The sequence below is a fragment of the Lytechinus variegatus genome, chromosome 11 (genome assembly GCF_018143015.1).
Source record: "Lytechinus variegatus isolate NC3 chromosome 11, Lvar_3.0, whole genome shotgun sequence".
Taxonomy (NCBI): domain Eukaryota; kingdom Metazoa; phylum Echinodermata; class Echinoidea; order Temnopleuroida; family Toxopneustidae; genus Lytechinus; species Lytechinus variegatus.
Window position 1 is genome coordinate 13,389,002 of NC_054750.1, and position 62,686 is coordinate 13,451,687.

Sequence of the window (62,686 nt, forward strand, 5' to 3'; positions counted from 1 at the left end):
TTCAAAGTAAAAATGCAATACCTTCACAGAGCATTCATTGGTGTGCTATTCTAGTCACCTGGTCTATTCAATTTCTTCATCCTGCTACGTAAGGCATACTTACGTAATATCTTGCTTTGAAATCTGCCTATCATAATGACCAAAATTGTCCATGAAGTAACTAAGAACTGGTCTATTGATTGTAAATGTTTTGCAACACGCTATCAGCACAAACCGTTATAAAGGTGTCTTATGGGGTGTTGCAAGAAATTTGCGATCAATTTCAAGTCTATTTTTGTTCCCGAAATCAAGCATATGCCGTGCAATTAATTGCAAATTTTCAATTGATTGCTAATCTGCTCCATGAAACAAGGAGTGTAATCCAATTTGCGATAGCTAGAAGTGATCAATCAATTATAAAATTGCAACAGAATATTTGCGATTGATTGCAAATATTTTCTTCCAACACCCCCTTAGTATAATCTTCAACTACCAAATACAGTCTGATAACAAATCTATCATTCCATTCCCTAAATAATTTAAGGACTAAAACAAAAGTCACCTTTCAATTTTTAATACAATAATTCATAACCTTCGATCTATTCTTTGAAAATCACTACTGCCATGAACTCAAACATATATATATATATGGACTTCAACACGAGACATCTCATACTCAGTTATCCATGGGCTAATAATGTAACCTTAATGTATGAACATGTAATAACACACAACAAATATAAAGTACATGAAGTACTGTAAACACCGTCTATATGTAAAACGAATATATCTATATTTAAAGCAAAACCAGACTAAATTCACTAGCGAAAAACACCGAAAATCTTTCTGGTGAATTGCAACGAGTGTGAAAACAAATATAAATAAGATATTGTGGCACCGAATGTTTTGGTTGAAGACGGCTTAGGAGGGTTGAACTATGGTGTGTAGCCAATAGCTTGACCCCCACTTTGTCATCATCTTTTGAAGACTGCTACACAGTTAGTGTAACAAGATTATTACTTCAAAGGCTGATAAATCCAAGGAGGAACAATGAGTGTTCCTCTATGGTAACCTTATTTCCATAGTTCAACTTGGTTTGAAATCTAATAAATGAATTTTTATGACATTTAGTTTTTAAACTGGTTAAGTCTTTGACTTCAAATTTCTAAATATATTTCTTTATTTCATTGGTCTGCCAGTCTGAACGCAATTGCAACAGCGACAAGCAGCATCGGTTCGGCATTAGCGGACCAACTTACTCGATTCAGGCCAATAGGATCTAAATTAGGGAAAAATACAAGGGTATATTGACACTGATTTCAGCCAACTCTTTGGCATGAACTCTGTTGGTTCTTGGCCATCAACCGATCCAGACCATCCTCATCGTGCAAGGGTTGCGATCAGACTAGCGCACATCTCAAAGAATTCCATGGTACAGTGCTGCATGCATCGTGGTGAACCAGGAGATTGAGGGAACGGTGGTGTGGTCGGTGATCGCGGTGACAGGGGCTCCTCCACATCCATTCGATCATCTAGAATCACAAAAGAGGATGAAATAAGTTGAGATTTGAATTTCATTTCAATTTTCATTACTGAGAGATCCTCAAGCGATCTCTGCCGATAATCCAGAGCATCTGTTTCAAGAGCAAACAAGCTTCTCATCGATATTTCCTATTCCCACATTTTTCAGGACCCCAGCCTCGGCCTTGAGCAAGCAGCCTCAGACCCAGTACTGCTCTGAAAATATAGCAATCCTCAAAGTTGTTGGTATCACTTTCATTTATGTTAGGAGACCTTCAGGATTATGCTTCAATACATAATGACTAAACTGTCCTTCTATTCTCACTAATATGAAATTCATGGTCATATAAGGCCTAATTACAGTCATTTTCCTACACTTCTGACAAATTTCCTTGAATGCTCAAGTGCCAAATCCGAGTGGCCATACTCATGCTGGGGTACTAGTAACAGTAAGCAGCGCTAAAAAAAAACTGAATCAAGAGCTATCAAATTGTCCATATCATTTATTATTATGAAAATGAAAATCCATAATTCATTGTTTGAAATAGACATGAAATGAAATACTCCAAAAATTTGCTTGGCCCAACTGATCGTGGGCCCGGCAGCCGCTGTGCAGCGCCAGATCGAAGAGGCTCTATGATCTATCCCTTTAATAATTGAACGTCAAACAGGGTAGCAGCAACTCCCATCTTTTAACATCTTTTGGTCTGATGTAGCTGGGGTTTGAACCCCCAACCCCCCGGTTGTGAGACGGACACTCTACCAACTGAGCCAACACACCGGTGTTATCATAGATGAATTGTCAGTGATTATACTTACCAGAACCAAAGTTGCTCATGCCACTGTCCCTTGGATTGGTCAAGCTCTTGAAGTCCAGTAGGTAACTCTTACTGTCCACCTGATAGAGTTGAAGACCCATCTTAATCTGAGCACCGGTCAGTGGATTGGTTCGTCGGACTCTCACATAGAATGGATTCACTACCTTCCATTCCTAGTAAAGCAATAATCACAATGAAAACGATAATTGAATGGTAAATTGCTGATTGTGGAAGCGTCGTGGTGTAGCGGTTCTGATTCTCGCCTCGCAATCAGAGGGTTGTGTGTTCAAATCCCACCACGGCCTAGCGTCCTTTGGCAAGGCGTTAATCCACACTTTGCTACTCTCCACCCAGGTGTTAAATGGGTACCCGGTAGGATGTGAAAGTCTAAATGTAGTATGCCTAGCAATTGAGTCTTGGAACTCTTGTTAGAATGCTCCTTAGGGAGTGGAGAAGGTGCATACATTGTATGCGGGCATGCAAGGATCCGATGACCGGGGTAATAATATGTCTGTAAAGCGCTTAGAGACGTTGTTCCGATGTATTAAGCGCTATATAAATGCGGAATATTATTATTATTATAAATTGCTGATTGGTCTACACATACTCCACCTACTTTCTGCTGGTTCTCACCCTAGACAGTATAATTCTATTTCGTCTTAAAAAGTTTGTCCACTATTTGGTCTGATTGCCATTTAGCCCATTTGTCATTTTGTCTGACTTGAAGTTAGGCTCTACCCAATATCCATTTGGCCAGATACTGCTTAGTCTATAAAGACGGACAGTCAACCTGCCTGAAACGTCGAGTCTCTACTGCTTCTACTCATCATCTCTACTCGCCGACTCAAGCCAGCATCTCCTCATCCATCCTACTACTCAAGCTGTTTTCAACTACCCGGTAATCAATCTCTTCTGGTTATAAGTCCTTTTCAGGACTACATACAAGAAAGATTACTCTACTCTCAAACTTCCACTTTCTCGCCTATCCATTCCTTATCTTCTTCTATAACACTCCACATGGTGTACCATAAACCACATCAACGATGTATATAAATGTTAGGTTTCACTTGACAAAGTAAAAAATATTAAGCATAAGTGAGAATTAGACCGACTAGCCAAGAGAATAAATGAGAATGAGACTAAATAGGTATTAGACCAAAGTGATAATAGACCAAATGGGTTTATGCAATGAGGTATTTGACTATCTGAGCAGTAAAAATGAACTGATCGTAGACCAAACTAATATTAACTGATTCAAATATTCTTTAACAGTGAGAAAGGTGGCGATTTGGTAAAAGGTTATTAATGTGAAATATATTTGAGTTTAATCCGATCTTACAAAGAATTTCTATGAATATAATTGAATCAAAATATGAAGAAATGAGTTCAATTCATCAATTAGACCAATCACCTAGCCTGACTAATGCACAAATACTACCTCATGGTCCCATGCATAGTCTTTCATGGACTATATATATATATTTTGTACCCAAGCCTACTTACAAAATTGAGTGCTTTCATAGCTCTGAAGACTTCTCCCATGATATCATGTGGTCTGCTCTGTGATCTGATACCAAGATGCCACTTTGACCTCTTAACAGGTGTTGCTGGAACCCTTCTCTGACTTTCAGAACTCTGGTTATTGAAGTTTTCCAGGGTGTTCATTGTCATAGCTGTAAGATAGAAGAGTGCCATGGTTTAGATAGCACAAAGTCAACATCACAACCCTGAGAGTGCCTCTAAGACCTTTGCCCCTTGATCAGATCATCACCACTCTCATACATGCGATCAATTTGAATTTAAACTCTATTAATGATCTGAAGATTGAACAAGACATTTTTGGGGAATATGACCTTTGCAACCTTCTACCTACGACCCCATGTAATTAAATTTAATCTGGGTCCCGACATGCAATACAAACAAATGCACAATTTATTTAACAAGTTTACTACCAGCCAATCAGATATAAGGATTTCAGTAGCTTTTAACTGTTATCGCAAAGTTTCTGTTATAACATTTTCTATGAAATGGGCCCCAAATCACTGCCACTCCCAGATGCATACATGAGCCTAATTCAAGTTGAGCCCTCAAACGAATCTCTATTTTTTGTGAGATTAGAATATTTAAAGTAATCAATAACCAGTGAGACCTTTTGACCTCATAACAACCAAAAATCTTGTATGCCTCCAGCAAGCATTTGCTGCAGGCAGAGGCATAAAATCTGGTGAAACTTGTTAACACAAAATATATCTGAACATGAAAAGCTATAGTCAATTACTTACTTGTTAATCTTTCAGGATGTGCTTTGGGTGCCAGGAAACCTGCTTCTTGCTGTAAATAATAATAATAATAGTAATAATATCACAGAATAAGTCTTAAAAATGTTTGGAGGAGGCAAACACATCTCTTCCACAAATTTCCACAGAAGGAAGGTGCTCTTTACAAATTGAAAAGTTCTTTCTTCATAAATTACATATTACAAGAAAATGTACTGTAAGTGATTTATGAGAAAATTAATTATTCTCTTTTTGGATGATAATTTTTCTTTTTGCCTTGGAGAAACTTCAACCCAAACCTACTTGGAAGAATGATTGCCCTCTTCTTTTTAAAAATAAATTCCATTTCTGGTAACGATCTCAAAATGACTTTTTACAGAATCTAACATAATGACCACCCAAGTGTCTGTTTGTATGAATAAAAAATATGTGCCAAAGGATTCTGGAAGAAATTGTGTAATTGCCGAGATATAAGCAAAATAAGCGCAGATTCGGTCACTTCCGTCGGGTCTTTATTCCAGCAATAATAATACACTGTCCCACATGCGCTTATCTGTGTTGGTGATCTTCAGAGTGATCATTTTTCAGCGCAGATTTCAAGATTTCACAAAGTTAAGTTAATGTAACTGTACCAGATCTAGATCCTTGACGATATACTGACAATAAAGCCTGGTTTTACAGACTTCCTCATGAAATCAGTGTTTACTGCAACTACTGGTATTTCTCTTTAAGTAATGCATTGAGGTCAATCTATACAAATGAGTTGTTTTTGCACGAAGCAATTAAAGATGCATTTTATTTCTACTTGCAATGCATGTAGAAACTCTTCCAGAGGATACAATACTTGAGAACTTACTTGAACTTCAAGATAGGACTCCCTTGGAGGCGGACTAGAAGCAAGGTAGAAATCCTTCATTTGTGTCTTAGAAGCTGGGAGAAATAATAACAGAAATTGATTTTTGGTGAAAGTCTGAATTTTTAAGGCGACCGCACACCTTACGATTGGTCTGCGACCCGATTTCAGAATAAAGTGTACTAGAATTTGATGCTCATATTGAGACTTGGAATATCTTACTGTGTAATGTTCTAAATCATCGTAGGAATACCTACGTTCAAATCTGTGATTATGCTATCATCCTTCTTAGAATAAAAGCGAATTTGATATCTAGTCGAAATGACGGCATAGTAGTCATACGATTGGCTACGATTTAAAACCAATTTGGGCCTTTACTCCAAAATAAAGGCTTGCAATCTTTAAAAATGGTTATATTAGTATTCTTTCAATTGATTTCAACCTGAAATAAAATGATACGTTCCATAGAGCTTATACAATCACATCATTTATTCATGAGTCCACTCTTCAAACAGTGTACTCGTAAATAAAATAGCGTAGACAACCACAGCAACAGGGGTCAATTTGGCACACTGTGACATAAGCACGCATCAGCATTGGACATTTTTTATACACACGCCCGATATGCGCTAAATTAGGCGTAATTTATACAGGAAATCTGCATAAACAATGGACTCAACCGTGAGTTTTCAAAACCACCTTTGTGAATTCGGGCCAAGAATTTGGTAGCTTGTAACAATACTCAATGAAAATCACCATTTCTTTCATGAAATGTTCCCCCCAATCTTTAGCTGCGATTGCTCCCTGCCAACACAATTAGTGTATTTTTGTCAGCAATTGACATCTCAACTTTGATCGATGAACAGGCTAAGGGGGTGTTGCAAGAAATTTGCAATCGATTGCAAGTATTCTGTTGCAATTTTACAACTGATAAAGCAATTTAAACTGAACCAAATGAGATTACACTCCATGTTTCACGAAGCAGATTAGCAATCAATAATGAATTTGCAGTTAATTGCAAGACTTATGATTGATTTATGGACCAAAAATAGGCTTGCAATCGATCGTAAGTTTCTTGCAAAACCCCATTAGTCCTACAGTATTGTTGGAGTAAAGACCTACCTTCATCCATTATTCTCTTGTTATCAATGATGAGATAGTAAGCGATCCGGAGTTGATCATGAGGATCACCACACATTAATGCGTTCTGCACTTCACCTTCTCGAACATTAAATTTCTGCATATAAATCAAAGGAAAGCAAGAATTACAATTTAATATGAGGGCAATTCCATAGAATAATCAACCTTTTTTATTCTTCCCCCCCCCCCTTTCTCATTCTTGCTTCAGGCTTAAACAAGCGATATGAATAGCTTCTTTGACTTGTCAATTTCAATCTCACAATCGGAAGCTGAAATTCAAAGAGGTGGAATAAACATTTCAAACATCAACTCTATATAGCCAAGGCTTTTTCAAAACTGCATAGCAATTTTTGGCCCCCATCAGATCTTTACTATAGATAATGCAATCGTGACGAAAATTGACATGCATGACAAACGCATTTCACCTGGATTATTTCCTCCAAAATTTGAAAGATAACTGCACCAAAATTATTCAAATCTATTTCAAATTAATCAATTATATTAATCAATGCACAAAAAAAGATTTTGCCATTAATCTTTAAATAATGATCCAAAAACTAATAAATTTTGGAATATTGTCCTTAATTAAAGTAAATGACTGGTCATGTGAAAGAAAATTTCAGACAGTCATTTTACCGAAAAACAAAAGAAATATATAGGTACTGCAATCCAAAGGCCATTTGTTGGAAGTAAATCAAATCACTCTTTGCCTCCATGGAAGTTATTGGCTGTTATATGACACCTAGATAGATCCTTGTGATTTGATTGGTTGTTTGATATCGTTCATTCAGCCCATTTTGCAATGACGTCATCACCATTCATCATGCAATTTTGGATCCATAAGATTTTGTCCATTGCACGCGCGCACCGAGACTGCAGCTGCAGGCACCAGCAGTGCGCATGTTGTACATTGTACTGACGTAACAATCAACAGACCGAACTCGCACTGCAGGAGCGTGTTTTGCATCGAAATTCATGAATTTCATACAAAAAAAAAAAATTAGGTGTCATATAAACCAAATAATGTTTTTTCATTCATGCAATGGACAGAATACTTCATGAGGTGAAAGATGAAATAATGATCCATTCAACTCGGCTAAGCCTCGTTGAATGGATCATTTCATCTTTCACCTCATGAAGTATTCTGTCCATTGCACTCATAAATATTCATTATTTGTATATTGGTGTGTATCAATGATGGCATGTACTGATGAGAATGGGAGGTTTTCAACAACCAAATCAGAGCAGCATACTCACCTCACAGACTTCTTTGACAGCCTCTACATCAACGATAGAATCATCGAAATCATTCTGAGGAAACAGGTACTGTGGCAGATCAATCTTGAACCAATCATGCTCTCTGTATTAAAAAAAAACAGCATTACAAAATGTTACTGCAAGACACTCTTGAGGGCAAATCACCAATCTTATGTTTGGTGAAAGACATCCTGCTTGCACTTTACTGTTTCAAGCAAATAGTGTCGCTGTTATTCTTTTTCTTTATAATGATTCCAAGCTTTTACTAATTTGGAGTGATGAAATCATATTTTTTTTGTGGAAATGAGGAAACCCGATATTCCTGCCAGAAACAGCTGATTAACTACATATTTCTTTCCACTACCTATGGACAGTGGACACCATCTGCCACAATCAAAACACAGAAATAGGGGTTGTTTTACACAGGTAGGCACGAAACGCAAATAGAGCATCAGAAATGCCAAATATGAAAAAAAAAAGCCCACTAAATCCCAACTTATGAAAATGGGAATATCCTGGCTTAGGGTATCAATTTTTTCTGATAATTAATGAAATCCCTGTTTAGAGTACGCAAATCTGAGAAGTCCTTGTTCGGGGTGGGTTTTTAGAACGATTCTCGTGGATGCTGACCACCTTTCATCAGGATGGTCTGGAATAATTAACTACTTACCTTATATCCTTAATAGTAGCTCTCTTAAGTGGATCAACCTGTAACATGTGTTGGATCAAACTCTTGACCTGTGAGCGCTCTATGTGATCAGGAATTGTGAAATGACCACCTGGTAAGGAAAGAAAATGACAATGTTTACATATTAGAATGTCACTGAAACAAAACTTGGTCCTACTTCATTTGGTATTCCAGTATAATGCCTAATTAATCCTGACTGATGGTCGAGTATATTTCAAATTCGTGTTTGGTACTCCGTGTGTGTGTGTTTGGAATGGAAATGACAACTTTTTTTGGTTTAATCAATACTTAATTACTTCATACATTACTTGGAACATACATCCTGCAATCTGAAATATTATCTGTGTTTTTTGTAAGGATCGGTGCATGTCTTAAGAAATATGAACCTAGACCACAGAATGGATGTATGGTGTAAAATGTAATTTTGTAAGTCTGCACTACATCACCTCACCTTTGATCTTTCTGAAGAGTGTAGGAACATGTTCATCGTCAAACGGTAGTGTACCACATAAGAGAGCATAAAGAATGACACCACAGCTCCAGATATCAACCTCAGGTCCTGCATACAGTCTTTAAACACAATCATAGATCACACTTTATATAAACTCTTTGCATGTTGAGTTGTGAAAGGATAATAATCGTACATGCTTGAATTTTGCTTTCCAAATCGTACCAATAATACTGATGGTTATTTTGTACATGTTACTGAAGAAATATAGTTACTACGTTTTGCTGCTACAAAGATGAAGGAGAAAGTCAATTATTACAATCAATGAATTTATGAATTTTACGACATTTGTGAACAAAAGATTAATATTCTCTTGGATATGTTGATTCTTTGTTTTGCAGTGCAGATTATTGCACACTTTTACCCACTGAATTAATGCAAATGAAATCAAATATCCACCATATACGTACAGTATACTTCACTTTATCTGATGACAACACATTTCATGAAAATACACAGACACTATACCTAACTGTATTAAAGGGAAATGAAACCTTTGGAACAAGTTGGCTTGTGTTGAAACAGAGAAATCAAAGAAAAAGAACAAAGAAAGTTTGAGAAAAATCAGGCAAACAATGAGAAAGTTGTGAGCATTTGAATACTGCAATCACTGATGTTATGGAGATCCTCCCATTGGCAATGCAAAAAGGATGTGTGATGTCACATGTGAACAACTTTCCCTTTGATCGACTATAAAATACCCCCAAAATGGCTCTTTTTGCTTTTTCTTATGGTGATACAAACTCTTTATTCATGATGTATTCTTTAAAAAATCTTTATTACATGCTCTCCTATAATAAGAACACATGATCTACTGATGGATGTGAAAAAAAGAGGCAGTTTAGGAATATATATTAAAGTAATTGGGAGAGTTGTTCACAAGTGACATCACACATCTTTGTGAGGATCTCCATAGCATTAGTGATCACAATATTCAAATGCTCATAACTTTCTCATTATTTGTCTGATTTTCTCAAACTTTCGTTGATCTGTTTCTGTGATTATTCTGTTTTCACACAAGCTATCTTGTTCCAAAGATTTCATCCTCCTTTAAATTATGAAAGTGAACATTGTATAGGTGTGAGAATTTTAATCAAAACTAATTTTACATGAGATGTATTTAAACTTTTGAATCTAACTGCATACATTATCAAGTACTTTGATGAACTTTGATGTGACTTACTTGCCAGATATGACTTCTGGTGCAGCATAATTTGGTGATCCACAGCTTGTTCTCAAAAACTCACCATCGGTCATCATGTTTGACAAACCTGTTAAAAGTACAATTTAACTATAAGTCCCTTGTTTAACATTTTCTAGAATGCAAATTGTGTTATGTGTTCTCAATATATTGTGTTCTTCATTGTAAAACACATGAAAAAGCAATTATAAACAAGTGGAATGCCTCTGGCCGTCTCATCTGCATCACGCGATTCAACATGGCAGCATTGCTGACTTTGAAAACTACTATAACTCGCACAAGATGTTCAGTGATACTTGGTTACTCTTATTTCCACGTTTTATGAACTAGACCAATACACTTACAGAGATAGGATGGTAATTCAACAAATACCCCCAATGTGGCCAAAATTCATTGACCTCACATGACCTTTGACCTTGATCATGTGACCTGAAACTTGCACAGGATATTCAGTGATACTTGATTACTCTTATGTCCAAGTTTCAAAAGTCAGATCAATAAACTTGCAAAGTTATGATGGTAATTCAACAGATACCCCCATTATGGCCAAAGTTCATTGACCTTTGACCTTGGTCATGTGACCTAAATTGCACACAGGATGTTCAGTGATACTTGATTACTCTTATGTCCAAGTTTTATGAACTAGACCAAAATACTTCCAAAGTTATGATGGTAATTCAACAAATACCCCCATTCGGCCAAAGTTCATTGACCCTAAATGACCTTTGACCTTGATCATGTGACCTGAAACTTGCACAGGATGTTCAGTGATACTTGATTACTATTATGTCCAAGTTTCATGAATCAGATCCAAAAACCTTTAAAGTTTTGATTGTAATTCAACAGATACCCCCAAATCGGCAAAAGTTCATTGACCCTAAATGACCTTTGACCTTGGTCATGTGACATGAAACTCATGCAGGATGTTAAGTGATTGATGATTGAGCTTATGTCCCATTTTAATGAACTAGGTCCATATATTTTCTAAGTTATGATGACATTTCAAAAACTTAACCTCAGGTTAAGATTTTGATGTTGATTCCCCCAACATGGTCTAAGTTCAATGACCCTAAATGACCTTTGACATTGGTCATGTGACATGAAACTTTAATAGCAGAGCTGCCAACCTGAACAAGAACGTTTCAGTATATTTTTAAAGCTGAAAATCAGTATTTTGGCAAGGAAATCATTTTTTTCAAAAAAATACCATAGGGCAACACATAAAACTGAAACTTGAGAAATCAGTATATTGCATGAAACAATCAGTATTCTTCTCATTTTTCAGTACTAAATACTGAAAATCCGTACTACTTGGCAGCTCTGTAATAGGAAGTTAAGTAATACTTGATTAACATTATGGCCAAGTTTCATGAACGAGGTCCATATACCTTCTAAGTTATGATGTCATTTCAAAAACTTAACCTCAGGTTAAGATTTTGATGTTGACGCCGCCGCCGTCGCAAAAGCGGCGCCTAGTCTCACTCTGCTATGCAAGTGAGACAAAAATGATAACTATGCATGCTTTTCCAAATGGCTTACACACTAGCATGTGAATGAATGTTCCTTGGAAAACAAATGTTTTGTGAAAGGCTTGATTTGCAGATTTTCAACTGATGGACAGTTTTGTTTTATATTCAAATAGCCTTCATATTTAGTGTAGTTAATTGTAAAATTCAATTTTTAGACCTGAAATAAAACAAGGCAAAAGCGATTTTGTGTCAAGCCCACTTATGAAAATAACCAGAAATATCGTGATTTGCGAGGGCACGCAACAGAATTGTCATAAGAGCCTTGCACGTAAACTTTAATGTTGACCTGAAAATGACCTTTGACCTTACCATGTGACCTTCCACTGCAGCAAAACATGCAGGTCGCCTAAGTACCTCTACCATCCAAGTTTTGTTGAAAAGTGACTTACGGTTGCGGAGTTAGGTGTCATAAGAGAGTCTTGCATGTAAACTTTAACATTGACCTGAAAATGGCCTTTGACCTAACCATGTGACCTCCGACTGCAGCATCACATGCAGGTCCCCCAAGTCCATCTACCATCCAAGTTTGGTTGAAAAGCGACTTACGGTTTCGGAGTTAGGTGTCATAAGAGAGTCTTGCATGTAAACTTTAACGTTGACCTGAAAATGACCTTTGACCTTACCATGTGACCTCCGACTGCAGCATAACATGCAGGTCCCCCAAGTCCATCTACCATCCAAGTTTGGTTGAAAAGAGACTTACGGTTGCGGAGTTAGCTGTCATAAGAGAGTCTTGCATGTAAACTTTAACGCTGACCTGAAAATGACCTTTCACCTTATCATGTGACCTCCGGCTGAAGCATAAAATGTAGGTACCCAAAGTCCATCTACCAACCAAGTTTGGTTGAAAAGTGACTCACGGTTGCAAAGTTAGGTGTCATAAGAGAGTCTTGCATGTAAACTTTAACGTTGACCTGAAAATGACCTTTGACCTTACCATGTGACCTCTGGAGCAAAACATGCAGGTCCCCCAAGCCCATCTACCATCCAAGTTTGGTTGAAAAGCGACTTACAGTTGTGGAGTTATGTGTCATTAAATTTGTGACGGACGGACAATGGACGACAGACGGACGGACATTTGGATCCCTAAATCTCGCCTTCACCACTGGTGGGCGAGACAAAAACTGCTTTTTTGTTTTGATTCAGAAACATCCCTTTCTTTTCCTCATTTTTCTCTGATATTTGCTACTAGAAAATTGAAAAGTCATGGATATATGTCAGAAGAAGAAAAAGATTACACAGTAGTTTATTCATGAGTCAATATCCTGTAAAACTGAGTAGGCAAAGGGTTATAGTTTGCAAATACTTGAGGACCTACCAAAGTCAGCAATCTTGACATGAAGATTGGGGTCAAGTAGCAGGTTTTCAGGCTTCAGATCACGATGTACAATCATATGACGGTGACAGTAATCCACACCAGATATTATTTGTTGAAAGAATCGTCTGGCTTCATGTTCCTTCAGCTACAGAATGGAATTGTAAGAGGAATTCATTCAATTATTGATAGGTCATTATAAAGCCCGAGTCATGTCAGAATTTTTTTGGTTTCTGAATCCGACGGTGTTGCACAGGTCGGAATCAGGTATCCCGACAAATGAATTTATGAACGGGGAAGTACAAAGAAGTCACAGATTATACAATATTGATTTCAATTTTAAGAAAACATTCATTATAAAAAAAAAAAAATATTATAAGATGGGAAAAACTAAACTATGAGACGCATGTGCAAAATAGCCACAACATTTGAGGCTATTGACAGATAATGTAGCTGGCAAAAAGGAAATATGTATTCATGATTTTTTTTTGTTTCTGTTGGCTACAATGCTTCATCATCATTATAATGAGGTCATCTCAAATTCAAATATAAAGTGATTATGTTTCACCTACCTTTCCATGTTTGACAATATAATCAAAGAGTTCTCCTCCAGCTACATATTCCATCACCATGAAGATGTCAGTGGGTGTACTGATTACTTGATACCTGAAAAGATTTATCAAACAAAATATCAAATAAATCAAGTGAGAAGCAAGGTCGGAATCCAAATTATCAGATACAAATGATTACTGTTATTAGAGGTCTAAAGAAACTCTTTACACTTTTAACACTGCATTGATGATTACCCAAATTCTTGGGAATCGAAATCTATCCCCTTGATCTGATTTCAAAGAAATTTCTTTCAAGTAATGTGTTCCTTGAAAAGACACATGTAAAAAAAAGCCTCTTGAATATTGTAGTTGGCCATCCCTTGTAGTCCACCAGGAAAAGTTTCAAGGCCCATCAGTGGTCTAAAGACCACCAGTTGGCAAGGGGAACATTTCATGTAAGGACTTGTTTCCAAAGTCTGTTTTATCTGACAGTTACCATAGTAACATGTACCATCCCATGTTTGTAATTTCTAATGTAAAAGCCAATGGAGGAAATATAGACACCTGAAAAGGAACATTTTATTATTTTTTAAGCTGAAAATCAGTATTTCGGTGAGGAAATCAGTATTTACAAAAAATACCATAGAACCACATATACAACTGAAACTTTATAAACCAGTATTTTACATGAAACTATCAGTATTCTTCTCACTTTTCAGTACTAAATACTGAAAATCAGTACTACTTGGCAGCTCTGTATAGACTAATGACAATAATTTGAATGGAAATGAATCGTAATAGACTCATGCAAGTTGCAAAAAATATAGTACTTACAGTTTGATGATATGAGGGTGACGGAAGAGTTTCATATTTTGAATCTCTCGTCTGATCTTACTGACAACATCCAAGTTCTTTATCTTCTGTCTATTCAGAATCTTGATAGCAACCTTATGCTGGGTCAGTTGATGTTCACCCACTAGAGAAAAGATCAATCATACAAGCAAAGAACCATCAGAGAAGATACGCCTACTGAAAGTTAGAACAAACTATGAGAAAGTTACAAATCAAATTAAGGCTGTTACCTCTCTACCTACATGCAGATGAAGATTTCAAACTGGTTGCATAGCTGAAGTCATGGTGCCAGATATAGAGTGGTAGTTATAAATGGGAGGGATGAAATGAGAGAAAATACATGGAGGCAGGGGTAAAATAGAAACTACGGTAAAAACAAGTGGAGCGCCTCTGGCAGTCTCATCTGCATTACTCGATTCAATATAACAGCAGTGCTGACTTTCGTTTGAAAACTACTATTCAATTTTTCAATTCAATTTTTCAATTCAATTCATTTATTTTTCTCTTTCAATCTTTTCACATTTACAATGATAGTTCAATATACCTATTTGCAAAATATAACATATAAATCATTTCTATAATACATTAATACTATGAAATTGAAAGAGACGGAGACCAACTAAAAAGCAGAGCTTGTAGGGTGAAGGCCCCCTTTCATAAGTACATTTTATGAATGAAAATAAGATAAAATAAAGAAATAAACAATACATATATACAATAAATAAAAAATAAACGAAAATAAAAATAAATGAATCAGTATACACTATACAAAATCATAAAACGATTAAACATATATGCAAAGAGAAATTAACAAAAACATTTACATATTAAGTTCTGAATTACATTACTTTGTGAAAAAAAACTATAAAATTATTCACAAAAAACATTCATATAATGATACAAAACTATGTTCATAATATTAAATGATATTTGACCTTGATCCTGTGACCTACAAACAATGTAAGACTTGTCAGTAATACTTGATTACCCACATTTCATAAACTATATCCATAAACTTTGAAAGTTATGACAGCAATTTAATAATTACCTCCAACATGGCCAAAGTTCATTGACCTTAAATAACCTTTGACTTTGGTCATATGACCTGAAACTTGCATGAGATATTCAGTGATAATTGATTACTCTTATGTGACTTATGTCCAATTTTTATGAACTAGATCTATACACTTTCAGAGTGATGATGGTAATTCAACAAATACCCCCACATGGCCAAAGTTTGACCTTAAATGACCTTTGACCTTGGTCATGTGACCTTAAACTCGCACTGGATGTTCAGTGATACTTGATTATGTCCAAGTCTTATGAACTAGAACAATACACTTTCAGAGTTATGATGGTCAATATCCCCAACATCAGTAGAGACGGCCAATATGGGAGACTCTCTCCAATAAGGGAGACAATCTCCCATAATGGAGACTCATACCCCTTTCATAAACCCAATTATGCGGCTAATAGCAGCATAATTTGGTCGTAAAATTGGAGGACCAGAGTTATCCGCATTATTTTGATGCTGCTATTATCCGCATAATAGCAGCATCGGGACAAGATTTTGAGTTTATGAACGCACTTCCACTTTTCAACACAACCGCATCAGAGGGGGCGTGTCCAGTTGTCATGACGATTATCCGCCTTTTTCAGGATGCTCGTAAAAATAATGCAGCTTATTTTCGGAGTTTGTGAACGCAATTTTTATTGAATTATCCGCATTACTCTTAGACGGCTAATTGGAGGATAGGTTTATGAAAAGGGTATTAACTTGCTGTAGGGTGGCTACTGGAGTTACATGTAGATGGCTACTTTTAGGGTTCAACTACACAGGTATTATCTAACAAATTGATACATAAGTCTGCCAAGAGCACATGGCCCACTTTAATTCCTCTCTCCTTTCCAAAGTCATCTCATCAATTGACCAATCAAGAATTAGTGTATCCTCTGGGTGGACTTACACTCTATCCACATTACATCAAACATAGAATAAATCAATGACCAATCAGCAATGAGTGTGTAGTGTATCATCTGGGTGTGTGCATGTACCCTGTATCCACATTACATAATACACAGTGCATTAATGAGTATGTTAGATTCAGAAAAAGGGCAGTGTACCAGTAACAGAGAACATGACTGCACAGAAAATCAATGAACCATCTAAACCAGGTCAACTCCATGTCTAAACAAGAGTCAAATTTACAAAGACTGAGCAGATGAACAGAATTGCATCTAACATTCCAACTCGTTTATAGAAAGTTCTCTGACCTATAGAATACTAAACTGCATCTAACCTGTACATGTAAATACAAAGTTCTCTGACCTATAACAATTGCTTTGCGAAAAAACAAAAGAAACAACACCAACAAAAGCATGATTTTTTCCACCAAAAATTTTGTACCACTGAGGTCAGAAGCACATTTGTTTAGTGTGTGGACGACAACAAAAATCCTTATAAAAACAAAAGTAGACGGTTAATTTTTTAAGTAGACTGTGAAAAGGGGTAATTTTTCATGAGGAATCTGCTTATCACATTTTTATTTGCACCCAAGGTAATCCTTTTGCAGCAAATGTAAACAAAGGAAATTGGTCTCCCAAACTGGAGACTGTCTCTGAGTCTGAAATTGGATACCCAAATTCTTTATAAAAAGTCTCTGATATTGGAGATAAATCCCTCTCATGGGAGTCACTCATATTGGCCATGCGCCTCTACTGAACATGGTCAAAGTTCATTGACCTTAAATGGAGTTATTGTTCTTCGCAAACATTACAGACGCTTACGTTGACAAAGAACAATAAGAAACAAGAAAGCGGCGTAAACATCGAGCAAATTTCCCCCGTCTCATATTTTTCTTGTGTAAAAATTAAATCGATATCGTAGAAATGTCAGAAATGAAGATGTATCTCCAATGATCTTGTAGCAGCTCATGTTAGCTGTGGTCTGTTTGTTAAATAATATTGCAGTTTAGATAGACTTGTAAATAAGGCTCATTTTGGTTTTATATAATTCCGTTAGCGCAACCGCCTAAGTCTTAGGAACTTTTATTCTCCTTCAGCTCCTTTGTTTACAAACAATAAAATTCTCCCACGCTCTGTCCGTGACCTTTTCAGGTCCACGTGACTCTTTGTTGTTTCTCGCCACGCGCACGCGCGTGCCCATTTTTCTGGATGCGCGCATTCCTTTCTTTTGACATTTCCTTGACTGGCGGTGGTTGCGGTAGCGATGTACGTTCCTGGTGTGCTAAGTCAACTTTTGGAGGTAATTTTATGCTTGTAATTCGTAGTAATCCATTTGTTTCTTTAAGAAATTGTATTAGATAGAGAGATTTTTAAATTATGGTCCTTAGTCTTATCCTAGATTTCTGACTAGCAATCACAGTCTTTTTATATGGATAGATTTTTGATGAATAACAAACACATTTTAGTCCTTCTCGGACATTTTTCCTTTCTGTATTTGCTTGGCTGTGATTGGTCAGATATTTTTTAGCTTTCTGATTGGTGCGTTTTACACCAATCTGATTGGACTAAAGTCTTGTTTGGTAGAAAATTTGGCGGATTGTTGGAAATGATCAGTAGAGAAGTTGGAGACTTAGCGTGAGGTCAACAAGGGCTCTGCTCTTAGTCTTAGCTCTCTTCATTAATTTTTCTTCGTCTCGGTAGCTTCGCTCAATGCACTGAGCTCGCTTGGCTATTTGAGAACAACATCATCAAACTTCATTTCATGGATTTATTTCGCCAACCGTTTTGGATCTATTTACTTTGAAATAGATCTAGAGGTCTCGTTTCTTATTGAGCGATGGACTTGAATTTCGACTGCTCTTCTTAGTAATTGTTTTCTCATCATCGAACAATATCTTCTTCGTCGACCCCATCGAATTTAACTTTATTCGATCAACGACATCGAAGTCGAACATTGTCATTATCTTCTTCGTCAACCTCATCGAATTTAACTTTATTCGATCAACGACATCGAAGTCGAACATTGTCATTATCTTCTTCGTCAACCTCATCGAATTTTACTATAGTTGATTACGACATCGAACACTGTCATCTTTTTCGTCAAACTCATCGTCGAACTTTAGTCGAAGTCGAACTTTGGTATCATCTTAATCGTCAACCTCGACCATCGAATCCTCGAGTTCTTCGTCATCTGTCTTCACACCGGACTTTCGTCTTTCTCAATTCGCTCTCCACGACTATTTCGCCTTAGTTTCGGACATTTAACTTTTGGATCTAACAATCGGATTTTTAATACTTGGAATATTATTTCTTTTTCCTTGCCACAACTTATGTAAGTAGATCCTAATTATAAATAGCGGCGGTCTTTCACTATAGAAATAGACCACTTTATTATTGTTCTTGTATTTCTTGATTGGTAACTAGCGGCGGTCTTTCGCTATAGAAATAGACCATCTTAGTAGGGTGTCTGAAGCCACACTGAAAAGTGTCAGCATAAAACAGGCTGATTTAGGGGAAAATGTGGCACATATTTTTCGGGAAGTTCAGGCTATTAGAAAAATGTGATCTGAATTGATAATTAACTTGTGTTTGGCATGTATGGAAAGAGAAAATTCAGGGGCTTCTTTTGACAGTAAGGACAAGTTTATATGATCATTCTAAATAAGGATTTAGAGATAAATTGCAAACCCTTATTTTTGTGTGTGTTGAGATTGCCATTTCCCCATGCGTTTTCTATGGGAAAATGAAATTTCTGTTTTGCACAATTTTTTCACTTTGTCGCAATTTTTCATTGTGATCTGGTTTCCAAATCTTTATAAAAATCATACCATCAGAAAGAGCATAAAAAATCCTATTTGACTCTTTATGGACAAGTTTTTGGCATTAATAATAAATTTATAACAGCCCTAGGAAGCTAAAATTTTGGATTTGTGTGTGTCCATTTCTTAACTACACAGTCTATGGCAGAGAAATGCTGAAAAATTACCTAATTTCATTCTTCTTTTTTGCAGCCAATAATTTGATTTTTTTCAAAAATGTTACATTTCTGTAAGTCTGAAGGTTATTTCTTTTCAAATTCACAAAGAAAATGTGATATTTTCTTGAAATAAGAAAAATAATTTTTTTCTCCAGACACCCTAATCTTAGCTTAGCCTATTAATCTCTTGATTGTAAAAATACAATTTACAAGCACAGTCTTGATCTAGATGGGATCTAGAATCTACTGCGATCACAATTTGATGTGTTGATAGTCTCCTTGAAATTATTAATAAAATAACAAGATCCTGAGAAGAGGACTTTATACCTTGTAGCTCGCTTTTGTTTTATTTCATTTTGGTTATTTGTATCCTTATTTTTTTTATCATAGACATCCCATACAAGTTATTTATTTTTAGTAACATGTCCTGACCCTCTCAGGGGTAGCTCGTTTAAAATCTCGTTTACATGATTTAGGGATAGGGCCTAGATCTTTTAGAAGGAAAGTATAAAATCTCTGGCCTGGGACGAAAGTTTCAGGTTTTTTCGCGGTACACGCACATGAATGGGACGCAATCACTGCCTCCATGGACTGAGAGTACCGGTAAGCATACGTTTAGTTAATGATTTTTACTCTCTAGGAGCTTCCTGGCTTGGTCCAAGTTGAGCTCCGTTGCCTTCATCGGAGGGGCTCATACTGAGTCATAGAGATCCAGTTAAAGGCGCTGGCACTGCCAGTGCCACGGGCACTGTGCGGTGCACGCACTGCGCTTCCAAACAAGCCGCAGCACCAGGCACGCAATGCCCAATGGCAATGGAAAACGGACGAGGTACACACGCCCATTCTTTAGTTAGCATTCAAATTTTACTCGATTTACACAAAAATTACCGATCTAAAATCCAGATATTGGTCTATATTCAAGGTACCTACTTTTGACTTTTCCAAATGTTCCCATTCCAATCGTTTCACCCAGGACATAATGCCCTATTTTCACTCCAGAATTTATAGTCGTCATCTTGATTCCAGCAGTAAACACCGAACGTTCAGCAGCTGTGCGCTAAACACAGCGCGCGTAAGGTCAAGTTTTGCAAGCTTTTTGCTATTATGTTTCATTTTAAATCCAAAAAGTAATTGATTTGACATTTATGAATAAATAAAATAAATTAAAATAATTTATTAGCAAGTAAAAAATTTTAAAAGGCATGAACTGTTTATTCATCAAAAGAAATAATAAATACTGCTTTCTGTTTAGTATTGTTTGTATGTATATATAAAGCGCGCGCGTTGGGAGCAAGCACGTGTATTTGTTGATGGGGTCCGGACAGCCCGACCACTGGACAGCCCGACCCTGGACAGCCCGACCCGCTGCCCTGGACAACTCGTCCCGGTCGAGTTGTCCAGGGTTGGCTCTGAATCGGACAACTCGACCACTTGAATACTTCTTCAAAATTTCATTAAATAAAATTTCAAACTTTACTTCAAAAGTATTTTCCCGCATAATTCATGTTTCTTCAATATATTCTCGACAGAAAAATTGACATTTCAGTGCATTTTGAGCTATTTTGAAAGAAAATAAAGCGAGTTCCCTTGCAACGAGAATAATCCGATACCGCCGGCTAGCCGTGTTCATTCAACTTACAACTTGCAAATTTGAGTTGATTTTTCCGTCACTTTACATATTTTAATGGTGAGTGTGTGCTATTTTGTATTTTCTTATTCCGTTTTCACATTTCCTGTACTTATTTAAAGTTATTGCATTTCACAAATCTTTTACTTAATGGAAACTTTTTGAGATAGTTCACCTGGAAAGGACACCGATGCGGTGCTTCGCCTCGCCGGCCGGCTGGGCTACCGGCTGTGCTGCTGTGATTGTGACTGAGTGAGGCAGTCAGCTCAACTAGCTATGCGAGGTCAACTTACTTATTTTAGTTAATTTTTCCGTCTCTTGACATATTTCCCATTTTCCAATGGCGAGAGTGTGCTATTTTTGTATTTGTACACTTCTACTTATTAAAAAGTTTTTTTAATGTCACTAATCATTTGGGTTGCAGTGACTGCGTGGTCGGAATGCGCTTCCCAAATTTTAAAGTAACCATCCTTGACGCCCCTTTTTGGAGGCCTTCAGGCCGGGGGGGGGGGGGGGGGTGCTTCCAACCAACATCTAAACCAATTAAGGAAATAGATTTGAAAATGTCTCAGTTTGTAAGTTATGAAGTTTACAATATGGAATAGTTTATTGAGAAAAAATGTATTATACGATTTATACCGAAATTGAAAAACTTTGTTTTTATCAAAATCTAAATTTTAAAACTTGCTTTTCGTTATCGAAAAACATGTCTCTTATTTTTTTACCTGTCAGTATATGTCACAGCTTTTTTTAATGCACATTCCACTGGAAACAACGGGTCTTCTTGAGGATACAAGCACTTGGGCTGGTCCCAACAACCTACACCCAGGATGAGGAGAAGAGGTTTCATACTCGACAAGCGATGGCCTTTCCATTTCTTTCACGAGCAGAAATAATACCGAGTTCCAATGACTTGGGCATCAGAGCAGCAGTCCCTTGATCGAGGTAAGTACAGCTTCTTAGATAATATCAAATTTGTGCACTTTATGCAGGCATATCAAATTTCAATTTTTATTTTTTGGTATTTTCAAATTCTTGAAATGAAAGAAGGAACAATTGAATTGAACATTTACTTATTATTTCTTTTATACATTGTTTGAATTGAACAAAAATTTAACTTTTTTTATATACATTGTATTCATAAAAATTCAAAATTGCTTCTTCTTAAAAATGTGAGTAACTACTACATGTTTAGGTTAAGTAGAAGTTGTAACATTCTAAATTAATTTTGGGTATGTAGGGGTTATGCTTAATTCATGAGGAACATTTATGTCGTACACATCTAGATGATACCAAGTATCGTTCAAGTGAGCTTGAAGGGGAAGTTCACCCTGACAAATAGTTAATTGTAAAAACAGCAGAAAAAAATAATAAAAAATATTGCCAAAGGTTTGAGGAAAATCTATCAAAGAATTGAAAAGTTATTCGAATTTCAATTATTGGATTTGTGATGTCATGTGCAAACAGCATTTCTGCATAATAAATGGTAAAAAGTCAAGAAATTGTTATTTTATAAGAAAATTGAAACTGGTTTTACTATGCCTTTTGTATATATTATAAAGACAAAACATTTCACACCCAAACCTGAAAAGAAAACAAAAATAAGTCATCAGGAACCATTGAAAAAATTGAATTCATGAATTTTATATTACAAAACATATGGGGCAGCTGCTCGTTTATGACGCCACAAATCTAAAACTTAAAATTTGAATAACGTTTTGAAACTGTTCCTCATACATTCACCAATATTTTTTGATATTACTTTTCTGCTATTTTTACGACCAGTTTTCAGAGTGAACTTTCCCTTTATGATATTGAATTAGTTGCAATTAATTTAACTTTAATATATTTAAAAAATGTATTTGCTTCTAAACTGAAGGTTGAAATGGTTTGATTTGTTTCAGTAACAAAAGAGGTGCAGAGCTTCAAAAAGTTGAAATTACTTTATTTTATTTCTATCTTTCCAGCTCTTTGAGACCACCTGAATTGCAAGATCTGTATGGCCAGTTTTTGTGTGACAAAATAAAAGATGAGGAAGGGTTGAAAATCCCTCCAGCTAAGTTAGGGATCATGTAATTGCCATGGAAACCAAATATAGTAATGTATAACAGGTTGTATATTCCTGAAAGTGCAATTGTTGGATAAATGTTTATTTATATTGGCACTAATGTAATTTTAAGGTTGTCCTTATTGTTAGCTTTACATAAACACCAAAAGCAGAGGATATTGTTCCCAGTTGGAATTGTGTCACATTTATTATCATAATAGTATTATCATAATTGTGGTAATGTAATCCTATTTGAAATTTTTAACCAGTATTTATTTTGTGTGGGATATAATATGTTTTATATACAATGAAGTTCAATGTGTGTTACTATGTAATTTTAGATCTGATCAAGTTTACCTTAATGTTACTCAATAAAACCCACTTAACTCCAAAGAAGTATTTTGAATATTTGGTTCTTGCACTATTTTGTATCCCTTTTCTCGCTGAATATTTACCTTTTATTGAGAGCTGTGGTGACGGGTTCCATGACATTTGCTCTGGCAAATTCCACGCCATAATCTTATGAACAGCTTCAACCAGTAAGGTCTAAACCTAACTTAAAACCATATTGCAACCCTGAACCTCTATCTTAAGGGGCTTTCACAATTGCTTGTGCGATTGTTTGCGATCACTTGGTCACAATATATGTTGCACAGAATTGCAACGGTGAAGGGTCGTAAGTAGTCGCGCAACCAATTGTGAAAGGGGCTTTAGACAAAATTAAGCCTGGGGCAATTGTCGCAGGAGCAAATGTTGTGTCAAATGGTAATCAGATGGAGATGATTGGAGAGATGAAGATGGGGGGGGGAGGATGAAGATGGTGAAAGGTGGGATGGCCATGAGGAGTGATGGAGTTGAGAGGGGTGTGGATGATGAGTGGATGGAGATGATGAGAGGAGGGATGGGGATGATGCAAGGATGGATGGAGATGATGCAGGGAGGGATTGAGATAAGGTTTAGAGATGAGGATGGAGATGGTGAGGAGTGGTGGAGATGATGAGAGGATCGAGTAGAGATGATGAGGTGAATGGAGATGTGGAAGGGTTGACAGGAGTAGGGGGTGGAGATGAGAGGAGAGATTGAAATGAAATAGGGATGGAGATGCGAAAATGGTTGGAGAAGACGGGAATGGAGATAATGGGGGTGGAGATGTCAGGAGGCGTGTTGATAATGGAAGATGAAAGGGCGGGGGGGGGGTGATCATCATCACAGACATTATTGCCTCCACCAACTTCATCATCATCAATGTCATTACCATCATCGTCATTATGACATCATCACCACAATCAGTCAATTTCTTGGTAATCATTTGGCACCCCCTAGTTCAAACATCAATTTTGCACTCCTACATGGATAGAACATGGCAGCGGATAAGGTTTTAATATCAATGACACCCTTAAAAATGTTATGAGGGAATGTGGTGACCGGGGAGAAAATCTTTGAAGAATTTGAATAGTAAAAACTTAATTGATTCTAGAGCAAATTGATGACATGAATGGAATAGTACATTAATACATAATATGGCCCATTATATAGCGATCATTTTTCTTTGTGGTCGAAAAATCTTGGTAGGGCTTGAGCGATTTTTTTTTTTTTGGGGGGGGGCTTTAATCCCCCCCCCAAAAAAAAAAACGCACCTGAAGAAGAGAAAAAGGGAGGGAAAAAAGAAGAGAAAAAGTGGAAAGACAGCGAATGAAACAGTGGAATGGGGGAGAAAGGAAAAAGAAGGGGAAAGAAAAAAAACAGAAAAGGCGAGAGAAGAGGGGAAGAGAGTGACGGTCCTACTTTAGGCCTTTTGAGATATCCTAATCGTGTTTTTGAGAATGAAATTATGATTTTCTTAAACTTTGGTCTGCAGGACTATCCCTACAACATATTTATCTTGGTGCCCCTACAAAAGTTCAAGGCCCCCAGTGCACCCAAAGCTGAATAAACCCAGCTACTTCATGCACTGATGAGATCGAGTCAATGGATTGCATCATTTCCAAGAGGTTCTCAATAATATTCCTGAGATGATGAAAAGGATGTTGGTGGCGATGATGATAATGATGAACATTGGTGATGACGTTGACGACAGGTGGTGATGATGATATTGGTGATCATCATGATGATGCTGATGATCGTGATGGTGGCGATGATAGAGATGATGTTGGTGGTGAACTGGTGATGTTCCATTCCTCCTCTACATCCCCTCATCTCCATCGCCTCCTCATCTCTGCTCCTCTCAGCTTCATCTCTCATCGTCATCCCCTCCATCCTTTTCCTCATAATTTCAATCCCTCCTCTCATCTATTCCTCTCACCTCCATCCTTCCTTTCATCTCCATGCCTCCTCTCATCATCTCTATCCCTCTCATCTCCATCCCTCCTCTCATCATCTCCATCCTTCTCATCTCCAACCCACTTTTCATTACCATCCTTTTCACATCACCGTCTCCATCCCTCCAATTTCAACTTCATCTCTCCCAAAATGTCCATCTGATCACCACAGCACTTAACAGTGAAATGTTCAGCAGAAAAAATACATGGGAGTAATAGAACCCAATATTCACAATACTTTTTAGTAGACTCTTTATTTTCTATGTAACAATGTGATAAACTTGATCACAACTTAAATTACTAAGTAACACAAAATTTTCTGTTATATCTTACATACAGTATAGCATAACAACATGGTCTTGTTATGCTGTTGAAAAAAAAACATACATAAAGAAAATCAAATAGAGCACCATTCCTGGTATATTTGTTTACTATTTATATATTCACAAATTCATGTGTGCCCAGTCATACTTTTGCCTCTTAGTATAAAAAGCAATTGCCAGTCCAACTTCAGACAAATAATTCCTGCTATACTTCCTTAAAGCCTGCTATATTTGTATACTATTTGTACATATTCACATATTCAGGTGTGCCCATACTATATTTGTTGATTTGTAACTCTGATTGAGAACAATATCCTCTGCTTTGGGTGCAAATGTAACAATATAGACAATCTTAAAACTACAATAGTAACCATACAAATTAACATGTAATAATTAATTGCCCCTTTGGTTTAAAAATATACATTTCAAAATTTATTGCATATATATTTGATTACCATGACAACTAATTGAACCCTAACTTATGTAGAGGGCTCTTTCAAGGTTAATTAAGTCCACCCCAGAAAAATACTAACTTGAATACATAGAGAAAATCAAACTAGTATAGTGCTAAAAATTTCATTAAAATCGGATTTAAAATAAGAAAGTTATGACATTTTAAATTTTTGCTTATTTTTCACAAAACAGTGATATGCACAAATAGGTAAGTCGATGATGCCCATCACTCACTATTTCTTTTTCTTATTGTTTGAAAAATAAATATTTCATTTTTTAAATAGATTTGATTTGACAATAAGGACTAACTTGACTGAACCATATTAGCATTAAACAATGATAATTCCACATGTTCAGGGAGGAATTAATCGTATCACTTGACAATGAGGAGAAAATTAGATAAAATACAAAAGAAATAGTGAGTGGATAACGTCATAGTCTCCTCATTTGCATACCAGCCAGGATGTGCATATAACTGTTTTGTGAAATTACCGGTAAGCGAAACTTTAAAATGTCAAGACTTTCTAATTTTACATCCGACTTTGATGAAATTTTCAGTGTTATGCTTGTTGGATGTCTCTTTTTATTCAAATCAACTTTTTGTTAGAGTGGACTTGTCCTTTCAGCACTTCCTTACAATTTTGTTTTATAAATAAAAACAAGCTAAGTACGGTTTGCAATCCATGTTGTCTCAACTAAGTCAAACAGCTGGAAAGATGAAATGAAGTATGAAATGAATTATTGACAAAATTATTGTAATTTCAAATATTTGAAGATCTGGGGCCTGTTGCATAAAACTTTTTACCTGAGAAAACTCTGGTAAAAACTGAAAACTAAGGTTAGTCTCATATCTGCCATTGACTTTAATACAGGGCAAAAACTCTGGTAAAAACAACCTGAGTTTTCTCAGGTAAAAAGTTTTATGCAACGGGCCCCTGCAGTCTGCACCTCTTGATAATAAAAGAAATTAGACCATTTTCAATCTTCACCTTGTCTTGAACAATTTAGAAGGAAATACAATAATAATATATCAAAGTTAAGTTAATTTGCTAAACACACTAGAACCATACCTGGTATCTTCTGGAAGATTTACATAACATAAAGGATCCACATAAATTTTGCATTACCATACCCAAAATTTGAAATGTTACAACTTCTACAAAACCTATAAGTAAATTTTTTGTTCAATTCAAACAATGTATAAAGAAAAAAAAGTAAATTCATTATTCCATTCAATTGTCCTTTCTTTCTTTTAAAGAATTTGAAAATACAAAAAAAAATTAAATTTCACTTTGATATGCCTGCATGAAGTGCGCAAAAATTAATTTATTGTATCTATAAAGCTGTATTTACCTCATCGATCAGGGGACTGCCGCTCTGATGCCCAAGTCATTGGAACTCGGTAATATTTCTGCTCGTGAAAGAAATGGAAAGGCCATCGCTTGTCGAGCATGAAACCTCTTCTCCTCATCCCTGGTACAGCCCAAGTGCTTGTATCCTCCAGAAGACCCACTGTTACCAATGGAAGTTGCATTAAAAAAAGCTGCGACAGTAATCGATAACGAAAAGCAAGTTTTTAGATTTTGATAAAAAGTTAAGTTTTTCAATTTCGGCAGAATACATTTCATTTTTCAATAAATTATTCAATTTTGATTAAATACCAAATATATTGTCAGTTGTTTACCCCCCCCCCACTGCCCTTCAAAACTTCGAAAACAATAAAAAATGATAGTTATTTAAGAACAAAAATAAACAATGACACTTTCCTACAAAAATTGTTCATAGAATGAGTGCTTCATATCGGTAACTAGTTACTAGCTTGTACATATGCCGGCTACTGAGACATTTTCAAATCTATTTCCTTTTAGTTAGTGACATTAAAATTTTTTTTTTAATAAGTGGAAGAAGCGTAAAAATACAAAAATAGCACACTCTCGCCACTGGAAAATGAGCAATATGTCAAGAGACGGAAATAAGTAAGTTGACCTCGCATAGCTAGCTAGTTGAGCTGACCGCCTCACTCAGTCACAATCACAGCACAGACGGTCGCCCAGCTGGCCGGCCGGCGAGGCGAAGTCCCGTATCGCCTATCGGTGTCCTTTCCAGGTGAACTATCTCAAAAAGTTTGCATTAAGTATCAGTTTTGTGAAATGCAATAACTTAAAATAAGTATAGGAAATGTGAAAATACAAAATAGCACACACTCACCATTAAAATATGTAACGCTACCATTAATGCAGTATCAAACTGCGGATCTCCGATACAGCGGAGGAAGGATACAGAAGAAGAAGAAGAAGAAGACGGAAAAATCAACTCAAATTTGCAAGTTGTAAGTTGAATGAACACAGCTCGCCGGCGGTATCGGATTTTTCTCGTTGCAAGGGAACTCGCTTTATTTTCTTTCAAAATAGCTCAAAATGCACTGAAATGTCAATTTTTCTGTCGGGAATATATTGAAGAAACATGGATTATGCGGGAAAATACTTTTGAAGTAAAGTTTGAAATTTTATTTAATAAAATTTTGAAGAAGAGTTCAAGTGGTCGAGTTGTCCGATTCAGAGCCAACCCTGGACAACTCGACCGGGACGAGTTGTCCAGGGCAGCGGGTCGGGCTGTCCAGGGTCGGGCTGTCCGGTGGTCGGGCTGTCCCGGAACCTTGTTGATAAACAACATCGTTATAAGCTAGGCCCTAAGCCTACATCATAGTCATAGCCGCGATTATGGGTGGTGACTTAAAACTGATTGTATAACCCATTGAAAGAACCTTTAGTTTTACTCTATCTGGAAGACTCCCTCTCCAATTCTAAAATTATTGTCTACATAATTTCCGGCTGGTCGAGAGAAAGGGGAAATTTTGTTCGACGGACGACGTTTATAGTGAGAGGCACTTGGCCGTTGCCCTGGCCTGATTTCCTGAATTATGTTTCAGTCAAGGGATCGACTAGAAGCTCGTACACCACTTCAACATGGAATTGGGAGATTGCAACATCTACAAAACTTGATGATAGAGTTTCAACAGACTGAGGACGATGGTTGGTAAACTGGTGTTAACCTAACTTCCCAGCAAGTCTAAAAAAATCAAAAGTGAACTGGCCTAAAGTTACTTTAATCGTTTTAAACTAATACTTTCTTTTAATTAATGCTTTTTCACATAATTTCCTTAACCCCATACTATCTTTTTTTTTATCCACAGAGGGGGGGGGGACACAGGGGGTGCACACCCCCTAAGCCCCCCCCCCCCCCTTATAGCCCCACCAATTTCCTGGGTTAAGGGGAAAAAGTACAGTGTGGAAAGCATATTTTAGTCCATATCCCAGCAAATTGTTAACATTTTCTGAATGGTCTTTTATACATTTTGTTTCAAGAAATTTCTACTTTTTGAATTTTTAAAACATCTGCCTTGTAATGTTATTGTTAACACTTCGTTTCCAAGAAAGCAAAAACGCACAGGAAACACTTTTATTTCCTGGATTAAAAAGAAAAATCAGCAACCATATTAGATCCAATTATTATTTATAACCAAACGCCTTGACATACATGTTTTTGTAACATTTGTCTTTTAGATATTGGCTATGAAATTTTCATCTCACCTGCATAGCAGAGTGAGACTATAGGTGCCACTTTTCCAATGGCAGCGGTGTTAACACCAAATCTTAACTGAAGGTTACGTTTTTTAAATGACAGCATACCGTAACTTAAAAAGTATATGGACCTAGTTCATGAAACTTGACCATAACTTAAGGTTCTGCCTGAGTTTCAGGTCACATGACCAAGGTTAAAGGTAATGTAGGGTCAATGAACTTAGACCATGTTGGGGGAATCAACATCAAAATCTTAACCTATATTTGAAATGTCATCATAACTTAGAAAATATATGGACCTAGTTCATGAAACTTTGATATAAGGTTAATCAAGTATTACTGAATTTCCTGCTTGAGTTTAATCTCAAATGACTAAGGTCAAAGGTCATGTAGGGTCAATGAACTTTGACCAAATTGGGGGTATCTGTATAATTACCATCATGACTTTGGTAGTTTATGGATCTGACTCATGAAACTTGGACATAATAGTAATCAAGTATCACTGAACATCCTGTGCAAGTCTCAGGTCATATGACCAAGGTCAAAGGTCATTTAGGGTCAATGAGCTTTGGCCAAATTGGTGGTATCTGTTGATCCATCAAAACTGTTAGTTTATTGATCTAGTTCTTAAAACTTGGACATAAGAATAATCAAGTATCACTGAACGTCCTGTGCGCATTTCAGGTCACCTGACCAAGGTCAAATGTCAATGAACTTTGGCCATAATGGGGTAAATGTTTGATTACCATCATAACTTCGAAAAATTATGGATCTGCATGATTCATGAAACTTGGACATAAGAGTAATCAAGTACCACTGAACATCCTGTGTGAGTTGCAGGTCACATGATCAAGATCAAAGGTCATGTAAGGTCAATGAACTTTGGCCATTTTAGAGGTAATTATTAGATTGCTGTCATAACTTTCAAAGTTTATAGATATAGTGTATTAAATGTGGGTATATAGTAATCAAGTATCACTGTCAAGCTTTAGGTCACATGATCAAGGTCAAATGTCAATGAATGTAGTATTGTATCATTATATGAAAGGTGTTTTTTCTGAATAATTATTTTATGGTAGTTTTCAAAGTCAGCACTGCTGCTATATTGATGTGCGTGATGCAGGTGAGACAGCCAGATGCATTCCACTTGTTTTAAGTTTGTGTGTGATTTGTACTGGGAGTGTAGATTGCAAAGTAGACCCTGTTAAAAGTCTGAACAAGTTTACATTTTATCATGTCCTTCCACAGCACCGGCCATGCAAAAAAAGTGAGAGACTGATAAAATTTGTTTGACATTTACCTTGGAAGTAGGCATAAAGTTATACACAACTTATTTGCCCCTCTGTATCCAAACGTTGGTACCTAAAACATTTTGGGCAGGTCTTTGCTTATTTTCTCCTGATAAAAGTACTGCATATATGCCAGTTTTGAATTTGAATGTTAATAATTTTAAAAAAGAAATTTGCCTGAATGTAATTCAAATATCTCTGAAAAACTTTGTTTTGGGATATATCAAAGCTTTCATATTTTTTTGTGCAGCCAGTGCCTCAACTCCGAAGCCCTTTTTAGGTGGACACAGATCCTGAGACTTATCGTATTGCTCATTGAATCATCCCCTTCTTTGATGTTCCTTTTCATTTCCTTATAATCTTAGGTTGCCGAGAACAGGTGCTGGCTAATTTGGCTAACTTTGCCTATGATCCAATAAATTATGAGTATCTGAGACAACTAAATGCAGTTGATTTATTCCTAGGTAGGTATTCAATTTTTTGAACACTTTTATTCCTTAATAAAGCTTATATTTCCTACTGTAATTCTGATTGTGGTTGCATTTGTGGTCATATGTTTAATTAAAGCCTTACCTGTTACTCTCTGCAGAACATTATTCATTGTATATAACATAGATGGGGGCGTCGTGGTCTAGTGGTTACGACCCTCGTCTTTCAATCAGAGGGATGTGGGTTGAATCCCATCCAGGTGTGTTTTCCTTCAAGAAATTTACCCATGCTTTTCGCCAAATCGCCATCATGGGTCGTATGCACGCTCCCAGAAAGGGTATCTGTACCTCGGCACTTCCATACAGACGAAGTGTGCCAACATGGCTGAAACTGTCATCAGATGATGTGAAGGAGCCCCGGGGGGGCCACTTCCATTCACGAGTGGATACCATGCGCGACCATGGGGTCTCGAAAAGCACCCTAAACACGTAATTTCCATATTCTGAAAATGCACCCCTTAACAAGTATTGGTGTGTGAAACCCTACCCTTAACAAGTATTCGAAACAAAACGATATTCTTGGCAAATATTCCCTGAAATGAACCCCTAAACAAGTACAGGAATGTTTTTGTTACGGGTCCTTCGGTCGTCGGCTTTACCTTATTTGATTTAGTACGACCCCACTTCTACACCCCGTGCAAATCGGACTCTAAACACGTAGTGTTGGGGCAAAAAGGACATCCTTTATAAGACATTTTAATTTTGTCTCATCATCCCCGCAAATTCGACCCTAAACACGTAATTTTCCTAGTGAAATAGATACCCTTTTTTCATTATTTTTGCGTTTTTGACACCCTTATCACGTTACGTACGTAACGTGCCCTATCGTGAAAAAGACATCCTTTTTACGTGTTTTTTTGGTCGCGCATGGTATCCACTCGTCAATGTAAGTGGCCCCCCCGGGGAAGGAGCACATCCAACAGATGGCCAAGAAGGGTCTCACTCCATCACAGATCGGTGTGATGCTTCGTGACTCCTACGGAGTAGCTCAGGTACGCTTCGTCACCGGTAACAAGATCCTCAGAATCCTGAAGGCCAAGGGTCTGGCTCCATCCCTCCCAGAGGACCTCTACTCCCTGATCAAGAAGGCTGTCGCTGTACGCAAACATCTTAAGAGGAACCGCAAGGACAAAGACTCCAAGTTCCGTCTTATCCTGATCGAGAGCAGGATCCACAGATTGGCCCGATACACTACAAGACCAAGCGTATCCTTCCTCCAAACTGGAAATATGAATCATCAAAAGCCTCAGCCCTCTTGGCTTAAGGAGATGACCTTGTGTTGACCTTGAGTGTAGGAGCTAAGAGTATGTACATGTACAGGTAGTAATAAAACCAGACCAAGATCAAACGGTTAAAAAAAAAAAATTATGCTGCACTCGACCCAGGTGAGGTGAATGGGTACCCGGTAGGGTTTATTCCTTGAAATTCTTTAGCGCCTATGTATGGCGGCTGAGCTATAGCCGGGATAATTATATGATACCAAGTATCAAGTGCAGTAGAGTATATGCAATTATAGTAGCTGGCTAGCTCTGCTATATAAATGGACCATATTATTATTATTTATCAAACTTGCATTGTGACAGGTGAAGTCCATTCTGAGAATGGAAGGAAGGAAAGGATTTTTTCAAGAAAATACCTTGTCATACTGATTAAATGAAGAATATATGCTAGTATTACTATGCATGATAATTTTTCAACATTCAGACTTGATTATTGTAGTTGCAATACTTTCTTATTTTAGTTTTCTGATTAATTTCTTTCATTTCCCCTCTTTTCTATTTTATACAGATACCTTAACTGAGCCATCAGAACGGCTTGTTGAGTTTGGTATTGGCGGACTTTGCAACCTTGTACTAGGTAACTAGCAAACTCATTTACTTTACAAATATATCTATTAACATGCCATGCTGATATTCGCATCTGACTTCTATGAGTTTTTTTTTTTTTTTTTTTTTTTAGAATAATTCCTGGAATTGAAAAAAATTGATGATTTTAAATATTACAAAATTCTTACTAAAGTAGACCTTTAGGTCCCTTTGCCTGTATATTTTTTTTCTTGCTCGCTCCACTTTCTCACAAAATTAGAGACAGAATTCCCCGGGGGGGCCACTTACATTGACGAGTGGATACCATGCGCGACCAAAAAACCACGTAAAAAGGATGTCCTTTTCGCGATAGGGCACGTTACGTACGTAACGTGATAAGGGTGTCAAAAACACGAAAATAATGAAAAAAGGGTATCTATTTCGCAAGGAAAATTACTTGTTTAGGGTCGAATTTGCGGGGATGATAAAGCAAAATTAAAATGTTTTATAAAGGATGTCCTTTTTGCCCCAACACTACGTGTTTAGAGTCCTATTTGCGCGAGGTGTAGAAGGTGGGTTCGTACTAAACCAAATAAGGTAAAGCCGACGACCGAAGGACCCGTATAACAATAAAACATCCCTGTACTTGTTTAGGGGTCCATTTCAGGGAATATTTGCCAAAAGTATCGTTTTGTTTCCAATACTTGTTAAGGGTAGGGTTTCACACGCCAATACTTGTTAAGGGGTGCATCTTCAGAATATGGAAATTACGTGTTTAGGGTGCTTTTCGAGACCCCATGGTCGCGCATGGTATCCACTAGTGAATGGAAGTGGCCCCCCCGGGCAGAATACGAAGTTAGAAGCAATTATTTATCCCTGTACAGTAACAACTCATAAGAAAACATCAAGACATTCTTGGCCATTTGTATAATGTCATAATATGAAATTCCTGGAATTGTTTGTTGTTCAATTCAGTATAATTTATTTTGATTAGTGAAAGCACTGCTTACAAATAGCACTTGACAAATTTGATTAATATAGCAACATGCATTGACTACATGTACCCCTTCTTTGCAATCCACATTTCCTCCCTAATGCCCCACCCCCACCCCTTCAACAGTCATCATATCTGTATACAACCTTTTTTGAATTATTTGTGATTTTCTTACCTAGACAAGGAGAATAAGGCCCATATTCTAGCAAATGACGGTGTTTCTCTGGTAAAAGATTGTTTATCAAGGTAAGATGCTTTAAAATGACCCAAGAAAGAAAATTGTGTCATGTCTACTTTATAAATTGTTGCACGAAACTTAAACCATAATAAAGAAGGTGTCATAATTGAACCCATAGAGGGGCATACCTTTTATATATGCAAGATTAATCTGCCTTTGTTCCTCATACTTGTATGGGCAACAACTGCTGATTATTTTTTACATTCATATTTATACTTTGGACAAAAAAATCATCAGATTTGATAGTTATAGCCACAGTTTTGGGGAAAAATTGCCCATTTTCATTTATATGATGTAATTTTGTCATGTTTTGTTTCAATATCCTATTCAGAGAAATGCACAGATTTTTTAAACTTGCAGGTTGTACAGTGACTGAGGTTTCATAAGCTTTAATTGCACCAGTCTTTTTCTTTTCTTACACATTTAGTCCGAATGAAGAGATTGTTTTGTCAGCCATCACGACCCTAATGTACCTCATGACACCAGCTTCTAAACAAGGTAATTTTCATCTAGTGATCAAGAATAAGACTGGTCTTCCACATAGATAAGGGCCCGGTAACAGGTTAGCGATGAATCACTAATTTGAAAAAACAATTCTGATTGGATCCTAGTCAATCAACTGAACAAAATGCGCATGCAACAAAGATCTTGATAGGCCATTTCAATTAGCAATTAATTGCTAGTCTTTGTGTAAAGGAGCCAACATATATTTATTTAAATAACTTCTAGAGGTCCTATGGTCGATCAGCTGTTGTGAGTTGATTTTTTAAAAAAGATTAATCAATATACATTTTGTGCTTGTGTTTTGGTGGAAAGGTATTGTAGATATTTATGTGTTAATTTAAAGGTAAATGCCAGTTGTGGTAACAATACCAAAATGAGTTTGTACAGAATCCAATGAAATGACCTCCAAAGTGTCTGTTTGTATAAATAAAAAATATGTGCCAAAGGATTCTGGAAGAAATTGTGTAATTGCTGAGAAACTAGCAAATAAGCACAGGATTCGGGTCAAGCGTCGGGCCGACATTCAAAGCAATAATAATACACTGTCCCACGTGCGCTTCTCTGTGTTGGTGATCTTCAGTGTGAACATTTTTCAGCGTAGATTTCAAGATTTCACAAAGTTCAGTTTATGTAACTGTACCAGATCTAGATCCTCGATGATATACTGACAATTAAGCCTGGTTTTACAGACTTTCTCATGAAATCAGAGTTAACTGGAACTACTGGCATTTCTCTTTAAGCTAACACTGGCCATTATAGATAAAAAAAAAATCTTGAACTTCAAGGGGCACTTCCTCCTTACACACCTGTCAGGCTGTGCCCAAAGGGGGCCACATGGAAACTTGTCCCCATTTTCAAAATTCAAATGTTGGCAGGTCTGTGACTGAATAGATTTGTATTTTATTTTGAAACAATAAATGATCATACAGCCTCTTGTGAAGGTTATAGCGTCATATTTACTCTCTTTGTTTTTAAACATGCATCTATCTTGTAGAGATCACAGCGCCATCCATTGTTGAATGTATGCAGAGGTTTGCAGGGTCCAGCAGCAAGAGATTGAGTAACCTAGCCAATGTCTTTCTCCAGGTGAGAATTCTAACTTCTCTCACCAGCGATTGTATATGGTTGAGATAGCTTAGTACTTTCATGTTATAGAATATACATTTATTACCAAATGTAGCTTTGATTTTACATTAATTTGTTAACTTGATGAAATCATGATGAAGAGATATTCAAACATTAATTCATGGTGAATTTTCCCCTCTTATTTGTTATTTCAGGACTACTGTACTCCAGAGCAACGTCTAATGGCAGAGTCACCGTCGTTGACCACAGGTTCAGCAGTTGGGATACCTCTACCACCTGAACCCAAGCAGGAGACAAGATGAAGAGATGTCAGTGTCATTGACCACAGGTTCAGTTGTAGGGATACTGTTACCACCCGAACCCAAGCAGGAGACAAGATGAAGAGATGTCAGTGTCATTGACCACAGGTTGAGTTGTAGGGATACCGCTACCACCCGAACCCAAGCAGGAGACAAGATGAAAAGTCGTCACTGTCATCCACCACAGGTTCAGTTGTTGGGATACCTCTACCACCTGAACCCAAGCAGGAGACAAGATGAAGAGATGTCAGTGTCATCGACCACAGGTTCAGTTGTAGGGATACTGTTACCACCCGAACCCAAGCAGGCGACAAGATGAAAAGTCGTCACTGTCATCCACCACAGGTTGAGTTGTAGGGATACCTCTACCACCTGAACCCAAGCAGGAGACAAGATGAAGAGATGTCAGTGTCATTGACCACAGGTTCAGCAGTTGGGATACCTCTACCACCTGAACCCAAGCAGGAGACAAGATGAAGAGATGTCAGTGTCATTGACCACAGGTTCAGCAGTTGGGATACCTCTACCACCTGAACCCAAGCAGGAGACAAGATGAAGAGATGTCAGTGTCATTGACCACAGGTTCAGTTGTAGGGATACTGTTACCACCCGAACCCAAGCAGGCGACAAGATGAAAAGTCGTCACTGTCATCCACCACAGGTTGAGTTGTAGGGATACCGCTACCGTCTTAACCAAAGTAGGAGACAAGATGTCGAGAAGTCACCATCATCAACCACAGGTTCATTTGTTGGGTACTACTACCACCTGAACAAAAGCAAAAGCTATAAAGATGTCACTCATCTTGGTGACCCATCATCTCAAAAACTGTTGTATCTCCAGCTTCAGATGAAGATATTAAATACAATCAAGTGTCTGCTTTCAATATGTCATCTGTATGGTGTCTAGAATCAGTTTTCAATTCAAAGTTAATTTTGACGACAAGTATTTGGCTAGATGGGATTGCTTTAAGATCTTGGCAAAACATATTACATCCCCTTCAGGTCCATTCTCTATCACCAAATTCAGCATTTTGATACTAGCTGAATACAAGACAGAATGAAAGTAGGGTATCTTTGAAAATTAAAGGACAAGTCCACCCCAACAAAATCTTGAAAAAGAGAAAAATTCAACAAGCACAACACTGAAAATTTCATCAAAATCGGATGTAAAATAAGAAAGTTATGGCATTTCAAAGTTTCGCTTATTTTCAACAAAATAGTTATATGAACGAGCCAGTTACATCCAAATGAGAGAGTTGATGACATCACTCACTCACTATTTCTTTTGTATTTTATTATATGAAATATTTTTATTTTCTCGTCATTGTCATGTAAAATGAAGTTTCATTCCTCCCTAAACACGTAGAATTCCATTATTTTAACATTTTGTGCTTCAGGCAAGGAGGTCCTAATTGTCAAATTCGTAAAAATTGAAATATTGTATAATTCAAACAATAAAAAACAAAAGAAATAGTGAGTGAGTGACATCATTGACTCTCTCATTTGGATGTAACTGGCTCGTTCATATAACTATTTTGTTGAAAATAAGCGAAACTTTGAAATATAACTTTCTTATTTTACATCCGATTTTGATGAAATTTTCAGTATTGTGCTTGTCTGATTTTTCTCTATTGATTCAAATCAACATTTTTCTGAGGTGGACTTGACCTTTAAGTTATTTACTCAGTTTATATTCACTTGGTCCACAAGCATTTGGTCTATTGATGATTGGTCTATACTATTAGTCTAATACACACTCAGTCCAATACCTGGTTGGTCTAATTTTCACTTTGTCTATTTACTATTTTGTACTTTGTCAATTTGTTCATGAAAAGTTCATCTAACAGTGATTTTAGACCAATTGGGTATTAGACCAAATGGGTGTAACAACTGGAAACTAGACAAAATGGTTAATGACTTGGGTTAGATGATTAGATGAAATGGTTAGTAAACAAACTGGGTGAAGATATAGTACTGCACATTAGGCCATGCTGATTTGACCAATTGGAAAATGAACGGAGCAGGTATATACAAGTCAGCAATTTACCATTTATTTTAGATACTGTGATGAACTAAAGGACAATCCATTTCCATAAATATGAATCCCTTAGCCCCAAGTCTTATCAACATTCTTCTCATATTGATTCTGTAATATATTTATACCCATTCATGCGTTTTTGTTTTATGAAATAAAATCATTTTATTAAACACATTAATATAATTTCAGTTCTTTTTGTGTATATGTCAACTGGAGTTTATTAAAAAATATTATATTTACTAAATAGGTTCATTATTGCGGATTGAAATAATCGCTAGAGGGTATTCATTTGTCTCGCAATCTACTATGGTCAACAAGGAAATTTGTGATCACTCTCGCAAGTTCATGAGCTTTCGAGTGCCGCTGCAACTCTTTATGTCACTTGATAAAGAGTTGCAGCGGCACTCGAAAGCTTGTGAACTTGTAAGCTAGTGAATACTTTTTGCGAGAGTGATCACGCATTTCCTAGAAAGCCAGTGAACACTTTTTGCGAGAGTGATCACGAATTTCCTTGTTGACCATAGTAGATTGCGAGACAAATGAATACCCTCTAGCGAATATTATATTTATAGGTAAAGTCCTCCCCCCAAAAAGTTTATACTAAAATTTAACTAAAATTGGGTTTAAACTTAGAATATTTCTAACATTTTAAACTTTTGCATATACTCACAGAACAATTATATGCATAACATGGGCGATAGTGAATGAGAAAGCAAATTATATCTTATTTCTTTTTTATTTATTATGAAATATAGAAATGAAACATTTGAACTTAAGAAAGCTTTTAAAATCCCAATTGGTTACAATAATGGAAATTCCACATATTAAAAATTAAACCATATTGTATATTAGGGAAAGTTGAAATATTTCATATTTGGGGTTATAGAATAGAGAAGTGGGCAACCTATTACAAATCAACTTAGTTTTAGTTCATTTGTATTGTTGCGTGAAGTAAAGATTTTTCAAATATTTTTTTAATTTATGCTCATTTTCTATGAAAAACAATTTGTGGGAGGGGTGTTTGGATGTTGCAAATACCAGTTGGAAGCTAGCAACTGCAAATGAATTGTATGCACAGTAAATCAATTTAGAGTTTCTGATGCGAGAAGCAATCGTTTGAAAATCAAAAGTATGGCCGAGTTGGTCAATGGAGCAATATCCTACAGACAGGTGGATATTATAGTATGAAATACCCAATATTTAGTATTGGAGAAGTCGGGATCTGTATCTGGAAAGGAGCTCTCCCCCCACCCCTTAAAGTATCAAAATCAGTTACAAAATGACAAAGTTATGAAAGTTGCTTCAAAATGGCAGGACATGTAATACAAATCTAAATCCATGTTTTGAACAAAAAATTTACATCATTTGCTCCATTGTCTCTCGACTAAAGATGCTCATCTTGCCATTTTGTATTTTCTGAATTTACAAACTTGCACGTTTTGCCAAATTCATTTTCATGATATATATTGAGCTAAGGAAATGAGCTGCACATTGAGAGAGCTTCAGATGACAGAAATTTTTTATTTGAATATGATTTTTCGTGTGCAAAACATGGTTACACTACTAATTTCATCCACTAGTCTGTACCCTATAATATTCAGATCAGTAATCCTGTCACATTGGAAGCAAGATTGCCAATTTGAGGATTGCTGTAGAAAAGAAAATTGACCTTTCAGATTTTCAGAACTTTCTCATTTGGTAATTGATTTTGATGGAATTTTTAAAATTCCTATTAGCATTCCCTTTTTATTTTTTCAACATATTTCCCCATATGGGTTTATTTTCCTTTAATCACAGTATAACTAATGAAACTAACAAAATTATTGGCGAAGGAAAATCAAGTCCTATCTGCAACCTACACTCTCATTAGGGGACTGTCATGAATGAAGTCATTCTCCAAGTAACTATAGTAAGAGTCGGTTACCTCTGCGAATCAGCCAGTTACCCCCAGGTGTTTGGGAGGGGGGGAGCACTTATTACAAGGTAGACACCATGCTCGTTCACAAGAACTCATTAAAAGGGTCGCTTTTCACTGATAGGCATTAGGCAATGCACACTTATGCTGTGAAAAAATTGCGGGAATTAAGCAGAAACCGTTCTCTTTTCAACATCCCAAAATATGTAAAGGGTATATTACACTCTTGAAAATCATCATTCGAGTCATTGAGGCAGAGGAAAAGGTGTATGTGGTACATTCTCGAAAGTTTTCTCTAATGGTGTTCAGTCAACCTTGTAGACAGTCCCCCCCCCCCCCCGGCCAATCAAAACCAAAGAGGGTTGTCAAATATGATAACCGACCCCACGAGACTCGACTTGTTCACCCAATCTCATTTAAGAGTACTCCTCTCTCTTTTTACCGTTACACGTCTTGTCAAATCTTACCACTCATCTCTCATGTTCATTCAATCTACTTCGCTCAACAGTTCTTATCACTACCTGCCACGGACTTTACTTTACATCACAGAAATTTCAGAGAATGCTAAAAACACTACAATAGGATCCAATGTGGATCAAACTGATCAACCAAATTGACTTCCTTTCCACACATATAGCAATGATGTTCTTTTCTATAATGTGCATTTTCATGGCTTTTAATTCATTCATTCAGATGACACGATCATCTACCTTGCCTGCGGTAAAATTTTGGATTTTGTACATCACCTGAGTGCATACCTCACTGAATTCTATTCTAGTGTATAGGTTTCTCATGAACTTTCTTGTGCTGTAACATCAATTCCTCCTTTCAACCACACAGTGAACCGTATCGGGAGAAAAATACCATGTGGGCTTGGGACACCTTGAAATGCTCAAGAGTCCCAAGTAAAAAAAAACTTAGAAAATCCCCATTCACTGCTATTTCTAATGATCATCCAATGTTGCAGTTTTCAGTGCGCTGTGAAAATAAGCCCCGAAATTTTTTTTTTATGATATAAGCACCACAAAATCCCTCAAGATCTTCCCCCCCCCCCTCTTCAAATTTCTTGTAGATGTCCTCCTCAGAACAGAAATGTGTTTTCATCACAAAGAATTGGGAAATTACATTTTTTCCCTTTAGAAAAATTCATGTAAAGGTACTAAATTTCCGTACTTTATTTCTACTGCTTTTAAGGGGGAAATTTGCCGACACTACGTCAGTTTTAATAATAGCAGAACAAAACTGAGAAAAATCTTGGTTAAGTTTTGTGATGTAACATTCAAGCAGTTCCTCCGTATATTTTGTGATAAAAAATTCTAGAAAGGGCAATTTTCTCCAAAAAAAATGAGAGAATTGCATTTGTGTGGGGATATCAATCAGACACATCATTTAGTACCCCTCCTATATGAGCAATATTTTTTTATTGATCAGTGTCCTATTGAAAATTTGAATTTATGGAATTTATAGTTAACGATATGTGGGGGAGCTGCTCGCATGACTTAGTAAATAAAAAGAGCTTCATAATTTCCAAACTATATTATTCTTTAATGGATTTCCTTCAAATCTTCTCTCAATATTTTTCTCCCAGCTTTATTTTTATTTTTTAACCAATATATCATCAGGGTGAACTTTACCTTTCAAGGAGTTCTCCAGGCTGAAAATAATTATCTGAATATAAATCTAATCTAAATAGAGTTAACTTCACAAAGCAAAATGCTGAAAATTTTATCAAAATTTGAAAACAAATACGGACGTATTTGAGCTTGCCTAGAACTCTTTCACCAAAATGCAAAATTTTCAAAATGTCATTACTGTCCTTGTCTGATTTTGATCAACAAATTTTCAGTATTTCGTTGTCTGATCTTTCTTTCTGTGTTCAAATCATATTATTTTCAGCATGGGGTACCCCTTTAACATGGCAAATCATGAGTTGTTTTATAGCATTACCCGTCTGTGATTTTTCTCTTTTCATAAGCAACTGGTAGTGATAAAACCACATGCAGATCACCAGCACTCAATTCATAAATTCAACATCACACAAGTTCCCTTGTACTTACTAGATATGGACAACATATTGATGTATAAATGGAAACAATTAATTGGTGATTCTGTGAGGATTTATTCACATCTTACGAAGGGAATAGTTCTTTGAAGAGTCTTTTGCATTTTTTTTGAGAGATATTGTCTACTGCTTGCTGTTCTTGGTAATAACTGGTAGTGGGCCATGTGAGATTAACATCTTAAGATGAAGCTGCTCCTCGGGCTCTGGGTTTGGCTTTGGTGCCTTCACGGAATCCATTGCTGTATTAAAAGGGAAACAAAGATAGGTTCGAGACACTAAATCCAAAGAGAGTAATGTACACAATGAACTTGTCATGATCCTTTCAATTTCATAATCAAATGTTAAAAACTAAATCTAGATATCTTTACAGAGTTAATGAAAACTTATCAAAAATTGTGAAGATGAATTGTGAGCCAACAACTTGTAAACTAAATGAATTTACTGATGCAGTACCTTAGAAACCAGTCTTAACCCTATATAGCCCGGGGGGGGGGGGGGGGCCTAAAAGGCCCCCCCTCAACATTTTTCGCGATAATTTCTAAATGCAAAAAAATAATACGCTGAAATTTCATGACTTTTTTCTTTCACATCTCCCGCACATTTTGAGACCCTGTTTGCGAAAATCGGGGGTGTACTTGCGGAGATATAGCACATATTCGTGACCAATGTCACCGAAAATGGCAATTTCCATTGACTTTTGTGTGTACAATGTATGGGTTTTACAAGAAGTGTTGTCAGATGAATGTTTTTTTCTGTTTTTTCCTCACATAACTTTCTTTTGGGCTATCACCAACTAGTCTAGATTTAAAAAAACAATAAAAAATAGAGATTTCAAAACAAAGAAATACATAATAAATTAAAAACAAAGAAATACATAAGAATTTGGAAACACGGAAGGAAACAAGAATATTATCGCGAAAAATTAGCATATGCGCATAATTAATTACTATAATAATCTAATAATTATAATTATTTCAATACAGTTGAGTGAGCTGTCTTTTAGATTACATGACTGGCTACTAACATGCTTGATTCCGTTCCATTTTCTCAAAAAATGGGGGGAAAACTACAAAAAAATGAAAATTCCTTGAAAAAATTTGAATATTTGCATAATTAATTAGATAAATAAAAAATGATACTAAATATCACAAATTTGACAACGCATTCTTGTAAAATACATGAGACACCCACACACCAAATTTGGTCGCAATCGGTCAATAAACGGCCGAGATCTGAGGGGGGGGGGCCTAATAGCCCCCCCCCCCCCCGGGCTATGCAATTTCAAAATAGCCCGGGCTATATAGGGTTAACTATAAAAAGCCCTCGGCTTTACATGCTGCCTTTCCATGAAAAACGGAACAATTGGTTTTTTTTTCTTTCATAATTTACTTTTCATGATGTGAGATATTTTCTGTCTGCTCTACAGGATGTCACTAGCCCCTAAGTTCTGAAATGTATAGCTGGCTCAAAAGCAAGTAGCTCTATGTTTTTATTTTCACATGAAACAATAATACATCTTTCCTCCTTTACTATAAAGAAAATCATTCTACAGATTTGCTCCCTTCTGTCATGCGATGGAAAGTCAAAACAGCCTACTTCAGTAGCATCAAAACTTCCAAATGCACCTTTATAGTTTTGCTTTACTCCATGCAATATCTCCAACTAATGAACAATGCTGTGTATTATTTGTATAGTACTAATGAAAGCATATATTTGAAGAAGTTACCGGAATCTCCTGTTGACTGCCCTGAGATGCCTGATGCGTCCAGTGCCAGTAGTCTTTCTGCGTTTAGCTTTCACACTCCAGTTATCTACGCAAAACCAACAAAAAATATTTCATTACAAAGACATTTTTTAAAACATTCTGTTTTAGGCAATTCATATTTAAAATCAAAATAATCTTTCTAGCTACATAAAAGGGAACCTGTACGTACATCAGATACGGACAGAGCTTTACGGGAATTAGGACACTTTTTTTCAAGAGCATCCCATGTGTCATAATTTACTTACACAGTTGCCAATTTGAAATCTACATAGTATTAGTGATCTCAATTTTAAAGCAGCTATAACTTTCTCATTGCTTGTCCGATTTCTTTCAAACTTTCACCATTCTGTTTAATTTATTTTTCTCCTTCCCAACATAACATTTTATGGCCAAGGCTGGATTCCCCTTTAATTAAGGTAGATGTACAATTCAATCAAAGAAAGGATACAGCTAACCACTCTATCAGAAGTAAATTGAATTTGTGTACTATTATTAACAATGTTTACTTCACATAGCTCATCGAAGCGGTTCAAAGGTCAAGCCTATTGTATTTGTGATGTTTACAAATGGATCAAGGGATCTACACGAGATGGGTCTGGTAAGAAACCTCTCATTTTTCAAATCTATAGCAGATTTTTGCACCCTCATACATATTTGGTGTGTGAAGGTGTATCATAGATGAACAAAATACAACAAATTTACGTGATTTCTAGGTCTAAAGACGGATTTCTTCAGGGAATCCATCCGTGTGTACATGTCTCACTTAGGCAAGTATGGGGACTGTGTCAAGGCTCTGTGATGTAAAAGTATACGGAAAAATATTTTTAAAATATCAGAGTCCTCAAGGATAACCAATACCAACCTCAGGGCCCCATACCACAAAGGTTAATGATTAACCGCTAACTGAACTGGCCTATCATTAAAGGTCAAGTCCACCTCCGAAAAATGTTGATTTAAATCAATAGAGAAAAATCAGACAAGCACAATGCTGAAAATTTCATCAAAATCGGATGTAAAATAAGAAAGTTATGACATTTCAAAGTTTCGCTTATTTTCAACAAAATAGTTATATGAACGAGCCAGTTACATCCAAATGAGAGAGTCGATGATGTCACTCACTATTTCTTTTGTTTTTTATTGTTTGAATTATACAATATTTCAATTTTTACGAATTTGATGATTAGGACCTCATTGCCTGAAGCACAAAATGTTAAAATAATGGAATTCCACGTGTTCAGGGAGGAATGAAACTTCATTTCACATGACAATGACGAGAAAATAAAAATATTTCATATTTTATGTAATAAAATACAAAAGAAATAGTGAGTGAGTGATGTCATCAACTCTCTCATTTGGATGTAACTGGCTCGTTCATGTAACTATTTTGTTGAAAATAAGCGAAACTTTAAAATGCCATAACTTTCTTATTTTACATCCAATTTTGATGAAATTTTCAGTGTTATGCTTGTTGAATTTTTCTCTTTTTATTCAAATCAAATTTTTGTTGGGGTGGACTTGTCCTTTAATCAAGAGCACCGTTGCATGCGCATTTTAGTAGACTGACTATGAACTAATCAGATTTCTTCTTTCAAAATATTGATTAATCGTTAACCTTCGTGTTAGGGGCCCCATTTCTGTTTTTAAAATGAGTACTTACATTTCCTAATGGTCTTACACGGGTATGAACAGGCTGCGCAGGAACACTTCTGGATGTGCCAGCTACGGCGCCCACACCTCCTACAGAAGGTGTGGGTCTTGTTATGGCGCTTTCCAAAGCTGGAAGTACCCTTCGTCTGTTAAGCAAAAATAATTGTAAAGATACAGTTAGTTGACAAAATGCTAACTAGCATCTAGGAGTATATCGGTCAGCTTATACAATTTGTTCACATCTATAGGCACTGTGTATGTACTACTGGAAAGGTCAGTTCCTATGGTCCAATTCACACAGTTCATTTGGAAAAAAAGAATGCAATTGTTTGTTTAGAATAAAACATGTTGATCTATCTGTGTTGGCAATCTTCAGTGTAGTAATTTTTTATCTTTCTAAATTAGTTAGATTTATGTCAATTTACCAGATTGATGTAAGTTGGATCCACTGTGATATGGTGACAACTAACCTCAATTTTAAAGACTCATAAAATCATTGATATTGTTTGCTGCAACTAGACCTAGATCTGCTTTAATTTTTTTATAGCTAAAATGAAGCAATTTTCAGAACAAGGGTTTTGACATTTGGTCACCAGTTCATTTTGTTAGTGCTGAACAGTAGTCTATAGATATGTAATATCACTAATTGTAGACCTAATATCAATTATCACTGATGTCAACCAAAAAAAAAAAAAAAAAAAAAAAATTATGTCATCCTGGACCTGAACTAAAAATACAAAAAATTTGTGATTTATAACATCAATACCATGAAGGATCAATCACATTCCTTCACTGATTAGTTGCTCATTATTCTAACTCAAGCAATCAATCAACTACAATAGAGAAAGGTAGATCTACTAGAACTGTGGAAAGTATGGTGGCCTGTCAAACCTATTTCCCCCCATAATGCTTTCAAATCTTTTCTTGAAACAATGCTACTGCTAGTGCAAACAAAAAAGGTGTTTGGGATGAAAGTCCCCCCTGAATCCATGATTGTCCCTTCGATTCGCCCCTCACTCCGAAAGCATCGGTCAGGAAAAGAATAAAGCGAATCGGAAATAAAAAGGTAAAAGCAGGCCACAATATTTTTCACGAAGCCTGGATCTATCAACATTGCAGTTGGTTGATTGGTTCTATTTCTTTCATTCCGACCTCTACATGGTGTTCAGTCTGTGATGGATGACATGAACTTTTGTCTAATTCCATTTTTGTATAGTCTAGATTTCAATATTTTCCAAGCATGCAGTTTCCAAGAGAATTATTATAAGAGTGGAAGGGCTTATTGTTTACGTCACGATCCTTGTTGCGGGATTGTTGCAGTACCTTCATTTTTTTAATGAAAACCTTTTTTGATTTTGCAAACATGTCAACTTTTCCTGGGGAAAGTGTGACCCCCTCCCCCTTTGGAAAATCTTGAATCCACCCCTGCATGAACATGTAATTTTTCTTGAAATCATGAATTTGAACTAGATCTAGAACTTTAATCAGTAGAGGCGCACAACTGGAGACTTGCTTTGCAAAAGAATGAAAGAAACATCAACAAAAGCGGAATTTTTTCCACCCAATTTTGCCTCACTGAGGTCAGAAGCCCATTTGTTTTGTGAGTGGATGACGACAAAAATCCTTATCAAAACAAAAGTAGACAGTGAATTTTTAAAGTAGACAGTGGAAATGGGTAATTTTTCATGAGGAATCTGCTCATCACATTTTTATTTGCTGCCAAGCTAATCCTTTTGCAGCAAATGTAAATTGGACACTGTCTGTGAAATTGGATACCCAAATTCTTTACAAGTCAAAAGTCTCTGATATTGGAGATAATCTCTCTCATGGGAGACAGTCTCCCATATTGGCTGCACGCGCCTGAACTGTTAATTTGTTCTGTTACACTTAAAATCTAACATTACAATGTAAGTACGGTAGCAAGCACACACACATACACCCTCCCTCAGTCCTCACGAGAGAAGAGGTGGTAAACTTGGCGCTAATGCAGTTTCGTACCAGATCTATCTGACTTCAAGTTCAAGCAAATTTTCCCAAAAGAAATTGTTTGCAAATGTCATGGCATGCCTCTCAGTCACACGACTAGATTCTATGCCCACCCTTTACCAAATAAAGTGATCAGGAACGGCTGTATTTACTATTACGGCTTCGATCTCAACAGAATCATTTTTCTGATTAAGGCCAAGAAAGAGGGAATATTAATTTGCATTTTGCTCGCATTCATTTTCAAAAATTTGATTCATTAAACCAGGCCTCTACAAAAAATTTTTTCGTCACTTGCCCTGTTGGGCAAGTGATGAAAAAATTTGCTTGCCCGATAGAAAAAACTGCTTGCCCAATTTTTTAAATAATTTTTTCATTATGACGGCACTACTCTTATTTTTATTAAGGTATACTAAATAACAATTGAGAATCATGTCCAGTATAAAAGAACACACATTGATAAGGATATTTTCAGCAACGTAGGCCTGAGTCTTTACGTTTATTTTGGAGAAAAAAAATCAATATTTTATGGCTATTTAAGGTTTTAAAAAACCCTTCAACAAAAGTTGCTAAAATTTCATATTTTGCATCTTTAAATCCATGAAATGGCTACCTGCGTAACATATTTCCTTCGAATTGCTTTCATTTACCGTAGTTGGAAACTATAAAGAAAGCCAGTGAAAAATGTTCAGCTCTTTATTGACTCGAAAAAATTATTCTATCATCAAAAGTGGAGTGGCTAAAATTTCACATTTTGCATCTTTAAATCCATGAAATGTCATTTCATGGATTTCATGGTCATTTATTTTCCATATTTCCTTGATTGAAAAAAAAAATTATTTGGAAACCATCAAGTCTTTTCTTCATCATTTTATGATGTTCCACTCGGTCAATAATTTTATCTACATGTTTTCACATGCTACTTTTTTTCTATTTTGAGGAATACCTGTTCACTTATTAATGATTAGTAACATTGTTTAATATTGTATGATTTTTAAGTAATTTTTTTCACTATACTTAGAATCTTGGGTGTGTGTGTGGGTGTGTTTGTGTGGGTGTGACTGTGAGTTGAACTTTGATATAAATGAATTCAATATCTAATTTCTACTTCGCCTATTCCAGTACAATAACCTGTACTCGGCCATGTAATAAAGGCCCACATACCCTAACTTTTCCTGAAGTTCTTTGAAAACGCAGACTTCTACGAAAATTGCATTTCTTTATGGGGGAGTCTAAATTTGGTGAGAATGTATTCATTAATAACTTAAATATACATGACAATGAAGAAATCATCAAACTTTATTGGAAGTTTTGAATAATATACCCGAAATGTAAACTCTGTCTGAAACAGAAAATCACCATCATTGAGGCCTTTACTGAGCGAATTGTCCCCCAGAGCTCTGGCAGAGAGACAGAGCTCAGACTGGCTAGCTAGTATGCACACGTGTGTGAGTCTCCCGCCGGCCTTGTAAAATAGATGGAGCTTTGTTTGATGATTTATTGTCTGATATTTACCTCATCCCCTCAAAAAGGGAGACAAATGAATTTTAAGTTATAATTAACAAATACGGCAAGTTATTTTGGATGTTAATAGGCCGTTTTGAAAAGCAAAGCCGAATGACATGACAACTCACCAATGCGAGGTTACTAGACTCTGTGATTTATTTCCTGTGTAATTCTTATTTTATCACAGAATTGTGATATCGGAAGGGGGAAAATGTGCATTAGAAATTGCACATGGTGGTAGTCATAATGGACTCTATGCTACATTCAACTGTTTCCCGGCCATTGCGTTGATTTTTTTCATACCTGGTACCATGTATGGAAATATGTGGTACAGAAAAAATAACGCAATTTCGGAATTTGAAACTGCACTACTCGCTATTTTTTAAGGCTGATTCATGATTTTGAGTTTGGATTTTGGATGATTTATGGAAAAACGAGGTACGGTATAGAAAAAAAAAGACGCAACAACCACTTGCCCGATCGGGCAATTGACTTTGAGAGGTGCTTGCCCGCACGTCATTTTCACTTGCCCCGGGCAAGCGGGTTTGTCGCGCCCTGCATTAAACTTTTTAAAGACAAAAATTGAAGAGCCCGGATGGGGGATTTAGCATGTAAGTGCCCTAATAATGGTGGCTGCACGATAGCGAGTCGTCTGTGTATGAGTAATTAAAAAAAAAAATGTTTAAAAAAATCCTCTAACACTAGTAACAGACGGATGCCACTGCCAGATGTCTACTTAAAGTCTACAGCCATTCCAGATATTTGGGAAATTGGTGGGCCTATTCACCTCAAGGCGAGACTTGCCCTTGCCACATTTGCGAAAGATTTCTGTCATCGAAATTTGCTCGAAATCGGCCGGGGCGAAACAGCATTAGCGCCGCAGTCTCAAGTCATGCAAGTCTTGGTACTTGGTAGGAATCCTCCAAAAGACGCCATAAAGGTGTTTAAACTGGAGGTGTGTCGCGTACGGTCACCAACTTAAGTCAAGGCAAGCATCGCCATCGATCCCGACCGAACATGTCACTGGTCTGGCCACTTGTGTGGTTAGGCCCTATACCGGGACTTTTGTCAATAACATGAAAAGGTTTTAATTAACATTGTTAATAACATTTTCGCGGTTACAGGCTGATGGATACAAAACGCGCATGCAAGTTAAGATAAGATTACGGGGATACGAATCATATTCAATCAAATATGCCCTCGTACTTTTTAGATAATCCCATCTCACTGTAATGGTTTCTGATTCACGTAAACGAGCCACATCGTAGACGTGAATTCATGAACACTATGGCCATCAAATGACACTTTTCCTTCCAACAAATAAGGAAACTACTTTTACAAAATGATCATATTATAAAACTAATAACACATTAATGTATACAAGGTTGTAAATACTTATTAATAATAATGGATTTTCTTAGATTACATAGATTCTTTGGGAATGTTAAGATCACTAACCATCTTTGTAAAGCAGCAGACTGTAAGAGGTCGACCAAGAGATGGCCACATGGGGTTTCGTTCTTCGTCGTCGCGTTGCGTCTTGTGAAAATAGTCCAAGCAGTACCGTGTACTTGATTTTTTTTATACTGCTAGGGAAATTTATATATATATATAATTTCGGGATAAATATGAAACGAACGCGAAGCGCGAACAGAGAACTTTTCATATTTTGACTAGAAAATTTAACGTTTTTCACACTTTTTTTATATTAAGAATGAACTCTTGCATGCGGCTATTCAATTTAACAATCTGTGTACCTTAATTTTCTTTCTTTCTTTCACTAGCGTACCTATGGGGGGAGCCCGGGGGGAGCAGGTGGCAGAGCCACCAGTGGCCCGGCCCCTCTTTTGTAGTTAAAGACTTTTTTTTTGTCAATGTCCTTTATATCCTGTTGAGCACAGCCCTTTTTTGTTTTAGTTTTTTTTTTTGCTTGTCATTTTTTTTCTGGTGCGAAATGTACGTCCTTTATATCCTTTTGAGGACCTTTCTTTTTTTTTGCTTATCATTTCTTTTCTGGTACGAAATCTTTTATTTGTGGTTGAAGACCCTTTTTTTTTGCTTGTCAATTTTTTTGGCGGACGACTTTGCCTACCCCCCTGTGGAATATCCTCGGTACGCTACGGCTTCCTTCCTTCCTTCCTTTCTTTCTTTCTTTCTTTCTTTCTTTCTTTCTTTCTTTCTTTCTCTCTCTCTCTCTTTCTTTCTTTCTTTCTTTCTTTCTCTCTCTCTCTCTCTCTCTCTCTCTCTTTCTTTCTTTCTTTTTTTGTTTCCTTTCTTGTTTTTCTTTCTCTTCTTTCCCTTTTCCTTTTCTCTTTCTCCCTTCTTTTTTTCGCTCCATTTTTTTATTTTTCCCAACGGCAGCGCTGATTTACCAATGATATCCAAATAAGTGTGTGTGTGGGACAGGGGCGTAGATAGCGGGGGGGGGGGGATGGGGGGATGCATCCCCCCCAGAATTTTAGGTGGGGGGGATGGTGTGTACAATCATCCCCCCCAGGTTTCTGTGGGGGAAGAAGCAAAACTATACAGTAATAAAGCAATGAATGCTAGTTAAAATCAATCAATAATAATAATCATAACGTACAGCAATGACAAACATGATCAAAATTGGACTTTTATTCAGAGTCAATCATCTTATATGCATTTACAACTTGCAAGTTTTAAGTAATAACAACTGTCTTGCGTCGTCATATACATTTAAGGATCGTTATTCAGAGTTTCACCAAATACATTTCCTTATAATAATTATGTATTTGCAAAGGAGATAAGTTCAAAATATTTCATTACAGATTTAAGAAAGTGTCGCTTAATCACTCCCTTTCAGAGCAATTGCTTTCATAACACATTAACACTGTTCAAACGAATTAATAAGAAATTACCTATACACATACACTGACCCTTTTCCCTGCTGGCCATGTCCTCAACCCCTACTTTGCAAAGGAAAGGTGAAAATTTTCAGTCTCTAAGGAGCGAGTTAGTAAATGAATGATTTTGGAATGAAAGTGCAAATTTTGGATGGCCTCAGTGATATCCGGTTTTTTTCACTCAATATTCACTCCTTAAAGAGTGAACTATTTCACTAATTTTTTTCAGAGTACTTTGCGCTTTTCAAAGAAGGTAGAATCATCCAATATATAGACATGCCTTAATTCACGAAGGCAGATTGAATCAATCCATGGATAAGATTAATTTATGGTCTAAGATCACAGAACAAGCCTAACTCGACCCTCAGCGTGTTCATTGTCGGTAATTTTAAACAGAGTGTGCTTATCATTTTAGTGTCCGCATATCTGCACGTGGATAAGAAATATAATGTTGAGCTTTTTTTATTTTACCCCTATTACTATAATTGTAATTGATATTTTTTTAGTTATTTGGCTGTTTATTTGTTTATTCCTTTAGTTGTTGATTCATTCGTTTGATCATTAACAATATCGCTACTTTTAAAAGAGTATACTACTATACTAGTAAAATAAGGAATACTAGTTATTCTAGATCATGTTTAGCAGGACTGTCATGACCAAGATGATAACTAGACATCCGACAAATGACATTTCTCTTATGATCATCTTTACTCATTGTCATTAATCAAACAAAAGATTACTGCCATGAAAAATGTGCAAGGAAGTTTGTTTATTACTGGATGCCCTGTTTATTGCTGAAAGCAAAGTGATTAAAAGACACACGAGATAATCCATGAGGCAGATCGTGTTATTTTGTTATCTTTAACTCGTCTGCTTTGGCCCATGATATTTTGTTTTTATCGAGTACGTTATCTCCTTCATTCTTTATATTTATATATTAATTAAATATATATATATATATATATATATATATATATATATATATATATATATATATATATAATTATATATATATATATATATATATATATGTATATATATATATATATATATATATATATATATAAAGTATGACCCAGCTAGGGATCATCCCCCCAGGTCTAAGGACCTGTCTACGCCACTGGTGTGGGAGGGGGTGTCGCACCCCCCCCCCCCTAACGACGGCCCTGGGTATAAATCTCATTGAACAGGCAATGCGAGCGAGAAGCTATATAGCCATGGCTCTGGGAATTGTGGGGGGGAAAGACCAACATTTTGTGTTGAGACCTTTTTTGGGGGGCTTTGCTTGTTCTCCGGTCTATACTGACCTTTATTGTCTCATGGTCTATGATTATCTACCAACCCCCTATTTCCTTTGGAGCAATGGACCTTCATTTTTTAGTGATCTCCCTTAATTTGTTTATTTTTGCCTGTTAAATTTACTTCAGCGCCCCCTGCCCCCCCAAAAAAAAATGTTCCAAGGGTCCTGCGGGAAGCACTATAATTTTCAAGTTCAAGCTTAAGTTCAAAATAATCTTTCCCTCACCTTATTTTTATTTACCGTGCATGTATTTCTCTCTCTCTCTCTCATTATTCCTCCCTCTCTCTCTCTTTTCCCTTCTCTCTCTCTCTTTTCCATTCTTCAAAAATTTCACTCCCCCTTTTTGCACCGCCAATAGTGGGGTCAGCCCTTGAAACCGCCTAGTTATGAAAAAGGTACTGTAAACAACCCAAGATATCAGGGCAAAGTTTCTCCATGCAGATTACGTACCGGGGCTTATTAAAATGTTAAACTGACTAAAACTCTATAGTCTCTTTTTGGTGGTGTTTATTTCCTGCTTTTAGTTATTTCTGCATTCAGATGACATGGATTAGTTATTCGGGGGGAGTTTAGGGTAGGCCTATTCTGCAGAGAAGCCCGCAGAGATCGAGGAATTGTCCATTTGTGGAAAGCATCCCCCCCCCCTTGGCGGTATTTTTTTAACCAATGACGAAAAACGGCAAGCCTGATGATGACACCCCCCCCCCCCATATACAATAATGAATTCTGACATTCGCATGAAGTGAGCCAGAGAAGTGCAATTAAGATAAATAACAAACAGCATAATCGAAAACGACAGGAAACAGACTGTTTTGCAAGGTAATCGGAAATCAATATAGATTCGATAGTGTGGGTGTGTGTGACAGAGAGAGAGAGGGGGGGGGGGGGGGGCAACATGGATGAAATCGAACAAAGCGCATAGCGAGTGAACATAATTATACACCCCATAATGGGATGGAAATTTAACCCTTTTCTACAAAAGACACGCCCTTGTGGTATTTAATGGTTAGTTCAGAAAGTCGTCAACTGGAAAATTGTCATTAAATTGCCATCGACATAATTTTTTTTAAGCTCCCATAGAAATATTAGAGAGATATATAAGCAAATATGCACATAAAACAAACCATGACCTCTAAAACAACTTACATGAACACACATAAACGTAACAAGGGTCGGTGGCGCGGCCGGGGGAGGGGGGGGGGCTGGGCAAGAGCAGAAAATTCCTGGTCATATCATGGTATGAATAGGCAGTGCACAATGAGGCACAAATTTTGAGGGGCCAGATATAGAGCATCGGGCAAAGTTTATTTTAAAAAAAAAATGCAAGCGAGCGAGCGAGCAAGCAAAAATTTCGACATTTTTTTATAACAAAAATCAAAGTTTGTGATAGATCTTTGTATCAGTGGCGTAACTACGGGGGGCATGGGGGGGGCTCGCCCCCCCCCCCATCGACTGGCCAAAAAACGGGGAAAATGAGAAAAAGAGGGAGAAAGAAAGAGAAACGTAGCGGGAAAGAAGAATTTATTGATCATTATAATTAAATTATGTTATGTTATATTACATAAGAAACATTTTTTCATAACTTTATGAAACATAATAGGGCCTATGTCTTCATTGTTCCTGGTGCTCGCATTGTCTGTTTAACGAGATATATATAATCCTGTTGTACTAAAACCTCCCGTTTTCAAGTCAATATACACTATTAGATCGCACTTCGAGTTGTATTGCTTTATAGTGACATATGCCAGATATGGAGCATCGGGCAAAGTTTATTTTTTAAAAAATGCAAGTGAGCGAGCGAGCGAGCAAAAATTTCGACATTTTTTATAACAAAAATCAAAGTTTGTGATAGATCTTTGTATCAGTGGCGTAACTACGGGGGGCATGGGGGGGGGCTCGCGCCCCCCCCCCCATCGACTGGCCAAAAAACGGGGAAAATGAGAAAAAGAGGGAGAAAGAAAGAGAAACGTAGCGGGAAAGAATAAATTATTGATCATTATAATTAAATTATGTTATGTTATATTACATAAGAAACATTTTTTCTTAACTTTATGATACATAATTTGCTCAGGGCCTATGTCTTCATTGTTCCTGGTGCTCGCATTGTCTGTTTAACGAGATATATATATAATCCTGTTGTACTAAAACCTCCCGTTTTCAAGTCAATATACACTATTAGATCGCACTTCGAGTTGTATTGTTTTATAGTGACATATGCGTCTTTTTCATAACTTTTTAAATGATTTCCCCATTTTGAGGTCTTAATATAAAACATTTCCTGTCCGTGCTTGCGTTCGCATTGGCGGATTGGTAATTATATCTGCTTTCATGAGTCCTTAAAATGTCCCTATAATCTGAATATCAAAAATTTTCAGCTCGCGCTTCGCACTCGCATCATTCGGTTAGTGAAATACGTATAATGAATTCCTACAAACAACCTCTAGAATGTTCCTCTTGTTAAATTTTCAGCTCTCGCTCGCAATATATGATTAGTGAGATGCAAATGATAATCATGATTACAATGACTACAAAAAGTGATCCCTACATGTGTTTAGATGTATAAATTCTAACAAAATCAGCAAGCGCTTTGCACTTGCATTAGATGACTATGGTGAGATATGTATACTCTTAATGGATTCTTTAAAAATAGTCCTCCAAAAGTCCCTGTTTGGGATCAATATATACGAAAACTTCAGCTCGCGCTTCGCGCTCACATTGTTTGTTTAGCGAAACAAGTATTATCATGATTTAAAAAAGATGCTTATAATATGTCCCTTTTAGATCTAAATTTTCAGCTCGCGCTTCGCGCTCACATTATTTGATCAGTGACATACATATCAGTCTAATGGCACTGTTCTTAAAATGTCTCTATACTAGGTCAGTATACCTGGCAAATGAGCGCGCTTCGTGCGCTCACTAATTAACCCAATTTTTTGCTGGTGCCCCCCAATGCCGTGACCCACGGTACGACACTGCTTTACATGATATACAAAAAATAATATAACATTTCATTCTTCTCTCTTTCTTTTTCTTTTTTCCCCTTTTGCGGCAATAGCGTGTTGAGTAAAAAAAAAAAGAGGGGGCACAGTATGATACATTCTAAATAAAATTGCTGTTTAATGTAATTTCATTATTATTATTATTATTAGTTATTTATTGTAAAACGCTTTGTTCATATTTTTTGGTAAAGCGCTATATAAGCGTTTAAATAATATAAGCGTTCAAATAGCGTTTAAAAGGGGAAGCTGGTGGTGCACTTAAGGAAATGGGAACAAATCAATGCATACCTTAATTAATACTATGGATGTATTGGTTGCTTCATGTTGTTTCTGTTTTGTTTATTTGTTCAAATACAGATAGTTGTACCAGAGCAGGATGCATCGTGTGTGGGTGTACGTGTGTAGATGGATGTGTGAGTTTTGTGACGGGGGAAAGGGGGGGGGGAGCTGTGGGTGGTGTTGAGTTGAGTGAGCTTGTTTGAGTGTCTGGGGAGAGAGATGAGGGGGAGGGGGTATGGGGGTGAGGTGAGGATAATAACCTTCCTCTAAGTAACCTTTGAAATAATCTTTTATCCTTTTTTCTTATTCTTGTACAATTTATGTGTTCAAAGAGATTATTTCTATTCTATTCAGGAAAAAAGTCATCTTTTACAAAGTATTTTTTGTCGATTGATATGGGTTTTTCCCCTCTGCTTTGACATTGTTATAGAAGAGAAATTTGGCAGTTTAACTTCATTTGTAATCATTTTAAGAATATTTGTAATCTCATTGATATTCATATATTTATTTGTTTGATTGTTTATTTATTGTAGGGCCTATGCGTGCAAAGAATTTATGAATTGTGTGATTGTAAACTTATTGATTTGAAAGAGGAAGAAAATCAAATATTATTCAAAACAAAAAAAATAAGTACCTGTTATGTATGTATGGTGCGTGTGGCGAAAATTTGCTTAATATAAGTTCCAAGCGAGAGAGGCGAGCGAGAAAAAAATCACCTTTTCTTGATAATCTAACTTTGAGATTTTCACATGGTATTCAGAAAATCACATAGCTTACACTTTTCCTTTGCTTCTTTGTTCTTTCATCCTTTTTTTGTGGTTGTAGAACTGTTTGGGACCATGGCCCTAATCCTTCCATCTATATGCCAGTGATTTGCGGGTAGGGTCTGGGGCGGAACCCCGGAATCTCTTGACAGGCGCGCCGGAACACTTTCAGTTTTTTGGGGGGCAAAATCCCGAAGGGGGCACAATATTTTTGACAGCGTGAGATACCGAAGCGATCGAGGGGGAGAGGGCGTGCCCCCCACGGTAAGGACTTTGTGTAAAAATGGAGTTTAAAAGTTACGTTTCTAAGAGAATTCAAAAATAAATTTCTTGAGAATTAAACATAGAATTCACTACGAAAGACTATACTCAGAGTTTATGAGAACGTATGAAATCTACGCGCAAAACGATCGCTTAATTCGGAATGTGGTTTTCGTGTCTGATCAATTAAATTACGTAATACGCTTATATTGACTCAAAATACCAGAAATTACATTTTTCATGCAATATCCTTTCAGAAATATTTATTTATGTACATTTACATACACGGACGACGCGAGAGAGCATAATTATCATAAGTTTCAAGGAGTGTATTAAGCAGAAGAAGCGTAACAACAGAAACAAAATACATTCTAATGAATGTCTTTTTAAATTCAAAATGTCATACTGTTCTGACGTGGCAGACGACGATAAGCGCTTAAATCCCCATTCTATTCAAATCATTTCTGACCTCAGCATTGGAGAGAGTCCCTGATTATCCATGCATAGGCAAAACATTTCATATTTTGATACTGGAGGAAAAAGAAATATGACCTGCTTAATTATTGTCTAACAATTTAAAACTTTTTCTGAAAATTTAAAACATTACGCGATTTATGTGTTTCCTTTGGCATGTTTTGTATGGCTGGGAAGCACTTTTGGATGACCCCTTCAAAATCTTCTTTTTTCTTTACATATTTTCTGGGGAAAATGTGACCATAACTAGGAACTGATGAATATCAAATTCCAGGAAATATTCATTTGTAAATACTCATGAACTAACAAACTACGGCAGTTCATAATGTACATTATGTAACATTATTTAGAAGAAAACGATTACATTTCAACAGCGGATGTGGTTGACGGTACATTGTGGAGTTTTCGAAAAAAGTGGATAGAGGAAGAAGTGAAATTGATAGGAAGAAGTAGTCGGTCCCGTAGTCGGTTGATAGTCGAGTAATTTTTTGTTCAAACGAGCGTAGTCCTGATAAAGACGGTAAACATGGTAAACCAGAAAAGGTTGAAGAAAAGGCTTGATTATTTGATAGATGAGTACTCCTGCTCTGCACTCCATTCGCCGACTCAAGCTAGCATCTTCTCATTTAGCAACTACTCATTCCTCTATAACAGTACTTTTCGGTTTTACAGCTATTTCCAGATTCCAGATAACTAGCGTTGACGCGCGTTGGTGATATCGGGTCCGGGGAGCGTTTCATGAAAGGACTTGTAGGACGTTTTATCCGACAAGTCATGTTTTATCGTTACTATGGTAACAATGTTTCTCAACCAATCAGAATACAGGAAAGTTGTCAGATCTTACAACTTGTCGGACGAAAATGTTGATGAAACACCACCCCGGTCTGAGAGTTTCTGGGCGACCGCGCGTTTGTTAGCCGACACAGCCAGCATGCAAATTTTTTAATCTGAAATGTATTCATTAATAGGCCCCCATTCCACAGAACGGAGACCATTGAAAGACCACTGAAAGACTTAAAATTGGTGAGGTCTTACAGCAGTTTTCAAGATCAATGAAATTTGTCATCTCTGTGGAATGGCTCAGAAAGACCCCTCAAAGAACTCTGAAAGACTGATGGATATTTCTTGTCGTACTGGTCTTAGACTAGTCCTCTCGAGATCTTTCAATTGGTCTTTCAGAGATCTTTTATGCAATAAGTGATCTTTCTGAATTCTTTCCATGGGCTTTGCCTGCATGGTCTTTCAATGATCTTTCAATAATCTCTCATGAGTCTTACAGTGATCTCCGCAAAAATCTTGAGAGACTGCTGAAAGATCAATGAAAGGCTACGAAGACCTTTGAAAGTTCATCGAAAGACCGCTGAAAAGCTGCTGAAAGACCACTGAAAGACAATTTTCCTGTAAGACCGTTGTAAGACTGTTTTGAACCGTTTAAAAAAGTTTTGGAGCCCATGAAGACCACGAAGACCACTGAAAGATTGATCAGGACGCGTGTAAGACCTCAAAGACCATTGTAGGTTCATTGAGAGACCTCTGAAAGATCAACCAAAATTCATGGTCTTTTAAAGGTCTTCCAGCGGTCTTGTTCTCTGTGGAATGGGGGTTAAAAAGGTTAAACGTTATCACACACACTGTAATAAGATGGAGAAAGGGGCTTATCAAAACTATGTTTCAGAGAGGGACATGTTCGTCAAAAGACGCAAGGCTTACTAAGATGTGTAATTGCCCCGTAAGGGGCGAAATTTTTTCATTTTTGACAAAAGAAATGACGATTCTTAGGCAGAAAAGTGCCTTCATCGTTTACTTTTGTCCTTAAATGATATCATTTTTCTACTTTTAGGGGGGCACATTGGGGGGGGGGGCAAAATCTCGTTTTGCCCCCCAAAAAATTTCTTGGGGGGGGGGCAAGTGCCCCCCCCTGCCCCCCCGCTTCCGGCGCCCTTGTCTCTTGATATTATAGAGCCATTTTAAACCTCACGGATTGCCGCTATTTTTAATCAAATTGCGGGTATACATTACATATAGCTTTTGACAACACAGAACTTTGCATTGCGTAATAAACAAATTATTTTAAGGGAACACAACATAACGAATTTTTTAGGGAAAAAGTCGCCAGTGAGAAAATTTTTAAAAATGACATTCTAATTTTTAAATTTTATTCAGGAAATAACATATATTGTTTTCTTAATTTCATTGCGTTGCCTCCTTAACTTTTTTTTCATTTCTCTTGGCTAGCTGAGGAACACTCCCCCAACCCCTGTACCTACCCCCAGTGCTTCAACGTATAAAGCTTAATGCAGGAACGATCTATTTAGGCCTTTGAACATGTTGAAGGTTACAGATGAAGAGCCCATTTGGGCCAATACTGCAAGGCGACGGGGCAGAGCCCCCGTAGCATTGGAGATTTCGGTCCGACCACTTGATCGAAGGTCCGCTAGGCCGAAGGTCCGCGAGACCGACCTTTTTCCCCTTTCATCGGTTGCCGCGGTCGAGTGGTTTCAGATGCCTCGTTGCAGCGGCGTAACTTTTTACGGTAACGCTTAATACCAGCGTAAAGTTTTATGTCTAGCTTTTGGTTATTAAAGAACTTTTATGTCCTGATTGCAACCGTTTAATATATTGCATAAACAGCAAGCTTATGATAGACTTCATGTCATACACAATGATATATATCATTCATCTTTCTTCATGCACTTTCTTTATTTTCAATCTTCGGCAGTCCGATATCTTGTTATTAATTAAGTTCTCTTTTTTTTTCTTTTTCCAATTTGGCTCATTACATTCTATTCATTTCCCGCTTTTGTTTACCATTTTGACATGTTTAAATTTCTTTCCTTTAATTCTTACCAATCCTGCTATAATATTTCTGGTTGATTTGTTATTTCTCACTTTTCTTTTATTCGTTTTCCCGCTTTCCTTTCACTTTCTTTCTTTCTTTATTAATATTTAATTTTCCCTGTGAATCTGCCAGGGGGCAGCCTGTCTCCCACCTGCTACGCCACTGGCAACACACTAAACTAAATTGGATAGCATATGCCAAACTGAAAAAAAGCTTACATAATGCAACATCATAGCACACATAAGATAGTTATAATATTTTGTCTAAAGAACAGTTTAGAGTTTTCTTGTTGGTATACCATCTTTTGTATCGATTGAATGGGCATATATTGCCGCTTAGTGAAGTTAGTAAATAGTAGATTAATATAAAATATGTAACAACTTATTATTTACTATATTACCAAAATAGTTCACTCTCTCCGAGTTTTCTTACAATATGCCCACGTAACAGTGTATATTTCCCCAACTGTTATTTTCGCCCATTGCAGTACAAAATTTTAGGCCTTATATAGGATAACGTATTGGGGCAGGTCCTACGGAGAGTCACGCGATCGACCCAAACTAGATCCCCTTGATCTATCCCTTTACTCTTCTTTCTTACTGTTATTTCTCTTCCTCTTCTTGATCTTCTTTTTTTCACAAAGGGGATGGGGGAGGGGGATGGTCACTCCCTGTTTGTCTAAATTACCCGTTCATCATTTTTTAGTCTGCAAACTAGCACAGACTTAAATTTGACATTTTACCAATTATAATCATGTCTATCGAGTGAAGACTAGTTTCCAAACTCTACATGTCTGTGTCTAGTGTGTGTGTCAAATTTGATGAAGGCAGCCAAAGTCATAGTAAACTTAGTCTTACTGCTACAGACTTTCTACTTTCTGCATTATGCCCTGTGTGAATTGCGGAAGCCAATGGCATGTGCATGCAGACTATCAATATGGGGCAGTTCCTGGTAGCGACTTGTGCACCTAAACACTTAAGTTTTATTTCCTTCTGTTATGCAGGCCGTCACTGGTTTGTTATTTGTGTCGATCATGGACCTATGTTTGTGTCGAGAGGATATACTTTCCTCGCATAGGGGTACGAATTGAACGTCTGGATATCAAACTGGACTCCATTGTGTTGTTAAATCGTGGGCGAACTAGCTGTAATTATTTTTACAAACATCTTATAAAGGCCTTTTTTCTTATATGCTAAATCGACAAGTCATAACCAGACCCAAGAGCGTTTTGGAGTTCGACCCTTTTAATTGCCATGTTTTGACTTAGTGTTTTGACTCGACCCGCGAATTGGCCGTGCAATCAAGAATTTTGGTTTTGGATTCATTCTGTTTACAGTATCCTGTCAAGCGGTAAGAATGACTCACACTTTAATTGAATCATGAAAATACGAATATTTCTTTTTTTTTATATTACATATATTATGTACAAAATATTGCTGTACTTGTTTAGGGGTTCATTTCAGGGAATACTTGCCATGAGTGTCGTTTTGTTTCCAATAATTATGTTA

At 36.7% G+C, this 62,686-nt stretch overlaps 3 protein-coding genes and 1 long non-coding RNA gene across 13 annotated transcripts; 2 read left to right on the forward strand and 2 right to left on the reverse strand.

Annotated features, from left to right (window-relative positions):
- Positions 1-285: 285 nt before the first annotated feature.
- Positions 286-20,451, reverse strand: LOC121423969 (5'-AMP-activated protein kinase catalytic subunit alpha-2-like). The gene is made up of 14 exons (XM_041619524.1): positions 20,361-20,451; positions 14,471-14,612; positions 13,658-13,751; positions 13,089-13,233; positions 10,224-10,311; positions 8,984-9,102; positions 8,515-8,623; positions 7,845-7,947; positions 6,570-6,684; positions 5,451-5,524; positions 4,601-4,649; positions 3,822-3,991; positions 2,320-2,491; positions 286-1,511 (listed from the first exon to the last, which is right to left on the reverse strand). The coding sequence occupies exons 1-14, from the start codon at positions 20,443-20,445 to the stop codon at positions 1,360-1,362; spliced, it is 1,617 nt and encodes a 538-aa protein (XP_041475458.1). The 5' UTR covers positions 20,446-20,451; the 3' UTR covers positions 286-1,359.
- A 394-nt stretch (positions 20,452-20,845) lies between these two features.
- On the forward strand, positions 20,846-24,275 carry LOC121424583. The gene is made up of 3 exons (XR_005971404.1): positions 20,846-21,117; positions 21,790-22,002; positions 23,025-24,275. It is a non-coding gene; the product is annotated as an uncharacterized LOC121424583 (long non-coding RNA).
- A 4,700-nt stretch (positions 24,276-28,975) lies between these two features.
- LOC121424175 (armadillo repeat-containing protein 7-like) lies at positions 28,976-37,452 on the forward strand. Of its 10 annotated transcripts, XM_041619783.1 has the most exons (9): positions 28,976-29,230; positions 31,434-31,532; positions 33,345-33,413; positions 34,535-34,601; positions 35,021-35,091; positions 36,092-36,183; positions 36,378-36,432; positions 36,907-36,985; positions 37,065-37,452. In XM_041619783.1, exons 1-8 carry the CDS (start codon positions 29,119-29,121, stop codon positions 36,957-36,959), a joined length of 618 nt encoding a protein of 205 aa, XP_041475717.1. In that variant the 5' UTR covers positions 28,976-29,118; the 3' UTR covers positions 36,960-36,985; positions 37,065-37,452. The 10 variants fall into 10 exon arrangements, 6 of the variants coding, with proteins under 6 accessions (XP_041475717.1, XP_041475716.1, XP_041475720.1 ...); XR_005971347.1 differs by having other exon boundaries at positions 36,378-37,064; positions 37,144-37,452; XR_005971348.1 differs by lacking the exon at positions 36,907-36,985 and having other exon boundaries at positions 36,378-36,906.
- A 5,082-nt stretch (positions 37,453-42,534) lies between these two features.
- LOC121424402 (probable 60S ribosomal protein L37-A) lies at positions 42,535-50,947 on the reverse strand. Its single transcript, XM_041620071.1, has 4 exons — positions 50,857-50,947; positions 45,920-46,055; positions 44,224-44,308; positions 42,535-42,736 (listed from the first exon to the last, which is right to left on the reverse strand). Exons 1-4 carry the CDS (start codon positions 50,905-50,907, stop codon positions 42,676-42,678), a joined length of 333 nt encoding a protein of 110 aa, XP_041476005.1. The 5' UTR covers positions 50,908-50,947; the 3' UTR covers positions 42,535-42,675.
- Between the last annotated feature and the right edge of the window lie 11,739 nt (positions 50,948-62,686).

Bases quoted from the DNA above. Each gene is read 5' to 3' on its own strand.
- LOC121423969 (XM_041619524.1), bottom strand. From the start codon at position 20,445: ATGACGACTATAAATTCTGGAGTGAAAATAGGGCATTATGTCCTGGGT. The intron at 13,752-14,470 runs GTAAGTACTATA...AAATCTTTTCAG, and splicing joins CACCCTCATATCATCAAACT to GTATCAAGTAATCAGTACAC. The intron at 3,992-4,600 runs GTAAGTAATTGA...TCTATCTTACAG, and splicing joins ACATCCTGAAAGATTAACAA to CTATGACAATGAACACCCTG.
- LOC121424175 (XM_041619781.1), top strand. From the start codon at position 29,119: ATGTTTCAGTCAAGGGATCGACTAGAAGCTCGTACACCACTTCAACAT. The intron at 31,533-33,344 runs GTAGGTATTCAA...TATTTTATACAG, and splicing joins TGCAGTTGATTTATTCCTAG to ATACCTTAACTGAGCCATCA. The intron at 35,092-36,091 runs GTAATTTTCATC...TCTATCTTGTAG, and splicing joins GACACCAGCTTCTAAACAAG to AGATCACAGCGCCATCCATT.
- LOC121424402 (XM_041620071.1), bottom strand. From the start codon at position 50,907: ATGTGGCCATCTCTTGGTCGACCTCTTACAGTCTGCTGCTTTACAAAG. The intron at 46,056-50,856 runs GTTAGTGATCTT...TTTGCTTAACAG, and splicing joins TCTGCTGCTTTACAAAGATG to ACGAAGGGTACTTCCAGCTT. The intron at 42,737-44,223 runs GTAACTTCTTCA...CTTTTAATACAG, and splicing joins GCAGTCAACAGGAGATTCCG to CAATGGATTCCGTGAAGGCA.